This window comes from Papio anubis, chromosome 19, assembly GCF_008728515.1.
Source record: "Papio anubis isolate 15944 chromosome 19, Panubis1.0, whole genome shotgun sequence".
Classification (NCBI taxonomy): Eukaryota; Metazoa; Chordata; class Mammalia; order Primates; family Cercopithecidae; genus Papio; species Papio anubis.
Window position 1 is genome coordinate 65,802,343 of NC_044994.1, and position 72,089 is coordinate 65,874,431.

Sequence of the window (72,089 nt, forward strand, 5' to 3'; positions counted from 1 at the left end):
TTTCTGTTTCTTCAAAACAGTCTGGATTTGTATTACCTTTTTTTCCCAATGAATAAAAATATTACCTGATCAAGCCATAAACACACACACACACACACACACACACAGACATGCACACAATGGCTTGGAATGTTGACTGGAACTGTATTGAATGTACAAATGAATTTGGGGTGACTTGATATCTTTACAATATTGAGTATTCCCAGCCAAGAGCATGATATAATTGTATTTCCATAGGTCTTCTTTAACATTTTATAATGGAACTCTTTAGTTTCTCTGGGAGGAGAGTTCCTATCTTTTGTTATTACTAAATATTTGAAAATGCTGATACCATAGAACATATTTAAGGAGAAATATACCCTATATACAAAAAAAGGGGCAAGTGAATTGTATAAAGTGTGACGAATTTTTCAGCATAATCCACGCCAGGACCCAGGGAGGGGACCCTTGTGCCTTCTTCTGATCTCTATTCCTTCTCCCACAACCAACCTCCCTAGCCTGTTCAGGCACTTTCCTGGATTGCTAGTACACATCCAGGGTTTACTAGCCAAATTCCCACATAGATATGGTATGATTTATTGGCCAGATCAAACTTCAGCACCAGGTATGCACTTTTCCTCAAAAACAAATTCGCGAAAAGTGATACGGTATATAAAAATAGTTTTTGGACATGACTGCCAAGACTGCGTTAGGAGCCAGCAGAGCGGCAGCTGAAACTGGAAGCAGAATGAGTTGCTGTGTGGGAACATCTCCTACCTAGACGGCACTGCAGGGTCGGGTGTTTGCCAGGAGCAAGCAGGGCAGCCTGAAGGCTCTAAATTCAAAGGCACGGGATGTGGAGCCAGACAGCCGGGTTGGGGCGTGCATTGATGCGCACACGCCTCTCAATCTTGCCTCTTACAGCAGTTGCTTCACTCCTCTTTCCAACATGGAAAAAACGGCTTCTCTTTCCTTGCCTTTTCCAACTTCTTTTTTTGAAACCTAATTCTGCTTTCATTTGCAGTTTAGTTTTTCTTCACTGCTAATCAGAAATAAAGATGTGGGTAATTTAAGAACCCATAATAATAATAATGAATAATTTCCCAGATTAAAAATTTAAAAAATTGAAAGGGGGTATTTTGACAACTCTGTGCCATCTGATTTATTAATCTATGAGAAAAGAACGTTTTGATGAAGTTCTATTCTACCTTTGTGGAATCTACCTGTTCCTTGTTGGTTTGCTTTATCTCGCCACTTTTGTTAGAACCGAAATACTGGCGCACTGAGCCAGAGAAAATTCTGAAACTGCACTTTCTTTCTAATACCGTAAAATATCTTAGATGTTGGTCTCCAAAATAATTAAGTATCATCATGTGGCTTGGATCTACTCACCGTACTATTGGAAAACAAACTCATTAGGGATATGGTATAAACTATATTAGGTAACATTAGAAATTCTAGAAGTTCCATCCAATCTCACTCAATATTGCAACTTATTTACCTTTATAGATTTGGGCAAATTAGTTTCTTAATTATCTCCTATAATTGCACATCAAACTAAGCAATGTCCCTTTACAATCACCTTGGGCGGCGACATGCTACTCTGGAGAGCTTTCGGTTCAGAACATGACATGGAGTTTCTGGGATGACCCTCAGCTTGTCGACACTCTTTTTTGAATATTTTTAGAGACAGTAAAAATTCATCATCAGAGAGGGAATTTGAGGTCTGGAAAGACACAAGAGGGATCACAATAAAACCAACTGTACTGAATAATGAGAACCATCAAGCCAAACAGAATTGTTTTGGATTTGTAAAACTGAGCAAATAAAAGTAATGAACCTGATGATTTTATTATGTGGTTTGTGTACTGTTCCATAATGATATTCTTCTAAGCTAATTTTTAAATATATTTGGATCAACAGCAGCCTCATTTGGGTAACTGTATAGCTTCCACAATGAGTATTCTAAAGAATACCCATTCACTTAGAAAAAATATTTCCCATGGTATCATCCTGTGTACTGGGGGATTGGCACGGGATCTGCAGAATTAAGAAGGCCTCTATGGGAGTCCCTTGAAACGCAGCCTTGCAGGTGTTTTCCTAACCAACTCTTGTTTTTCATGGCTGTTGCACGGTTTCAGTGGAAGTCTACATATTCTGCCTGTAAGTGACCTGGACAAGCCGCACAAGTTAAACATTTTGATAGGGCCTTTCTTTTCTAACCTTTTGAGTGCCTTTTGAATATATGAGAAATAAAAAGCTCTCACACTGAGAAGAGACATTAAAAATAACTCCCCAAACTCCCTTAATATATGATCGCCTTTCATACCAATAGGAGCACTGCAGGGAGGTTCACACAATTTGAACTCAAATTAAACGCAGATGACTATCAAGTGAACCCTGACTCTCAGAATATTACAGTTAATGAAATGTCACATTTTCTGTGACGGTGATAGGACATTGGGATACCATAGGGTCTCCATCATTAATGGGTTAACATTCTTAGCAAATAAATTTTGACCTAATTTTTAAAGACTAAACATAGCACAGCATTTTATGGGCATAGTTCAGAGAATGCATTTTTTTCAGATAAAAGAAATTAATTCCTGTGCACTTTCAGGATAATTGAAAAGTTTACATTGTGCAGAGATTAAATGCAGATAAAGCAGTTTATTTTCCTTATATTGTTTGGAATACAGTTTGCTGTAAAAGATAATCCCACAATTTATAATCTAGACATTTTTTTATTAGACTTTAGTAGGCTTTTATAAAATGAACTGGATATTTTTTAATTATCTTCTCTTTTTTAAAGCTCTTTAATGCGTCCCAATCCCTGCCCAAGAGTGACCTTTGTAGGGAAGTTGGCTGGCTGCCACGAATAGGACATTTGAGTCAGAACACAGAAATGACAGCACCGATAGTTGTGTGACCCGCAGGATCGCCCCAAATGGAATCTCTCAAATGTGCTTCTCCCCATTGCCTTTGAGGGTCCAGTACAAAATGAATACTTCATATTTCAAACAAATGGAAAGAAAATGGACAAAGCATATTTTTACTAAGAAGTTTTTTTTTTTGAGATGGGAGAGTTTTGACTGATGTTAATATAAAAAATACTTGGGGACGGGGAGAGGGGCACAGTGGTTTATGCCTGTAATCCCAGCACTTTGGGAGGCTGAAGCGAGGGATCACTTGAGGTCAGGAGTTCAAGACCAGCTGGTCAACATGGCAAAACCCTGTCTCTACTAAAAATGCAAAAAATTAGCCTGGTGTGGTGGTAGGTGCTTGTAATCCCAACTACTTGGGAGGATGAGGCAGAGGAATCCATTGAACCCAGGAGGCGGAGGCTGTAGTGAGCCTAGATCATACCACTGCACTCCAGCCTGGGGGACAGAGTGAGTGAGACTCTGTCTCAAAAAATAAATTAAATAAATAAATACACACATACATACACACGTATCTCTTTACAAGTTAAATTTGGAAGAGACCCTCATGTGAGAGACTTAGGTACATCCCTGCCTCACATATGTTTGGGGAACATACACTATTAATAAAATGCATTCTCATTATTATGTTAATATAGGTTAAGAGATTACACATGTAAATAATTTCTGTTGGATTCTAACCTTCCAGGATAATCTAAAGTTCTGAATAAATCATTCTCAGATCCACACACTTCATTAGTATTCTTCGCCCTAAAGGTTTTTACAAAGTGGAAGTGTGCGTTTTTGAAAGAAACTATTAGTTCTTAACAAATAACATTCTTTTATTTTTGACATGCCAAATATAGCATTTTGTAAATGGGTTCACTAATCCTTTTAAATTTCAATACCTAGAGAAGCATTTAGATTCAGAATGTGAAGTGCCAATCATTCAGACAGAACACATATTCCTCTAAGGAATTGCCTCAAGAATAAAAGAAAAATTCTCTCATTAATTTATAAATTGTCCAGGGTGCAGCATGCAACAGGATCACACTAGGTCTCTCTGGAGCTGGGGTCCCAAGAGTCAAACCCATTTTCATTCCTAATGTAGGCGGGTACAGAGCCTTGGCAGAGCTGAGCCCAAGAGGTCAGAGGAGGCAGGGTGTCTCAGTCTAGGAGGGCAGGCAAAGAACAGAGAAAATTCTTTAATTTGAGCATTTTTTTTTTTTTCTTTCTTGCTACTTTCCTACTTGGTCTTAAATTTGTCTTCTCTTGAAAAATAGAATGTTCATTGGTTTAAGCATTTCACCGCGCTGGATGAGAGAGGGAGACATGGACCTTTGGCTTGCAGAGCTTATGTGGTCCAGTGTGTGTGAGGACGTCTCAGGCAATCAGAATGCAGTCTCAAAAGTGCCCTCCCAGGGAAAGGACATTGTGCTTTGAGAGCACCGAGGAGGGGTCCCTAACCTAATTTCAAATTTGTGTAGGAAGAGACTGGGACCAAGTTAAGCTTCCTAGAGGAAGTTATCAGGCTGAGAAATGAAGGCAATAAAACTGAGCTCAGCAACGAGAGTGAGGAAGGCAATTCTTTCAATATTTGAGGGCAACTAACATGTTTCACCCCCATTTCCGCCGTCCTTCATGTGGGAGGGTTTCCATAACTTTCATCAGCACAATCTCCTGAGCAAATCTACTTGTTGATTGACATTGCTCTTAAAATAGGGATTTCACATTAAAAGGGAATAATCCAGATGCAATGGAAATAGCATTTGTCATAGTAAAGTTTTGCTACCTTTTTTTGATATTGTTTCTTAAAAGATACTAAAATTATTGTGACATATTGCTTATTCATTTTGAGCTTATGGTAAACTAAAACAAAATAGATTTTTTTCCAACTGAAATTAATGTTTGTTCAAGTCCCTCCCATCATATATAAGAAGATTTCACATATCCTTGTTAAATGTCACATTACTGGTTTCAATCATCATTTACATCTATAAAGATTGTTTTGAATCTTGGTTGTGTCATTTGAGGTATTTGCCATCTATCCTAGCTTGTGTCAGCTGCAAGTTTTACGAGCATTTACATTAAAAGGTGCTTAATAAGATTCCTGTGTCTTCATCCTACTAGCAACTTCTTTCTGGAGCTTCCTTGACAGGTTGATAAGAATAATTTTCCATACCTTTATTTATTCAGCCAGGTATAAATCTACTCACATATTTTTCCAAACCACATTTCCTCACAAGATCCAGTAATATAAAGAACTTGGCCAAATGTCTTGCTGAAATCAATTTACATAGTTTCGTTGATAGTCTCCACGTTTTCCAATGTAGTAAACCATTTAAAAATGATTTTACTAAATAAATCACTGTGGTTTCTAATGAACACCTTTTAAACTTTATGACACTCTGTTAAAAATCACTCCTAAAGCTTTGTTGGGTGTCAGCACCCATCTTCCTGACCTGTGGTTTCTGAATTGTGTTATTTCTGCCCATCTGGAACGACCCATTTGCCATCTCCGGTCTTCCGGCAGCTCTTCTGTCCACCAAGATTTTTGGAGGGTTACTGAAGTGGTGTGGTCCCTGGATGGCACTTCTCACGCTGGATTGCAACGGACAGGTGATTCCTCCGTACCCCCATCTTCCTCCGGTCTTCCAGCCGGGATTTCCCTGTTGGGAAAATAAGGGCCACAAAACCCACTCCTGGGGTTGTGGTGAGAATTTAATGAGTTAACTTATGATAAGGAATTGCATCAGTGTCTAGACCAGGGCAAAATCTCAGCAGTGGTCAGCCATTGATTCTTTGATAGCTATGTCCAAAACACTGGTGGACATAGCTGTAAAGGAATTTGAAAATTGTTGCTGTCTATTAATTAATGTTCCCTAAATTCCCTGAGACTTCCATCTAGTCCTGTTTCTTCCTTGAAAACAAATTTTTGATTTGTGATATAAAGGCTATACTCACCTCTACTCACTCCCTTTCAGATGATCAAATACAGCAATAGAAAAGGTTTTGAAACCCACAAATATGGTTTGGGCAGTAAGTACCTTGTGACCTTGCGGTGGAGGAATCCAAACTCATGAATTCATTCATGTTTAAGCACGTGACTGTTTCAAGAAAAATATTTTGATAAACATCTTTTCTGTGTACAGAAAATACACAGCTAGGTTAGCTGTGTATTTTAACCTAAAAGTTAAACAGTTAGGTTTAACTTTTTTTTTTTTTTTTTTTTTTTTTTGGTAAAATCAATCTGGTAATTCACTAACCAGGTCACATTTTTTTTTTTTGGTGTGGCTTTTTTTTTTTTTTTTTTTGACAGTCTTGCTTTGTCGCCAGGCTGGAGTGCAGTGGCGTGTTCTCGGCTCACTGCAACCTCTGCCTCTCATGTCCAAGCGACTCTCCTGCCTCAACCTCCTGAGTAGCTGGGACTACAAGCACGTGCCACCATGCCCAGCTAATTTTTGTATTTTCAGAGACGGGATTTCACCATGTTGGCCACGATGGTCTTGATCTCTTGACCTTGTGATCTGCCCACCTCGGCCTGTCAGTGTGCTGGGATTACAGGCATGAGCCACTGTGCCCGGCCTGATGTGGCATTTTTAAGATAGTTATGAAATGGAAAACATGGATTTTTCTTGGAACTACTTTAGCCACAGATTTTTCTGTATTTATTTATTACAGTTGAAATACCTGAAATATCCAGTTGTTAAATTTTCAAAAAATATATCCACTTAATAAACAAAAGATTTATTTACATCATCTATCAAGTAAATAGTAACCACGCTTTAAAATACATTTTATTAACCTAAGAGTATCCTTTGCCATTTTCTGTTCGGTAGTTTCCGCTAGAGTTGGTCCATTTGATAAAATTGTTTGGCACTCTGTTCCAGTAGAGAGGATAGCACGTATAGAGAAGATCTCAAGCAGAGATGGCTTGGGTGAGGTTTAGTTTAAGAGTAAGGCTGTGTTTAAAATGCAAGAAGACGCCAGCCATTCACAGGTGTAATAGATACAAATGCAGCATGGGGAGATGCACTCCTCATTCATCACCACTGTCCTAGTCTGGCTTAACCAGATAATTATTGGGAGAATTCAGCGCGATGTGTATGAAAGCCAGGCAGGTAGTTGAGGCTCAATCTGTTACAGTCATTACCACTTACGCTTTTAAGACCTCTCTCTAGCTAGTTCCGCAAGAAAGACAGACACAGCTAAACAGACTAGGTAACCAAAAAGCATAAGAGAGGAAAAACAAACTCTCCTAATAAACTAGCACCTAGGACATTATGAACAAGATATTTGAAAATGGATGAAATCCCTTGTGATTCCTGCCTCTCTAGGCCAGGAATTGAGTCCAGGAGTTGGAGCTGAAAATTGGGGGGTGTCTTTGTCCAGAATTTGAGAAAAATGAAGCCAGCATTGCCGCCGGAGTTTCTGCCTGGGCATGCTGTCCTGGTGCGGCCTGTGGGCACTGCATTGCCAGACGTCAGTGTGTCCTGGGTGAGCTTCGCTGGGTCTTCATGTGGCTCCATAAACCAGGCCTGTGGCCAGCACTTCAAGCACATTTCGTTCCATTGCTGTCTTGCTTGTCTACCATGCTTTAGCTGGGGCTGGAACCCAGGTTCTGTCTTGAGGTGGTTCTAATGCTACTCTGTGCCACTGTCTAGCAGGGTCGGTTAGTGGCACTCAGTCGCTTTTGTGTTTACCTCTAGTTTCTTGGCTGTTTTCCAACTGCCAACTGTTGCCAGTTGTGCAAACCACGGATGGGCACAGAATTCTTCCTGCCAGACACCTACTATTTTCTGCTTGGCAATCAACAGTCTGGGATTGAAGCTACTTCAAAAAGAGAAAGTAGGTTGGGAAGATATAAGTGCTCGTGTATGTGTTTTGTCCAGCTTAAAAACAGACAGACAGACAGACAGAAGAATATAGCCCTAGCCCTCCCACTTTCATTTTGCCTTTAGAAGAATTCCTGGTGTCGTGAAGCCGAGTCAAAGCTCCAAACAGAAAGTTAATGATAACCAAAAGACAATATTCCAAAGAAACTTTGTAAATAGGGCATGCCTCTGACATTTTTTCGTTTATCCTAAATTCATCCCCCTTTCTTACCTTGCAAAGCGATTGCTGCCTTTATTTGGGAAGTCACCTTTCTCTACAATTTAGGAAATGTGTAAACATTAATATTTAAAAGAAAAAATGGTAAGACCTTGATATCCTAGATAAAGAAGTAAAAAAAGGAGAGACTTTAAATCTGCCTAGAATGGATAGAATGACATTCAGTATTGTGGCTGGCAAAATAATGCAACCCCCACCCCAACCACGAAGTCCACATCCTCATCCCTAGAGTCTGTGAATATGTGTTATTTTACGTGGAAAAAGGAATGAAAGTTGCAGACAACTTTAATTGGGATCATCAGTGTAATCATCCTGGATTATTGGAGTGGTCCCATGTGATCACAGGGGTCTTTAAACATGGGGGAGAGGGCAGGAGTGTTGGAGTGAAGTGACAAGAGAAAGACACCCCGTACCCCCACCTTTGTGGGCTCTGAGGATGACGGAAGGGCCATGAACCTATGAATGCAGGTAGCCTCCAGGAGCTCAAAAAGGCAAGGAAGCACATTCTTTCCTAAAGCTTAGGAATGCAGCCCCAAAGACACATTGATTTTAGCCCAGGAAGAGCTGATTTATACTTAAAACAGTAAGATCATCAATGTGTGTTGCATTAAGTCCCTAAGTTTGTGGTAACTTTGACAGCAACCACCTCCTGACACGTCCACCGTCTTGCACATGTGTTCTCAGCACCAGTTTTCGTTTCCTTCCTCAAATGCACTGCATGGTACCCACCAAAAAGCCAACGCCTGCTTCCCGTCTGTACATCGCTGCCCTTTTCCTTCCTTCCAGCCTCTGTTTAAACATCACCTTCTCAGTGAGACTCTCCTTGACCACCCAATCTAGAACATGCCGTTTCTCCAACCCATGACATTTGCTTCCTGTCCCCTGTTCTTTTACTTAATAGCTTCTATGAAAAAAAAAAAAAAAAACAAACCTCAGGACCCCAAACTCACTATGCCAAAGGAAAAGTTAAGCTTGGAAACTGAGTCACGCAAAACTCCCTCCCGCTTTGTTCCTAAATACATAGCTGTGAAGACAGAGGGCCGCAGAGATCCCCAGGGGCCTCCCTCCCAATTTGCTCCCAAGGAAATTCCTTGTGGACCCCAAGATCTCTACCCTAAAGCAGAGTTCCGTTGAATTTCACCCTGACAATATCAATTAACAGCCTATCTTCACAGACGTGGGTCAAAGACAGGACTAGAAGCCGTCCTCTGCTCACTGGAGACAAATGCCTGTTTGACGGCCTCCTCTTCTTGAGTTTTTCTTCATCTTGTGCAGAAATGCAGCTTCACGGAGTGCAAGATGAATGCCTCTACCCCCACTTTCACATGTAAAGCGTGGATTTAGTGAATGCTGATCAAAACCTCAAAAGAATGTGACTGCTTCTCTCCTTTATCTACCCTCCCTGGTTTTTTCTTTCCTCCTTTCCTCTCCTGCCCACTTTTTCTCCTTTACATTGAAGCTTCAAAATCCTCTTTGAAAAAAGTAATACAACGTAAGAAATAATTTTTAGGCAGATAGTAAGGGTAAAGGTTCTCAGTGGAAATTTCCCTGTAATAAAGAACAACCCCGAACCATCTCTTTTCCAACAGAAAAGGCAGCTTAAAGGGCGGAGCCAGCAAGCTTTGATACGCACATGCAGGCCATTAGAAACTGGGTTCACTCAATATGGCAATTCCCACTGTCTTCTCCTTGTCACCGGGTGTACCAAGTGTCTTGGTCACCCCCAGATAATACCATGCGTTAAAGCCGTATCAAAAGCACGGGTCACAGATCCCACTGAGATTTATGTCCCTTTTTCCTAGGCACATCTTCAAACTTGGCAAATCTCTAAACTTGATCGAGAACTTGTCTCAGTTATTTTCTACGGTTTTACACTTGCATTAAACATTTTAAATTATGTCATTATTTTCTTGTTTATTATCTATCTTCCTCAACTGACTGAGGAACTCATGGGGTGGAACCATATCTGTTGTGTGTTCTGATGTGTACCCATGACCAGTATGGCATCTGGCTCACAGTCATGCACAGTTATTTGTTAATTAAAAAAAATCAATGCATTTACATCAATTCTCTTTCTGAGCTACTGATTTTATAGTATTTATCTACCAGTGACTTTCTGTTTAATTATTAAAATATTAAAAACACTTAGGATAAAATAGAAACATTTTCCTCCCATGCTAATTTAAAAATATTTTTTGCTATTATATGTGTGCTTTTTTTCACATCTTGATAATTCCTCTATCATATTCTCTAAATATCATATTGCTATTTTGATTAGTATGAACATTAATATATACATTAATTTTTGAAGTAATTCTTATCCTTCCAATATGTTGCACTTTCATTAGGTATCACAGTATGTTTCTATTTTTATTCAAATATTATTTTAATCTCTCTGTAGAGTTCTATATTTAAAAAATATTCCTAATGACTAATTTATTTTTTGTTAGGATCATTCAAAGGTATTTTATTTTTAAGTTGTTATTGTAAATTAATTATTTTAACAATTATATGTTGAATTGTTTATTGCCAATATATAAGAAAGGATTTTGACCTGTTTTCCTGGTTTAAGTTGCATAACTGAACTTTTTTGTACATTCTGAGTGTATTTTAAATACATTTTGTAGAATTGTTGGGAGGATTGAATGACATAAGTATATATAAAATGGTTAAATTAGCATATTTTACACAGTATCAGCCTCAATGGACACTTCTTTTTTTTCCTTTCCTTGTCCCCCTCCCCCCTTCCTTGTTAAGATGCAGAATGTGTTCCTGTGTGTAGAGTGGTCACTTATCCCCCTTGTTCTGATCATTCTAGTTCCTGTTGTTTCAGGTGTTACATGGGCTGGAACATCAAGAGGTATTTTAAATAATAGTGCTTTTTCATTATAGCCAGTCTAAGGAAGCATCTTCCAATTTCTGGTTTCCCAAGAGGTTTTTTCAGGAGTAGATTTTTAATTTTATCATATTTTCCTAAGTGTCTTAATCTTTGAATATGATTCATTATATTTATGTATTTCCTAATGTCCTATTGCACTTATGTTTTTTTCATAGTCACGGGGTAATACTTTTAAATATTATATAGACCTAGGTTTGCAAGTATTTTATTTAGAGTCTTTGCATATATCACATAAATAAAAGAGAGAACTATAGACTCATTTTCTTTTCTGTCAATTTTAGGTTTTAGTGGTAGAGTAATGGTAGCTTCATAAAATGAATAGGGATACCTTGAATCTCTTTCAGTGCTCTAAAATCAATCAATCTCTGTGCATGTGTGTATATGTGTGTGTGTGTGTGTTTGAGTGTGTGTCTTTTTGTCTCTCTTACACTTTAATAAATGACTTGATTATATATCCATGCGACTTAAGACTTACCTTATTTCGTTGAATCTAAGATACCATCACTGTTAAAATACATCATTGTTTATGTACTAGTGAGAAGGAAGAAAAATGCTACCTAACAAACTGTGACTAAAATAAATCTTACCAGTTAGAATTCCATTTTATAGTTATTAAAATCTATTTGGATCTCTTAAGAGACAGCTTTTTAAAATCATACATTAGTTTTGTTTCGTGTGTGTATATATATGAATAAAACATAAGTAGAATAAATCTAAAGTTTTCCTAAATATTTTTCACATTGAGTTCTATGCTTCTGAATCTCTTAGACGCCAGATCATTATTTGTACAGATAATACCACCATCAAGAACAGTGATGAGGCAGATGAACGGATACCCCACCATTGTGTCAGGATGTCTCTTCCTGGTGGGTGAAACCATTCTACAGGTTGTGCTTTGCATACACGGGCAACAGCAGCCCATTGCTGACTGCCTCCAGTCCTCCCGACAGCGATTTCAGCTGCATCCCCACTTCAGAGGTGTCAAAGTTGGGAAAAGTTTGTGTCTTAATATAAAATAAAGTATGGTGTCTGATTCCTCTTATTACCTCACCCTCCACATTCAAGCAATTAGCAAGTGCTTTTAATTCTAAATCAAACCATTTATTTTTTGTATTTGTTAGAGCTTCTCATCTCTGTCCATTCGCACTGCCACCCCCTTGGTCTAGGTCACATAGATTTTCATCTGGATGGCAAAACAATCCTTCAAGTGCCTCCTTTCTAACCTCCAGCACCCTAAGGCCCCACCTTCACGTGGCAGCCCAGTTTCCCTAAACCCCTCACTGCGGCCTTCAAGTCACTGCGTCTCTTGCTTCCTCCCTTGCAGTAGATGCCATATTTCATTGCCTCAGAGATGCCAAGCTTCTTCCAACTCTTGTCTATCCATGCGTCTCTCTTACATTTCTGACATCAGTAGCATATTCCCATCCTCAGGTGTCAGCATACATGTCATGTTTTTGGAGACATTTTCCTGACTCTCGTCCTCATTTTCTGTACCCTGGCTCTCGTTACAGTCTATTTCCAAGTGTACTGCAAGAATAGATTGTGGGTGGTGTGTTCTCATCCTGTGCCCCTTGAGGATCTCCTCCTCTTGTCTTGTCTCATGAATGTCAACTGGGCAGAGGCAGAGGCCTGAGGCTCAGAGGTTCTCTCCAGCCTCATCTTCTAAGGCATCAGCCCTCAAACATCTGGCAGCAGGGACCGGTTTTGTGGTGGATGGTGGGGGGATGGTTTTGGGATAAAACTGTTCCACCTTAGATCATCAGGCATTAGTTAGAGTCTTGTAAGGAGCTCATAGCCTAGTTCCCTTGCATGCTCAGTTCACAACACAGTTCGTGCTCCTGTGAGAGTTGAATGCCCCAGCTGATCTAACAGGAGGTGAAACTCAGGTGGTAATGCTCACTTGCCTGCCTTTCACCTCCTGCTGTGCGGCCCAGTTCCTAACAGGCCATTGACCAATACCAGTCTGTGGCCCAGAGGTTGAGGACTCCTGATCTGAGGGGTGTGGCTCTTTGTGACAAAGCAAGGTCTCATTCCAACCCTGTTGCATGGTACTGGACCTGTGAAAATTGTGGAATAATGAATAATTCTGGCCCTCAGCACACAGCTTGGTCTGCATGTTCTTGATCAATTTAATGGATTTTAGAGAAATGCATCATCCCCAGCTTCTGTAAAGGCATCTGTGTCTATGACTTAGTCCTGAGACCCAGCCAGGCCATGGTTCATTTGACCAGGACTGGGAACTGGCTCTAAGATTCTTCAGTCCATTGGCCGGTCAATGACTAATTAAAATACCTTCCTGAGAAAGTTGCTGGAAAGAGATGGAGACAAGAGAATTACTCTGTAGTGGTAATTTGAGTGGAAATTAACATGGAATTACTATCAGCCAAGGAAGCATGAATGCATAGTGAAAGCCAGGAGAGGAACAGGTTGGGAAAGAGGGAGAGATCTGTCAGGGAAGGGGGATAAGAACACCTTTATCTTTGACGAGAAGGAAGGAGAGAGAGAGGGAAATAAAGAGAGAGAGGAAAGGGGAGTAGGAGAGAGGAGGCAGAGAAGGGGAAACTAGGAAACCAGGAGGCACCTCCTGGATCACGGACATTGATTCCCTTACCTCCTTCTTCCCATCCCAATTATCAGCAACTCCTCACAGTTCTTTCCCAAATAACATCCAGCACATGTATGAAAATGTGTGTGAGCGTATGTCTGCATCTGTACCTCCCTCTTCTCTTGGTGTACTGGACTTCATGTCTTGGAGATCTGTGCATGCTTTGACCCATTCTTTCTCTGGGCTCAGCTTGGGGGGCCTTTCAGGGTCAGGAGGTGCACAGTGCCCAGGCCCACCATGCTCTCAGGCCTGTTCCATGAGTCCTCTGGTGAGGGCCCCACTGGCTCAGAGAACCAGCCAAGAGATGAATTGAATTGCCCCTCAGAAATCTCTCTTTACAACTAATAGCCTCTTGAATCATCCACAGAGCCCCTCTCCTCTCTGTTCCTGCCCACAGGAACCCACCTTAAGAACAGAGTGCCTCTCGCTCCAGCCCTGGCCCACGGGGCAAAGTGGCTTCTAAATATGGATAGAGACACAAGGGCAATGACACACAAGGGAGTGAGTGGGCTGCAAAGCCTTCGATGCCTATGGCGTAGGGCCCCTCTGGAAGGGTAGCTGCCCTGCCTCGGGCTGGTGTGTGGATACTGCTTGTGAGCCAAAGGCAGCTCTGGAGGGTGGACATAGTGTCTGTCTGTCTTTCATATGGGAAAGCCAGCACTGCTCACTCATTTTACTCTTTCTTTCATCCATTTTCATTTTCACTGGAGTTAATGGAAATTTCTCTAATTAAGATAGCAGATTAACTCAGGTTAAGAGCTGGCTTTTCTTTTGCACTTATTTGTTTTGTGAATGTGCATTTAGTTTTCATCTTTTTATGCACTCTCATAACTGCTTTACAGGCATATTGGAAGAGCTACAGTGAGTACTCCCAAAATCATATCAATTTAGACCAAGACCCCAAAGTGTCTTAACGTCCCCCTCACAGGATCTGGCAGACTGTGTCCTCTGGAATCCAAGTTAGACCAAGGAACCAGTTCACAATTCTGTGTGTTCATTTCACAACTTTGGAGCCATTTTAAAAGTATGTACACATTTTTCAATAGGCTTCATTTATTAGAAATATCAAATGCTGTTTTAAAGAGTTCCTCTTTTTTGCTTGTTTCATGTAAACCAAACACAATTCGTTCTGTAACATAAGTGCTCCTTTCTGTTCTTCACAGACGTTACAGAGCATATCTCAAGTTCCAAAATCTTGCATAGTGTCTAAGCCAAAATGGCACTGGTCGCAGTTAAGCATGTCAGGAAGACTTTAGGCAAGTCTACGGCAAGAGAGCAGAAAGGCTGGAGTTCAAATTGAACTCAGCTCCACTGAAACAAGTGGCTGGAGAGGTGCAGAGCTGGCAAGGGGCATCTTAGGCCAACTGTGTTTGCCCCTTGGCCTTACCTAATGGAAAATCAAATTTTCTCATTTCTTTCAGACAAGAAGTAGTTTTACAACTTAGAGTAAGGTGCCCACTACAGTTAGTTCCTACCCTCCCACAGAAGTGAGGAGAGAGAGTTCTGTCCCCTGCTGATTACGTTTTAAAGCCACGCCTTCCAGATCATCCAGAAAGACCATCCTGGGTTGTGAAACTGGCAGGAGGCTTTGAAAAAGATTTACATCGTCAAGGGGCAAGACAATGAAGAGCCTTTAACAATGAGGAATTGAAGGAAGGCTCTAAGAAGAGGGAGGTCAGGGCCTCAAGTTGGGAAGAAACCTGCCTAAAGTAAAGTCAAATTGAGGGGAACATCAGGGCCGTCTTGCTCAACAGGAAGTCATCCAATGCAAGCGCAGCTAGAGGGTGATGAGTTTCCTATCTACCGGTGTGTGTTTGTGAGTGTGTGTATATGTGCTTTCCATTTGAACCATAAGAGCCACAGTGGCGTGTCTCAACTTACAGGACAATGAGGAGGAGACTCTTGACCACTGGCAAAGCCCACTGCTGCCTGCATGCACTTTCTCCAGCTGGCACCGTCCAGGGCAGTTTGTGTTGAGGCATTAGGTGACAAGGCTTCCTGCAGGAGAAAAGAGCGGGGATGTCACAGAGATGCTTTGGGTACACAAACTGAGTCCTGAGTCAGCAGTGGCCTAGGGCCATCCCTCAGGGTGGGGAGAGGTGAGCTGGCCAGTGAGGGGCTGGGGTGCCAGCTTCTCCCTGGGGCCAGGAGCTTCTGTGTCTGCCAGTTGCTCCAGTCTGCTCAGATATGCGATGCTGTAGTGTCTTAAATCAGACAAACATCTAGAGGTGGGCGCAGAGCATCTCCCCATTTCACTGTGCAGCTGGAAGAGAGTCAACGGTGGTGGCCACCCTTACAGAAAGGGCTGCCTGGAAATAATCTGGCAGGAAATCCACGAAGTTTACTAGGTCTGTCACAACCAATAAGGCATTTTCCCCCTTTGTCTGTTTTCTGGGCTATCTCAAACATCTTTCTGAGAATAAATAGCCCTTATCTGTAATAAGATCTGACAGGCCATTAATGCATAGAGAGTGTGATATCAGTGGGGAAGAATAGGTGTGTGGGTGACAAGAGTTTCTTGATCCTAAAGCCGATTTCTTTGTGCAAACCAGCCTCCTTCCATTCACACAAAGGCGGTCATTTCTCAGCAAGTACAGGAGAGCTGTGTCCATCTGGCAGAGGGATCTGTAAGAGAACTGGCTGCAGGACAAAGGTGGCCTTGGGTCACCACACAGAGAAAATCGCCCTGCACGACATAGAGGCTGTTCCCCTGGATCCGAGGGAGGCCGGCCCTGGGAGACTGGGGTGTGCTGCTGTAGTGGCTCCTTTGGGTTGAGGCAGGAGTGATGGGGCACTGCCCTGGTCTGCTTGTGCCATTGTCCGGGTCGCCTGCTGCTCTTTGGGACAAGTTTGCCCTCGTGCCTTCTTCTTACAGAGTGACGTGACCTCTCTGGTAGTACCAGATCCCAGTGCCAGCCACCTTGATAGCTGGGTGGAGACCTCACTGTCTGCATGAGCAACTTTGGGTTTCCCAGGGCTGTTCTGCTCACCCGAATGGTCTCTGGGCATTAAGAACAGATTTCCCGGGTCTACTCATTTCTAGATTCCTAAGCTTGTGCAGATAGCCAAGGGGTCCCTTTCTGAACAGTCCAGGAGGAGGAACGTTTGCTAATGCTTCAAAAAACAAAGTTTAGGCCCAGCATGGTCGCTCATGCCTGTAATCCCAGCATGGTGAAACCCCGTCTCTACTAAAAATACAAAAATTAGCCCAGCATGGTGGGGTGTGCCTGTAATCTCAGCCACTTGGGAGGCTGAGACACAAGAATCTCTTGAACCCGGGAGGCGGAGGTTGCGGTGAGGTGAGATCACACCACCGCACTTTAGCATGGGCAGCAGAGCGAGACTCTGTCTCAAAAAAAAAAAAAAAAAAAAAGTTTAGTTTTCTGATGTCTTGTACAAGATGGTGATTCCTGTTTATTCTTCTACATCTAATTTAAATCACACCTCCTGCTTGACGCTTGAGACATTAATTTATATTTTGGCATTAATCACAGCATGTCTTCTATTATATGTATGTGTGTGTTTCCTCTAAATTCTGGACTTACAGAAGTTAGGAAATGTGTCTTATTTTTCTTTGTAACCATTAAAACAGTGACTGCATAATGAATAAGCATTGGATTGTTGTTCAACTGAATTTACAATCTCTCTGTCTTTGAAGGGAATAATAATGGTAGCAATATTCCTTATAGAACCCTCTTCAAATATTAATATTTCCACATTGGCTATTGTCAATACTGCATCCATTTAGTTATTTTTCTAAAGCCCCGGTGTTCCTTGTGAAGCTTGCAGGGCAGGAGTGGATAAGCTCATCCATGGCACATTAATCCCCAGTATCATTTAAAAAATATGTAATAGCAGTAGCTAATATTTTTTTAAAAAAAGGGTGCTATCAAAAGTGGATTTCACCATGGCAACGTTGTAGGCACTGATGCCAGTTAAGATGGTGTTGCTATCATCCAGCGAGAGATGGCAGTGGCCTGAGCCGGGATGGTGGCAGTTGGGGCAGGGGGGGTAGGTGTGCTTAGCTGGTGGGAAGAAAATCCATAGGATTTGTCCCTGGATTAGCTGGGGACAGTGGTGGTGAGGAAGTAAGTCCCTCCAACCCCCCGCCCCAGGCCTCACTGAAGTTGTTTCTGAATGAAGTGACCTGGATCGAAGGGAGGGCCATTGACTAAGACATGCAACACTGGAGGAGAAAATTTTGTAGGAGATATTTGGGTTTGGACATGATTTAAAGGCACCTGTGAGACATTCCAGTGGACGAGGCTGCTCTCTTTGGGTGTGCATCTGGGAACTCTGGGACAGAACTTGGCTAGGAGAGGGAGGGATGCATCAGTGACCAGCGTCCACAGAAAGAAGAGACCCTTTGAGGAACATCCAGTTACGTGTAGAAGGTTTCATTCACTGGTCAACCGAGAAATAACAAAAAGGAGCAGCCAGGCACAGTGACTCATGCCTGTAATCCCAGCACTTTGAGAGGCCAAAGTGGGTGGATCACTTGAGGTCAGGAGTTCGAGACCAGCCTGGCCAATATGGTGAAACCCCATCTCTACTAAAAATACAAAAATTAGCTGGGCGTGGTGGCACATGCCTGTAGTCCCAGCTACTCAGGAGGCTAAGACAGAATTGCTTGAACCTGGGAGGCAGAGGTTGCAGTGAACTGAGATTGAGCCGCAGCACTGCAGCCTGGGTGACAGAGCCAGACTCTGTCTCAAATACACACACACACACACACAAAACACCAAAATGAACATCATTTATTAAGATTTAATAAAACTAATTTTGTACATTTAAGAAGCTTCATTAATTCCAAGATCAAGGTCTTCCCACATATTTGTTATAAAAACGTCTTGGCAAAATACAAACCTTGTATTCCTATTTTGGCTTTCTCTTTTTATAAGAAGGGCCCACAATCAGAGACTCATAATCAGTGCCACCTGCAGCAGGCTGTCCATCTTCATGAGGTCAATGACAGCCTGATTGCTGCTTCCCAACCCTCCTGCCCCCAGCCTGTGGCTCCCTGAAGGTAAATGGCATGAGTTCTTCTGGACACATTTCCCCGCAATCCTCTCTGCCTCTGCCTTTGTTTGTTGCTCCTCCTCTTGCCTGCTGCCATCCTAAGTCAAGCCACATCATCTCTCTTTTGGGCCCTACTGTACCTTTGCACTTCACCTGCTCCTCCCTGCAGTCCTGAGTGAATGTGCTGTGTGAGCTTGCGTGGCGCTGTGTTCTTCTCTGACTTAGCTTCCTCAGCACTCACCCCCAATGCCGCTGCACCTTACCTTGCACTGGGAGCTCGGCCCAGGGTCTCCAGCTCCACTCCCCCGGCACCCCACGCCCTCTGCCTGATGGGCTGAGGCCCTCGCACTCACCTTTCTGGGCTGCAGTGGTGTCTGCACTTGCTGCTCCTCACCCTGGAGGCTTTCCGCAGACCCAGAGCCGCTGCTAACTCACTCTTGTCACTCACATCTCAGGCTAGACACCGTGGCCCCAAGAACCTTTCCCTGGTCCCCGGCCGGAGGTGCCGTCTCCCCACCTGCCCTTCACCATCATATCACGGAGGACTTATTTCCTGCAGCCCTTATGGACAGATGGACTTACCTGTACTCAGTTGTTTACATGCAGCCAGTGATTCACATTTGCTGAATCAATAAACGAGTGAAGAATGAATGAGACAGCATGGACATGGTGTCCCAAGTTTCTGGTGTTACAATGTGTTAGCATTACTGTCTTGAGAAAGTCATTTCACACCTCTGGGTCTCAGTTTCCTTCTCTGTGAACCGTGAGCACGTGTACTCTTACTTGGCAAACAGCGGCTATTCAATGAGTGGGGGCACTTAGGGTTAACAAACACCGTATATTGTTCGAATGCTTTTGTGCTGTCACTGAGGCCAAGGACACAAATGTGAGCACTTGGCGCAATCCAGACCTGACGGATGAGAAACACGTATGCATCCTTCTAAGTCAGTAGTTAAGTGACATGTAACTCATACTTTTTAAAAGGATTTTTCGCACTAGTGCTGATGACTGCAGAGAGCACACACGTTGTCCAGATGTTAGATTTGACTACATTCTTTTTTCTTTCTATTCATGGTATATAACTTATTCATTGATTTATTAAATGAAAAAGGCTATAAAATTAAACAAACTTTATTAAATTAAATTTAAAAAGAGCATACGTTTTTGCTGTTTTCCATGTCTAGCAGACACGGAAATGCAGTGGTAAAAAAAACAACAGGCTTTGGCCTTGTTTTCAAGAAGTTCCTGGTACTGGTGGGAGACAGCCGTGAACAAAGCATCACATATGAGAAGCAATCAAGGAGAAGAGAGGGTGCATGAGAGAATCAAAGGGGGGTCCTGAGTTAGGTGAGGGCTGCAGAGATGAAGGTGACTCTGAAGACACGTCCTTTCTGCTGGGAGCAGAAGGTGAGTGGGGCAGCCAAGCAAGGGTGTGTGGGAGGACTGGAGAGGTGACGCAAGGAGGAAGGGAGAGCAAGTGAGACTGGGGATGCCTGCAGGGACTCGGAGTTGCGATCAGGAATTTAGATTTTATCCTAGGGGATACTGGGGGTTTAGAATGGGGAGTGACATGACATCATAGAAAACGGCATGAAAATGCTTTGCCCGGGTGAGGGGATTATGTTCATGGTCCCCCACCCTGCATCCACCAGATGACTTCTTATGCCAAAGGAGATTACTGCAGATTTTCCTTGATGACCTAGTTCTGTAACTGCTCAGTTAGCTCCTGTGACTGCTGTCATCACATTTGCAGCAGTTCCAAAGGGTATGGGTGTACGTGGTCTGGGGGCATCAGGTTGTTGAGGCACTGAGACGCCACCCTAGCGGGCTCACTCTTCCTTTAGTCCTTCGGACTAAAATGCCCTGTTTTTGCATTCAAATGTACTTTATCTTGGAGGTCAGATGTAAGCATTTATGTAATCCATGGTTGTAAAAAGTATCTGTGCAGGAGCCAATCTTCTGCAGAGTTGGACTTTACACACCATAGGACGGAATTTTTTATTCAGAAATTTAAAACGCAGTTTGATTAAGAAGAACAGATTTTTTTTTTCTTTTTTTTTTTTCTGAGATGGATTCTGGTTCTGTCGCCCAGGCTGGAGTGCAGTGGTGCGATCTCGGCTCACTGCAAGCTCCGCCTCCTGGGTTTGTGCCATTCTCCGGCCTCAGCCTCCCGAGTAGCTGGGACTACAGGTGCTGCCACCACGCCCGGCTAATTTTTTGTATTTTTAGTAGAGACGGGGTTTCACTGTGTTAGCCGGGATGATCTCGATCTCCTGACCTTGTGATCTGCCCGCCTCAGCCTCCCAAAGTGCTAGGATTATAGGCATGAGCCGCTGCGCCCGGCCAAGAAGAACAGATATTCTAACAACGGTCATAAGTTGCTCAGCAGTGAGGATACATTCTGACAACGACTTCATTAGGCAATTTCATCACTGCAGAAACATCACAGAATGCACTGACACACACCTAGATAGTATAGCCTGTACACACCTAGGCTGCCTGCTGTAGCCTATTGCTCCTTGGCTACAAACCTACACAGCATGTACTGTGCTGAATGCTGTAGGCAATTGCCACCCAATGATATTTGTGTATTTAAACATATCTAAACATAGAAAAGGCATGGTAAAATCAGAGGATTGAATATATACTTGAAGAAAGAAAAATATTTTTAATACATGTGGTATAGCCTAAGTCTACAGTAGTGCAGAGTAGTATCCTGGGCCTTCACATTCACTCACCACTCATTCATTGACCACCCATGCAATTTGGTACACTTGCCACTTACCTAGGGCACTTACCATGAATGGAGCTTGCAGGACTGGAAACTGCGTGGGTGGTCAATGAATGAGTGGTGAGTGAATGTGAAGGCCCAGGATACTACTGTGCACTACTGTAGACTTAGGCTATACCACATTTATTAAAAATATTTTTCTTTCTTCAATAACAAATTAACCTTAGCTTACTGTTACTTTTTACTTTGTAAACGTTTAAATGTTTTTCAACCATTCTGATTCTTTTGTAATAACACTTAGCAGGAAACAAAAACACATTGCACAGTTGTACAAAAAAATTTTGTTTCCTTTTATGCTTATTCTATAAGCTTTTTTTTTCTACTAAAATTTAATTTTTTAAAAACTTTTCTTTGTTAAAACTAAGCCACAAACACACACATTAACCTAGATCTGCAGAGGGTCAGAGTCATCAATATCGCCCTCTTTCACCTCCACGTCTTGTCCCACTAGAAAGTCTTCAGGGGCGATAACATGCATGGAGCCGCCATCTCTTATATGACAATTCCTTCTTCTGGAATACCTCCTGAAGGACCAACCTGAGGTTGTTTTACAGTTAACTTCTTTTTTTAGAAGTAGAATTACACTCTAAAATTAAAAGATAATAAAAAGTATCATATAGTAACACATAAACCAGTAACATAGTAGTTTATTATCAAGTATTATGTTCTGTACACAGTTGTATGTGCTAGACTTTTATAGGACTGGCAGTGCAATAGGCTTGTTTACACCAGCACCACCACAACCATGTGCATAATGCCTCACACTATGATATGAGGATGGCTATGACATCACTAGACGGTAGGAATTTTTCAGCTTTATTATAATGTTATGGGATCCCAATCTTATATGTGCTCCGTTGTTGACTGAAATGTTGTCATGCAGCATATGACTGCATTAGACACAATGGCTTCTCCTTAGAGCAACAATGTTCCAGTATTTGCATCAGTATCCCATGGAGAACACTGGAACCTGTGGATATTGTGTGTATCCTCCCCAAGCTAAAAGTAGCTTCCAGAATTCTAAGAGTTTCCAGATTGTCTTCTCCAGGTCATTCATTCACAGTAAATGGATGTACCCCTGGAATGAGGGGTGTTTCCTTTCTACTGAGTCTGGCAGACCTGCTGCCTGAGCTCCCTTGACCAGCCACCACCTCAGAAACATTGCCCGTGGCGGTATTTTCTGAAGCAAGCTTGTATTTGTCACTATGAGGTCAGCCTTACATGACTCATTTACAAGGAAATTGAAGTAACTTCTCTCTCCTTATGATTCTGTTTTCCTGCTGCTGCTCTGCACCATCTGTTGATTAAAGAGAGCCTGTCCTGAAAATAAGACTCTAAACCATTTAAAAGCAAAGAGACAAATTAAAAAGAAGTCCTTGTAAAGCCTGTTGAATTAAGCAAATGCCTACTCCATTTTTTAAGTTAAGACAGACAGAATGACGAATTAAATGCTGAGTAGACCAAGACATATTGTAACTTCACATGGTTCCAAAGTCTGGCTGACAACATTTTCCCATTGTTCCTGTAATCCTTAGTATTAGGAAAATTCTTAATCAATTTTTACTAGCAAATTAAAGTTCAACAGAACACTAATTGGTATTTCCTTCATGGAAAAATGGGGTTACCTGCTGTCTTCCCATAGATAAATTGACAGGGACATGGGATAGCTCCAAATGTAAGACTTGCATTTCAGTACATGTGCTTCGTTCAACTCAGATAAATGAGATAAAACTTAGGCTACTCTGTGCTAGATACTATACAAATTGTTGAGGATCTGTTGCTGAATGAGAAACCAGTGTAACTCTCCAGAAAAAGTTTAATAGTGGACACCAACAGGATGAAATTAACTACAGCCTATTGTGAAATGCCCTGACATTGGTGTACATGAGAAAGGTGGAGAAGAAATTATTTTCTTCTTCTGAGCTCAAAACATTTGGTCTGAACTTGTAAGGTTGCGTAGAAGTCACCAGGACTCAAAGATCATTACAGGTAAAGGGAATGACATGAGTAGGTGTGGGACACACAGGTGCATGCTTGGATGTTAATGGCCCCCTGAGGAAGTAACGTCCAGTTCATGTGGCTTTTGCAATAAAAACTCAGGGCTGTTTCAGATGTGACCTTCTTCTTACCTAGATCATGGGTTACCTGGGCTCCTGTAGAGAAAGCAGCAGGGTAGAAAGATGATGATGGAAAGGGCGAGCCAGTCCTGCCCCTTTCTTAACCAGGGCAACTCCCATCAGAGTAAAGGGTTTTCTGTTGTGCGTATAAAGATTCTGGAAACGATGCATGCTATAAAATACCATGTGAAGAAAGGATTCCACTGTTAATAAAACCGCTGATTTGGGGAGACTCAGTACTTTCTAGATCAGGACAAAATGAATAAAAAGGACTTTCTCTGTGACCTGGCTATCACTTTTTCCAATACAGCAGAGGTGAGGGAACGACGAAATATGAGTCTGTCTTGACCCGCAGAGTAAGAATTCTGTAACTAATGATTACGAATGGCAGCTTCGATTCCCTGCAACTTCACAGTCTCAGAAAGTGCAACCTGGCTACATTTGGTCCTGAGACTCTTTGCTAGTCTTATATTTCAGGCAGCAAGTTGGAGTGCAGAAAACAAAGACAGAGGTCGTAAAGATTGGATTTTGGATTTTTGGTAGAGGCAGATTTAGTTTTCTGGCGTCTTTTGTTGGTTTAGTCACCCTGTTTATCACTAAATATTTAAATTGATTCTCTGTATCTCTGAGTACATGCATGAATCTGTGGTCTGAGAACAAGTTAGGGTCTTTTACTTAATTATAACAGATGCGAGAGGTGATGAGCTCTGACTTGTAGTACAGCATAAAGACAGTATGATGTAGTCAGGGATGCAGAGTGGAGGGATTCACAGAAAAGGTGCTGGAGTCAGATAGGCCTGGGTGTGGATCTGACACTGCCCTGTGTTCACATAGCACTTTCTAACTGGTGAGCAATTTCAGAAGTCACCATGCAACATGGGTTACAATGCTTGCCTCATTGGGATGCCTTAAGCATTAAGTGAGACAATAGAAGAACTGAGCTTATCTCTGAACCTTGGCTTTCTGCAAACCCATGTCCAGGGTCACTCTGTGGTTGCTGTGGCCCAGAAGAGTGGGCAGTAGTGTGAAATAAAGCATAAGGCATTTTTTATTAATTAACAGCAAGATGATATAAAGAAGATCAGCATGCTCTTTAGAACTACTTTATGCTTGATTGTATTTTTTTTTTCAGCAAATATTCAGTCCTCCTTCACGCGGGAGGAGCAGGTTTTCCTGCCTCAGTGATGTTGACCTGGCCACGCAACCTGCACTGGAATGTGAATGGGTGTGACAGCGAGGCACGGGGTGGATGCTCTGAATGTGCTTGTGAGATTTGGTTTGGCCTTCTGTGCTCTTGTCCTCTGCATGAGAGGAGTATGTCCTAGGTATCCACTTCTCATTTGTCCTGGATCTCAGGATGTCATATACATGGAATAGACCCGAATCCTGCCTTTACCATGGATCATGGCCTTCAGCTGAACCACAAAGCCACGAGTGAGAAATAAAAGCCTTTGTTGCTATAAATCACTGAGATTTGGGGGGCTATTTGTTATTGCAGCAAAATTGCTTAATACACTTCAGATATCTTTTATGACATCAAACAGAAAGAAATGTTTAGGGTAGAAAAGCCATAAGAAAAGTATCATAAGCCATGAATCCTTGAAATCTGACTCATCAAAAGTCTAGTCGTCTCCCAGTATGAAGCAAATCCATGAGTCTTCTGGCCTGAAGACTTTTCTGAGCTCATTTAGACATTTCCACTGACCCAGGAAAATACTCACTAAAAGTTGCATGTGAGGGAACTGGAGGGACTCTGGGGAAAGCCACCTTCCTCCATTTTCATCAACAAATTCATATGGGACACACAAAGAATTTGGATATTGAAATATCTGTTCCCAAAATAAAAAAGTGATATCTATACCTTGGCTTGTGGTTTTATAAACATGACCTCATATTCAAAGTCTTTGTCTTTAAAATTCAAAAGATCAGTTAGATTTTTATTCCTATAACACTTGTCAGGTCTCTCTGGGTCCATGTATTTACACATTTTTTTTCTGCTTCTATATATGTTTATTCTTTTCTGGTATGAAAATTCAATATAGTTTTAATATGACCTGCTGTCTATTTATTGAATACAGAATTATACTGCCTTTAAATTTGTTATAGCATGTGAATAGAACATTCAATCTATCCCATCTAGAAGTAAAGATGGTATTAAATGTGTATTAAGTCACTATCCTCAGTTTATTTTGTTTCCTTCTCTTTGAGTATAGGAACAAATTTTTAAAAACTGTTTTTATCCTGATCTTTCATATCACATTCCCATTTCTCTTTCTATTTAGAGATCACTACATCACTCATTCTGTAAGAATGTATCTAAAATATAAGTCTGGCTGTAGCTTTCAAAGGCACATGTTTTTGTTGCATGTCCCAGCATGTGCTTGAAGTAAATGCAGAGAGCATCCTCACGCTTTTCAGATATTTCTTGAGCATTCACTGTGTGTGGAATTATAACAAGGCACTGGACAGTGGTAAACTAAGTCAAAGGAATGCTTTCCCAGTATCTGTTCTGGACGGAAAATCTTAGAGTAGTTATGTACTAGGCTACAAATTGGAGCACTATTGTAAAATTCCTTTAAAATGCATAGGTTGAACAAACTCTATTGCAAAATCAGGTTGCATTTTTAATTCTGGCACTAATAATTCTGTTTCCATTTCCTAATTATTAGCAATTTGAGCTCTTTCTTGGCAAACATCTTAGTTATGTGAATTTTTAATCTAGACAAATAGCAATTCAATAGAAAAAAAGAAATAGGATTATAGGAGTCTAATTTTGGAGGCAAGTATGTAAAAGAATTGTTCTTAAAATGCTGGATGAAATGCAGCTCTTCCAAAGATAAAAGGAAACATAACAAAATAGAGAGGCTCACATTCCCAACATGTGGCTTATTAAATGCGATCAGTGAGCAATCTGTACCCAAATGCCACTAAGAGTGCTTGGACTTCGAGTGCATACTAATGACAATGTGCTGGCACACAGCATCTTGATTCATTTGACCTTTGAGAATGGAAAGTTGGCATAACTTTTGAACCAGAGAAAATCATTTCACATATCTTCCATTTTGATTGTCTTTGTGAACACATTTTAACAAGTGCATCAGTGTGCAGAAATAGATTCTCTTTTATAACAATGTACCCCTTAGACATTTTGGTGTGCTGCTCCATTTGCTAGTTCCAAGGTAATGTGCTCTCCTGAAATGTCACAGTGATGCTTTTCAGAATAAGACCTAATAGGTATAAATCAATTTATGATGTTCAAAATGATCTCAAATCCATTCACTCAATTGATCTCTGCAGCTAGCCTGCCTTACCTCATTCAAAAATGTAGACAGCACATTTCCTATGTGTAGGTTGAGGTAATTGAAAGGACGAATGATATAAATACAAATATTATATAAAATAAAATATTATATTATAAAAAGAAGCAGTCCTAGCCCTTACAGAACTTTCAGCTTCATAAGTCAAAACTTACAACCTAGTATCAGATTGACAGAAACCTTAGAAGTCAGAAAATCGTGACAGAGAAATTAAATAAAATTACTCAAGATCAAATAAGGAGTTAATGTTAAAACTTAGGCTAAAACACTGAATTCTGATTTAGTGTTCGCACTAACATAGTGTGATTTTAAAATCGTGTCTTTTTAATACAAAGTGCTGATTTTGAATAGTATATTTTTGGTAAATGTAATGAAGAGAAAATGAGCATGTTTTCAATAACATTCAGTTATTGGGGTGGGAGGAGAAAGTTTTTAAACAGCACATTTGTCAATGAAACTTTAGGAACCAAAGGCAAAAACAAGGACGCGTAGAAGTGAATCTCTGCCTTTTCCTCTAATCAGAAGGAGGGAGGTTGATCCGCACCAGGGATCTTTAATGGGGGATAACATCACTGTGGCTCTTGCCAAGTGACTGGTGTGTAGTTCCAGGTCACAGTGTCTCCTCTGTCTGTCCTGCCCCTTCATGTAATAGTCAGAGCTCAAATTCTGCATTTGAAGGCTGAGGCAACACCTAGAGTCTGGCATGTTAGGGAAATGTCTTAAGCTCTTTAAGCTCTTCTTTTATTTATTGCTTTCTGATTTCTTCACCAGATGCTAGAAAGGAACAAAGTGGAGCAAGCCAATGATTCAATGTTGTCGTGATTGAAGGTATAATAAGGAATCGAGAAACTCGTAAGGCTTGTGGGCATTTTGGAATCTCTTGCAAACAAAACCGATTAGAAGAACACAGTCAAATATCCAGTTATCCAAGAATGCAGGTGACTGTGGCCCTATAGTATTACAATTAATTTTAGATTGCCTTTAATAGTCATCATAGTTTAATCAACTGACATGAATTTTTTAAACAAAGAAGATGAAGAATAGCCAAACTTGGCAAAGGGTTATGATTCAAACCTTAATTGTCTTATAGAAATACCATGAAAGATTCCACCTAATTTCTACTACCTAAGTAGCATATTACTGAATCACTTATGAGAGGACAAAAAAATATGTTTATGGCTGGTACTAGGAAAATAAATTGGGTTCAATATCCAGTTGGAGTGGGTTTTTGATGTCTTTTATCTTTATGCTTTCTCTGTGGCATCAGACTTGATAGCAGGGAAAAAAAGAAATGTCTAAAAATACAAAAAGCTTAGTCATTTTTGTATCCCTCTATAGGTTTTCAAGGTCTAATCCAACTTTAATCTTTTGTGCAATCCATCATTAATGTCTACACTAGGGGTGTCCAAACTTTTGGCTTCCCTGGGCCACATTGGAAGAAGAATTGTCTTGGGCCACACATAAAATACACTAATACTAATGATACCTGATGAGCTTTAAAAAAAAATCACTCAGGGCCAGGCACGGTGGCTCATGTTTGTAATCCCAGCACTTTGGGAGGCTGAGGTGGGCAGATCACGAGGTCAGGAGATCGAGACCATCCTGGCTAACATGGTGAAACCCTATCTCTACTAAAAATACAAAAAATTAGCTGGGCGTGGTGGCGGTCGCCTGTAGTCCCAGCTACTCGGGAGGCTGAGGCAGAAGAATGGCGTGAACCCAGGAGGCGGAGCTTGCAGTGAGCCAAGACTGCACCACTGCACTCCAGTCTGGGTGACAGAGTGAGACTCTGTCTCAAACAAAACAAAACAAAACAAAACAAAAACCCACACACACACACAAAATACCATAATGTTTTAAGAAAATTCACAAATTTGTGTTGAGCCACATTTAAAGTTTCAAAGCCTTCCTGGGCTGCGGGTTGGATAAGCTTGGTCTATACCTTTTTCAAAGCAGCCGAGGCAGCTTGGTCAAATGGTTACCCCACAAATGCATTGCCGTAGTTTCACTGTGATGTCTTTTCCCTCAGACTGTAAGCTGCTGTGAGGAAGCGACTGTGTTCCTCTTGTCTACCATGGCATCAGCAGCATGACCTGATAGTTGGAACAAGGATCTGAGTACCAACTATTACTGAATACTGTTCCCTGGCATTTTCTCCACGGTGATTCTACAAACAATTTTCATTTTGCTCAATTCCTATTCTCTTAATTTCCTGCAGATATTCCCTCCACCTGTTACAACTTTGATATGCTGATGTGTTTCAGGCCATGAGACTGGTGAGGGACCAGCATGCCTCCTGTTGTTCTGAGTTTCTTTGTCTCTCCTTTCCTTTTAGAAGTCTTCTCTTCTTTTTGCAGCTCACCTATTGTGTGGGCAAATACAAATTTTAAAATAGGAGGCTTAATTCTCCCTCATTGAAAATAAAGGAAGAGACTTAACCCCTCCTTTGTGTTAGACCACTGACTTTAGAAAACTCGTAAATTCTCTGTGTGTCTCTTAGAAATGCCTGTAAATCTTTCAAAAAGCTAAATAAGCCTTTTTGCTAGTTTGAGGGCCTGGTAATGTTTTTCTCAGGGGACTGGGAGCATTCCTTTGTAATGTGATTGGGAAGGAAGATAGCCCTCATCTCCCAGTGTCTTTGGGAGGATGGAATCTTTACTTAGGTGAGTGCCTTGCTCCAACACTACCTCTTCTTATAAAGACATGAGATTTTTTCCCCTTGGCATGAAGCTGTTAGCTCACACATGATCATCTCAAGTAGATTCATGCCACCTGAATCTAGGATGAGCTATTGGTGATAAGTGGTGCTGTCTAGTTTTCTTACTCAAAGACTAGTTACTGCTTATCTTGAGAACATGTATGGAATGGGTTGTGTCTGCTGAGTTACCTAAAAGGGTGAAATTTCCTTCTGTCTTTGCAGTCTCTTAGAAGATTGCCTGTGATGCACATTGCATTCTAGTTAGATGCTGATTAGTGAAGTTATTTTCTTTCTTTTTCACCTTTGTGGAGAGGGTTTCTGATTTGACAGGACATTTTCTTTTTAATTATGTTTCCCCAACACTCCTGTGTCATCAAGTCCATCAGCAGTATCCTAGCTACCATCTTCTTAATGCCTGATACATACTGTATATAAATATCTGACTTAATTCTTACAACTCATTGAAGCAAATTTACCACCATTGTACAGTTGAGGAAACCGGGACATAAAAACCTAAAGTTTGTCTAAGGCAACTGGTTTTAATTGGCAAAGCCAATATTTCAAATGCATGTCTGCTGGCTGTAAACTGTGTCCTTTTCATTACTGAATTTGCCTCTTCGTAATTCTCTTTCTTAAATCTTTAGTGTCTGCCTCACAAAGTCAAAGTTGGACCTTTGAAACTGAAAGAGATGGGAGGTTTGACTCTTTAGCGTTGAAAAGGCCAAAGACTGGGCTGTGAGGAGAGGATCACTGTGGCTTCTGAGGCCTTTGTTGAGACCTTCTTGAATGGGTGATAATGACTAGCAGTTGGGGGATGGGAGCGGTGGTCATGATTCGTTATCAGGCATCATATTGAGCAATTTGTAAAATATTCTCACATTAGACTGATGAGGACACTAATATTAACTCGATTTTATTTTATTTATTTATTATTTTTATTTTTAGGAGATGGAGTCTCTCTCTGTTGCCCAGGCTGGAGTGTAGTGGCTATTCATGTGCATAATCCCACTACCAATTAGCACAGGAGTTTTGACTTGCTCCATTTTCATCCTCAAAAGGTTCATCCCTCCTTAGGCAGCCTGCTGGTCCCCCACTGCTGGAGGTCACTGTGTTAATGCCAAACTTAGTGCAGACACCTCAGCCACATAGCTCACTACAGCCCAGAACTCCTGGACCCAAGAAATTTTCCTGCCTCAGCCTCCCAAGTAGCTGGGATTACAGAGACACACCACCATATCCAGCGGCTTTTTAAAAAAAAGATTTTAGTTTTTATTTTTTTCCTATTTTAAATATTAAGCAATTTAGAACATTTTTATAGAACTTGCTATAGGCTGAATAGCTAATATGTAGCAGCTAACCTATATGTGTTTAAGCCTATTACAAAAGGCAGTAACACTATTTTTTACCTGATCATAAGAATTGTATCAGCAGTAGTTGAAAACACAGATTATCAGGTCCTTTCATTCGAGAGCCTTGTTTAGAATTTTCCACAAATGCCCTTTGTGAATCTTATGAGAAGTTAACTATGAGCATGAAGGAATCCAGAAAATAGTGTCTCAAATTATGCTACATTTGTTGATTACTTCAAACTGAAGGCATTTGGAAAACAGCAAATGCACGGAGGGGCTTTTCCTGAATTTCCCTCATCTGATTAAAGGCAGATTCTTTAGAAGGAAGCCAACTGTCATGAAAACACTCCCTGGGCGTCTTTATCTATTGAGGAAGAGTTGCAGGCATCGAGAATCATAGTCTAACTTTGAAGAGACTGGAAATTGACATCTCAACTAGACAGGGTAGTACCTATTCTTTTAAGGATGCTTTTTAAAAAAAATTTTTTTTAGACCATGTACTCTCTCTAGGTTGCCTCCATTTTCCTCTCCTCCATGAAGAAGGCTATATAAACTTTCAAATCTCATTGAGTTGTTGGTTATCACTTATCTTCTCTGTGATGCCCCCATGAATGTGAATACATTTGTATACCTTTTTCTCCTGTTGATCTGTCTATTAGGAGTTTATTTCAGGGACCCTTCAGAGGGCAGAAGGGAAGCTTCCTCTCTCTGCCCCTACAAACACCTGCAGCAGAGACTTTTGAGTGACAGGTGACTGGTGACAATGGGGTTGTGTAATGTGGGGGTGCACACTGGATTGTTGAACTGGGTGGTGTTGATTTTCAATTACAATTGCTTTGTAGAGTGATGGTGGTGAAATCATGATCTGGAAATAGCAGTGCTTTTGGTCCCTTCCTAAGGTCATGAGCTTGGGACACTGCGGAGGAAATCGTGTTGGAAAGGGTTGTGAGGAAGGTGGTGCCATCATGGGAAAATTGTGTTAGTTCAGGTTAGAAGATGGTGGGAGGAGAGACTGGCACAGGTTTGGAAAGGAAAGTTTTTTAGATTTTAATTTTCCTTTTCATGTCAGCAGTAGAATAGGGGTGGGTGGATGGAGGGGCTGTGTTTAGTGGGCTGAGGTGAATAAGTGTATGTGGGAGGTGGGATGGGGAGCCGGAAGTTGGAGAGTTGGGGCCCAGGGTGAGAATTATCCAAGGCAAAGATGTAGGACACAAGAGACAGAAAACAGCTGCCAGTGATGGGGAGTGAGGGATGAGGCGAAGGCGGGAAGGGCAGGTGAAATGTTGACTCTGCCGGCCCAACGTGACCCCAATTCCAAGGATCAAACAAAAGCAGCCTTCTCATTTGTAACTAACTGGAAGCCAAATTACTTAGTAATCAAGACAATTTTAGATCCCAGAGAGAAGGAGCATGCTGTTAAAACAAAAGAAAACACAACAGTTTAGAATAGCCATTGAAGGTATGTTCCAAAGTTAATAAGAAGTAACTAAAATATGCAATTCCTGAACTGGAGCAAGAGTCTTCCTGAATTTGGAAAGAATACATTGGTAGTGATTCATGGAACATTAGAACTGAAACAAACCCTGACCATAAGCATCAATTCTAGGTCTCTTGGTTTGTAGGGAAGAAGCTGAGACCCAGGGTCGGACAGAGGCAGGTTGGACTCCCAGAATCACGCATTTGCCCTGACAGCAGGCTCAGCCTCTGAGGTCCTGCAGGCTGTGTTCCCCGCTTGGTTTCCTTCTGTGGCTTGGATGCAGAAGAAGATAAAACAGTATGTGGGCTGCTTTTGTCTTTGTCATGTATAATATTAACTTTTTAAGTTAATTAAGGGCACTAACAACTCTATATGTTTCTCTGTGCGTTTACACCCTAAAAATTCAGGTAGCCATGTTTAACACGGCTTTAAGGCAACTTTCCTGTCTTTGTTCCAGGTTTCCTTCCCAGTATAAAAGCACTCCTCATTCTTCTGATGGACAATAAGTGAAAACATTTCACCTGCAAGTGAAAAGCCCACGTGTAAGCAAATCCCCACCCCAACCCAATCCCCGCTAGGCTGTCTACCCTTTTGCATTTCACTATTTCTTATTCTTTCTACAAGAGGATGGTAATATTCTTACATCACCTCTGGCTTCAGCGCAAACAGTTTTTTTGTGGTCGCAGGTTAATGCTTCTGCCTAAAACATTTCCTTGCTCTTTTCTATTTGAAAATACTTGAACTAGGATTTTGAAGTCATGGAACAAAATCTGCAGCAGAATATAAAATGGAATAGGATGTTAAAATGTGCAGGAAGCTGAAATACAGTATTTGCAATCAGGGCATGGGAAAATCTCTGGGTTGATTAAAATGTAGACTAAGCAGCTGACATAAGATTCTTTATTTTCTCTGATGTAAGGCACTGGAATAAAAAAGATTAGGATTTTCTACATGCATACAGAGTTTGGGTCCATGATTTGCCTAAGGAGAGTAGGAAATAAGAATTGGTTTTCTTGATGATAATTGCTCGAGATGGTATGAAAATTGCTAATAGTTTCACTAGCACAAAGAGATGATAGGATTACAACCATTCTAATGGAAATGCAAACTTTGGAATTAGCTTGGCTTTTCATCTTATCTGGATCATTTTTTAGCCTGGCAGACTTGGTCCAGTCACTTAACCCTTTTGTATCATCCTTAAAATTCTATGCAGTTCTAGAGCATTATAATCACTTTAGTATGTGATTGACTAATGTCCTGGGAAGGGTCAGCTGGAAAAGAAATCAACGTTATTTACCGAATGGATAATTTTCTTATGTAGACTCTCTCTTCTTTCTGGTGTTTGTTCTTTGATCATTTATTGTCTACTTTGCAAGATGATATTGAGAGAATGTGAAAGGGTTTGAAATTTCAGCAAGTTTAGTTTGCAACGTGCTCATGTTTTTGGAAAAGAAATTTTCTTAACCTTATATCCTTGTGTGTTATTATGACAGAGATTTTGGAAGTGAAAATACCTGCATAATAAATTTAATTCTCTAAGTGGACATAAAGTGGCTTTTACTAGATTGTGAGCACCTTGAGGATAGGGACCCTCTTGTATTCTGTGACTACCAGAAAATTTCTGTTATGGAATGGGTGTTTACTCAACTTTTTCACAAATTACAGACCTTTGGAAAAACTCCGAGGGACCAAATTGCCCTTCTGTTGGTTTCCAGATTCCTGAGAACACTCAGGTGTTTTATAATTATAAAATTGTAGAGTAGAATTCAACTACACAATATCTTTTCCTATTACCTTTGTTCTATTTGATAAAAAGGTTTCTATTAGCTAGGGTAGTCCAACTGTTATAGTAAAATATCCCCACATCTGAGTGGATTAACATAGAAGTTTCTTTCTTTTTCATGTAGCAAAACAATGTGGGGATTCAACAAGCCTTTCATGTGGTGATTCAGGGACTCGAGCACCTTCTACCTGTGTCTCCTCAAGCTCTGGGGTCCTTTGTTGACTCTGATGCACTGGATGTAGATGAGAAAAAGAGCGAGCGAGAGAGGAGGATCTCTGTGGGAGGATTTTATGGGTCAGTCCTAAAAGAAGAAACCAGTACTTCTGCCTACAGTCTCTGCCTAGAACTATTACATGGCTACACCTGCCTGTAAGGGACTGGGACCCACAGATGAGTCATGTGCTCAGTAGGAGAAGGAAAATGATGTTGTGAACGCATGAAAGTGTCAGCCGTGGTCTACTCTTTTAGCCAGAACGTACACTCCAGTCTTCTGACCACAGTAGGATACACTCCCACCTCCCAGGGTACACAGCTCCAGATCCCACTCATAGCATCGAGGGCCAAAGCTGGCATCTTCTGATGATGCGTGGGCCTTGCTTCCACACCCGTGTGTATTGATACATATGGGATGGTAAAACTTTTATTTGGAAAAGGAAAAATAGAATACATAGAGAAGCCTTAGTCTCCAACCATTGTGAAATCCTCTAAACAGGTGTTATGCGGTCCCTGTTCTACACAAGAGCAAGAGGACTAGTTAAGGCCCTGACTCTGCTCTCTAGGGGAGCCCCTCTCTCTTATTTTGTGTCCTTTGCCTCTTATTCCCCATGGCCACATCTAAGTGAGGATGGTACGTTCTCTCTAAGATTGTAGAGATACTAGGTTGGTGCAAAAGTAGTTGCAGTCTTCACCATTCAAAGTAATTACTTTTGCACCCACCCAATAGTATTGCTTCCTTCTGATCAGGTGAGTTTTGGGGCTTAAAAGTTGTTTTAAGCATCAGAAAGTAGAAAGAGTAAGAACTGGATTTAAAGTTTCTTGGTCCATAACATTTTCTCAAAATTTCAGTAGGTATCACATGGTTTTGCTTCTAGGTAATTCCCCATGCTTTAATAACCACGCCCAGCATTTGTTTCTACACATAATCATCAAGCCCAATTTGTTCTGGGGCTTTTTTGGCCCCATGACTCAGTGTAATGACAGCTTAATTTCAAATAATAGACTTTGGTGACACTCCTAATTTGACCTTTGCTGAGATCCCTTGTTTCACTGAAAAGTTTTGCTGGGCCCTTGTGGCTGTAGCCCAGTGTGCACCCTCGCTGTTTCTCTTTGCAGGTAGCTTTTCCTACCATACGTGGCTCTGTCCTCTGATCTCTGCCGGAAAGTCAGTCGATCTTCGTTGGTGCTTGTGTCTTTCTTGGATTCCTACTAATGTCAGTCAACAATAATCAACACATCAGAACTCTTTCATCCACTTCCTCTAGAGTAGAGGCTCAGCAAGAATGTGGGCTTTCTTCCCAATTATTGCCTGGCTGGATTTACACAACTGTGCCGTGTGACTGTTCAGCTAGTGACCATCTGGGCAGTGCTTCAGAACACGAGGCTCCTGCATCTCATGGCTCTCCCACCCCTAGGGCCTCAGAGGTCCCTGCTGGGTCCTTTATTCATGGTACAATGGAGGATGGAAGATGACTTGGGAAGGTTCATATGAGCCAGATATGGAAGTGGCCTGTATTTGATTGGCAAAGACTAATGGCTACATCTAACTAGAAAGTTTAAGAAGTATTTTCTAGCCCAGGTGAAAAGGAAACAGGTTTTGGTGAACACATGGCAACCTTGGCCACAGGTAGCAAACACATGGACAGGTGGCAATATGTGCTTGTGTGAACAGTTCAAAAGCATGTTTAAAGGTAAGAAAGAGGAACAAGAAGCAGGTATTCTTAGATGGGGCTAAAGAAATATGAAGAGTAAATACTGGGGACATCCTTATTTAAGGACTTCCTTAAAACCAAATAAAAATTAAAGAGAAAATGGTGTGTGTCTCTCTCACCTGTCCCTGCTGATGGCCAGATGTGGTGGAGTCCTTCACTATACTTGAAGACAGAGGTGTAAAGAAAGTCTTCCAAAGAGACACAGAAGCAGGGTGGGCTGATTTTTCTTAAAAGCTGAGTCTGCAAACCATACATTAATGCCACTTAGGTTTGTTCCTTTCCTGCAAGGCTGTGCATGAGTCATCTTGATTCATTATTATTTAAAAATAACACAGGGAAGGTGGGAACAATGGAAGGAAACCCATCTCTGGCATTCAAGTAATCCATTGGCACCTATCTAAGGCAGGATGTGGGGTCGACTTCAGAGCTCCCAGCAGCTGGGGTTCCACTTCCAGATAGGCAGTCAGCTACATGTGAGGGCAACTTCTGACCAAACTGGATAAAAGTGCTTGGTAGATTTTCACTATTTAGCTCTCTAATGCAGTTTGCGAAAGCCTTTCATAAAAGAAATTATTTCTTAATTTTCCCAGGGATATGGTGCAAAAGCATCAACCTCTCTAAGCTCAATTTCCTGACTAAGTCAACCACTTGTCAGTTTAGTTGTGGCAGAAAAGTAAGAGAAAAGTGAAGAATCTCTTATTCTGCACTTGGCAACTTAAACTTATATATGTCGAATCATTCCTAGTTTTAGAAATCTCATCAACCTAGAATTTTTTCTTCCTTTCTTCCTTCTTTCCCGCCTTCCTGCCCTCTTTTCTTCTGTCTTTGTTTTCTTACTTTCTTTCAACATTCAGGCACTATTCTGGGTGCAGAACATAAACTGGTAAAGAAAAGTATATATATCCATGGAGAGGCAATAATCTAATGTAGTGTGTGCAGTAAAAATATATTATGAGCCACACATGTAATTTTAAATTTTCTTATAGCCACATTAAACAGCTATAAATAAAAAGGTGAAATTAATTTAAATCATACATATCCCTATATGTTCAAAAATATTTCTCTTTCTTGGTTCTAAATCTTCAAAATATGGTGTATATTTTACACTTCCAGCACGTCGTAACTTTGCAACTTTGACTAGTGGCTAATCCAAATATCAGGTGTTCAGTAGTTACACGCGGGTAGCAGCTACCACGTTGAAGGGTGCAGGTCTAGTAGAAGATACTGAGGCACTTATAGTCAACTGTAATAAGCACTGTTCTATGTGTCTCCATGGGACATAGAGGAGTCACTTGACCCAGATTTAGGAAATCAGAGAAGGTTATTGACTGACAGTGGGGGATTTGATTTCAAATGGTAAGTATTTTGATTGACAGTTGAGGATTTGATTTCAAATGGTAAGTATTTACTCTCCCTACTTCTTTAACCCCATCTAAGAATATTGGTTTCTTGTTCCTCTTTCTTAGCTTACAAACATGCTTTTGAACTGTTCATGTGAGCACATGTTGCCACTTGTCCATGTGTTTGGGTGGTCAAATCAGTGGCACAAAAGAAATATGTGGGGAAGAAACAATATTATACAATGACATAGTGGTGAGAGGAAACACTGCCTGTTAAATAATTAAGAAACTCTGTGTGGTCCCAATTTAGAGAGTAAGCAGCAGGACTTGGGGGAAGTGGTTCCTAAAGCCACATCAGGGACTGATGGGTTGACACCATTCCTTCCCCTGGAAGTTAATTTCTAGATCATTGTTCCAGACTGTGAAAGCAAGGAAAGCCTGGAGGCAGTGAGACTATTAGCTCTCTCAATGATTGAGGCCAGAGTCAAGGAAGGGCAGCCTATTTAGGATAGTAGATGTTGGGAAGAAATATTTGAGAGGAAAGAAAAAGCAAGTGGTACACCACAAAACTAGCTTCTATCCAGTGAGATAAGATTCAAAATTGTTTCTGCATCCACAATTCATTTCAAAATGAAAAATTGATTTACCCTGTGACCTAGCAGTTACACTTTGGTGCATTTATCCTGGAGATAGAAATATTTATTTTTATGCAAGAACGCATACACAAATGTTCGTATTAGCTTTGTTCGTAAAAGTCAAAACTTGGAAATGACTCACTTGTCCTTCTGTAGGTGAATGGTTAAATGAACTGTGGTACATGCGTACCATGGAATACTACTCGGCAATGAAAAACTCTCCATGCATGCAACAACTTAGATGAATGACAAGACGTTTACGCTGAGTAGAAAAAGCCAGTCTCAAAAGGATAAATACTGTATTGTCAGATGATGTGGCATTCATGAAATAACATGAATTCATGAAAAAACAAATAGAGACAGAGGACATAGTGGTTTCCAGGAGTCAGGGATGGTAGGAGAAGTGGGGCTATAACTGGTAAAAAGAGAGTGTCTTGTGTTGACAAGAGGAGTATCTTGACTGTGGTAGTCATTACATGAGGATATTCATGTGATAAAATTGCGCAGACACGGATACAAATGAGTGCATGTATAGATGGTGAGATCTGAATCAGCTCTGTGGATGGTATCCATGTCAGTTTCTTGACCTTGGTATTGCACTATAGTTATGCTAGGTATTTGCATGGAGGAAAGCTGAGCGAAGAGTGGGCAGGACTTCCCTGCACATTTCTTTACAATCATCTGTGAGTCTATAGAAACAATCTAAATAAAAAGTTAAAAAATGGCCTCTGCTGTTGCCGTTGTTTGCCTTAAGGAAGATCTAGGAAAATGCCGCAGCACTTTTTACATGAGTGCTGTAAATCACCGCGGAGCATTTCCCTACTTTAACTGTGTTCTTGTCAGGTTATGGCCGTCAAATATATTTATTGAGGACACATAGTAACTTCTGTACACAGTTATAAAATATAGAGATAATCTTGCATATTCAGATCCATGACTGTGTAATGATCAAACCCTGCTCTCATCCCCTTTAATCTGAATTATTGAAATGTAGAATTAAATAATAACTTTTCCTTCTTTGTTCATCCTCCCTTCTTTTCAAGAATACTAGATTCCTCTCAGAGTTCCCCAGGATGCAGTTGACTCCTTTTTATATAGAGACACATGACACTCAGTAAGTCCTGCTAATACTTGCATCTCCATGGACGTCCTCTTCCTGAATTCTCTTTTCACGGTTGGTCTAAGAGGTGTGATGATATAAATGTATGCTCGATCTACAGGCTCTGGGTACGGAAAGTTTTAAAATGCAAACTATGTGAGAAAGTACTTAGATCGCCTTCAAGTGCGGGCTTTCTTCCCTACTCCCACTAAAATCACCATCGTACATGATGACAAGCCACAGTTTCTTTTACGTAGTCTCTCCGCAGTCTTGGACACAGTGCACTGTTCCTTCCTTCTTGGGACATTTTCTTGGCTTTGCTTCCAGGAACCACAACTCCCTTGATTTCTTGCTTCCTCTCTGCCTGGTAGTTCTCACTGTTCAGTTTTTGATGACCCTTCCTCCCCTTCCCATTCTGCAAAGATCAGAATTATCAAAGGTAGCCACACTTGGCCTCCTCTCTAGCTGTGGTCCCAGAGCTTTAGATGTCATCTGTCCACTCATGAAACACAAACTTACATCTCCAGCTCCTTTCACTCTGCCACTCTCCCTCTCCTCCAGATGTCAGGCTGCCAACTTAGCATCTCACAGCTGACATATCCGGATCACAACTTGGAATTTATTCTCCATCACCCTCTCCTCCACAACTTGCACCTTCTCCACTTTGTTCTGCCTCAGAGAGCAGTACCACGCTTAATGCAGTTTTCATACCTCGAATCCTGGAGATTCGATGTCCCCCGCACAAGATTCAAGCACCAGTAAATCCTGTTGGAGTTACCTTCAAAACATGTTCTAGATCAGACTTCTTTCCGCCATCTGCCCAGTAATTAACTTAGATTGAGGTGTGGCCTTCTCTCATTAGAATTCTACCGATCCTGTGATATCCCTCTCCTGCTCGAAACCTCCAGTGGCCTTTCCTAACTCTTAGAAAAACAAAATCCGAATTTCTTACCCCGGTTTGCAAGGCCCTGTGTGAGCTTTCCCTGGCATGTCGCCGTGACTGCCTCTTTTGCCACTGACACTTTCTCTTGGCCTGCATGGCTCCATGGACCCTGCAGGTGCTCCTGGAGCTCCCAGGCACGCTCTTTGCTCAGGGGCTTTGAAATGTTTGTAAACAAGCAGACTAGGCTTTGCTCCTGTTTGAATGTTCCATCATTAGTTTGCAGTGGTAATTCTTCACTATAATGACCTAGAATATGGAACACCCGAGTGGATACAAAGGGATTCATCCAAAGGGATTCCTGCTGCTCCTCAGCACTCAAGATTTCTCCCAGCTCCTTCCAGGTCTTGCTCCTGCCCTCTATCTGGATCAGAAAGTCACATTCTGCAAGGCTTGCCCTAACTCTCTACCTGCTTCCTCGTCCATCTTACTTCCTTGCTCTACCTTTTCATCATCTTCATTACAGCTGTCACTGTCTGTCATACATCATTTTTGGAGAATTTTTTTTCTGTTTCTCTTCCTGCCACCACTTTCCTTTTTCCTTCTTTCCTTTTTTTTTTTAACTTTGAGCTGACAGTTACCCATATTTTGTTTATTTAAAATTTTAGAATTTTTATTTTTTGTGGGTACATAGTAGTGTATATTTATGGGGTGCATGAGACGTTTTGATACAGGCATGCAAAGTGAAATACTCACATCATGGAGAATGGGATATCCCTCCCCTTAAGCATTTATGCCTTGCCAGCCACAATTTTCCAAGAGATGATCCACGAGGTATCTTGTTTGTCTTATTTACTGCAGGGTCCCTCGTGCTTAAAAATGGCAAATACATGAATTGCAAGCCACGTACCTGGATTTTGTACCGGACTCTGGAATTTCTGAAGTAGGTGTTAAGTTTTTGGTCTTTGTGGTAGGAAAGTAACTTTATCCCATATACATTTGGTTACTTGGCTGGTGTCAATACGTTCATTGACATCTTGAAACTTTTATAAACAAGTAGGCCAGTCTTTACTCTTATTTGAATTTTTTCCATCATTTCTTCACAGTGGCATTTGTTCACTAGAATAAACTAGACTATTAAACACTCAAAGTGCATACAAAGAGGTTCAAGATAGAGTTGCTCCTCCAAGGAACTCAAGGTTGAATATGTGGATTGTAAGGTAGTTAAAAATTCTGACAACCTGCTTTTGGGCGTTTGGAAGAGGGTAAACATGTCCTTCTGCAACTAAGGACAGGTCCTTACAGGATTATGTATGGAGTACAGGGCAGAGCTTGGGTGATAGCAGACTTGATGTAGAAAATACCAGGAGATTTTGAGTTGCAGATGCCGACAGTTTGGCAAGGTCAGGCTACCTTGTAATTACCATTGGTGTCATCTAATGCATGATGGCAGATTCAGTATGCGTTTTCTTAAACGATAGAATGTAACTTTGCAGAAAGCAAAATGTAGAATAGTAATTGGAAGTCTCTCTTTGTTTTCTTAAGAAGTAATCATATCACCTCATTATTTATGGCCCACTATGTTGCACTCTCATGGGCTGACTATGGAAATGAGTCTCTAGGATGAACATAGAAACTTCACGAATTACAGCCTAGCTACAAAATTAGTGTTATGTAATCCTCCAACCACCTCCCTCTGCCGCCGAGTTCTGAAATAGTGGTGCACAGGAGTGGGTGGTAAAACTGTCTAATAGTTAGCTGCTAGAAGAGACTGATTTGCATTCATTTCTATTTTACAAAATTATTTTGGGAAAAGAGTCTTAATTGACAGCATCGCCACAATAGGCCTTACTTTTGGTTGAGTTTAACAGCCACTCTGTTGCCACCCAGATCTGTGGCTTTGTGGAACCAGGCTGGGTTCCCCTAAGGTGAGGATGCTCACGTCCCCAAGTGACCTGTCTTCAGGGGGCCTTGGGCTGGCTGGATCTGAATGGCACCCTTCCCAGGACACTTTCCTGCCATGTGGCTTTATTCTTTTAATCATTTACTTGCATCCAATTTTCACAGTAAATATGTGTAGTCAAATTAAATAGGTAAGTGTGTCCTGTTCCTAGCTTGTTTACTATTGCCAAATACTTCCAAACTGGAGAGGAAACTTGGCTACTTGTGAGTAAGAAGAAAATAACTAGGAAAGATGAGTGTACCTATAATAAGAACAGACTCTCTGTGTGTAAGCAAAGTATTGAAACTCACACTCATCCACATGTATGCACATATGCTTAGGCACAGACAAATGACTCCATTTTACCCTAAACGTCTGTCTGCTGCAGTTTGAAGAGTAATTCCCAGCTCTCATGAGGGTTTCTCTTAATAGTAAAAAAAAATGGTTTCAAACAAACAAAATGAGTTCCTACTTTATACAGTGCAGTAAATAACAACAATAACAAAAAGCTTTAGCCAAATAAAGTGACAAAAATACAATTTTGTAGATATCAAAGTACAAAATTTATTAACATGGTTACCTGTAAAAATAAAGTGATATTCTAAGTAATCTTGGCAGACATAAATTTACACACAAAATATCTTAACCTATTTAACCCATTCATTTCCAAACTAAAGCTTGTTTTCCACGGGATTAAAAAATATTTTACTCTGAGTTTTTCTTGGTGTATGTTTTCCTTCTATAATTTATTTCTGCTGTACAGTGTTTGAAGTCTGGCTATTAAAATACTACTAAAATATATTTTTTTCTCTAGAATTGATTTCTCCTACTCCTTAGATTGGTCTTAGGCCAAATTTGCTCCAGACCTGTCTGGCACCACTGCATATTTTGTCTCCTACATAAATGAAAACGTAACAACCATGGCTCTTAAAGCCCTTATTTCTCAGTGGCTTTTCTTCTATGGAAGTTTCCGTCAGTTGCATTGCTTTTCCTGTGTCCTGAAGTGGGCCTGCAAGCATTCTAACAGATGCTTAAATTTCTTCCTTGAACCCATTCTTTATTTTCTAGGAGGTGTTCTTGACACTGAATTTATAAAGAGTTTTTTAGGCCCAGAATATAATACTGAAAACTCATGTGAGGAGAACTTATAAGGATTTTAAAAATGAATTTTTTAAGTGGATTTATTCAACAAGCTTTGTTGAGTGCATCATTCTTACAATTTCTTGAATTTCTAGGATTGAATTATTAGATCCGAACAATTCTGTCATCAAAATTGCATTTGCTTTTAAGTGACTGCTTCAGAGAAAAGAATAAGCTTTACTTTTATTCTAAGCTAATTTGTCCACTTTGTCATCATCTGTAATCTCTAGAGTGTAGCCGGCCATTGTGTGAAGAGTGACAGAAGAAATGTAAAAAGAGAATTGAAAGGAAATGAAAAGTTATTTGATCATTGACTACTTTTTTATTCTAACACCTGAATGGAGAAGATGGAAGAATTGGAAGGACTGCATTTATTCTGGGAAAAACTTAGGAGAGTAATTGTCCTTTACACAAAACCTTTTGTTACTTTTATCTTTCTCTTATTACTAGAAGGTATTTTTATGTGTGATTATCAAAAGTGGTAAAGTATAGGACAATGATAGGAAATTCATTTTGTAATTGTTCTTTGGTAAAATAGCTTTCCTTTTTTTAAGCTCACTTGAACTGGAAGAATGAGCAGATATCATAAAGACTGAACTCTTCGGTGACATAAAATTGCTGTTCTATTATAACTTGCTTTTACAATTTCTTGAAAGTATAACAGAAAGTTGAAACCTGCATTATAATTATCTACAAATGGAATTGAAACAAAATAAGGAGCCCCAAAAATGTGCTCATTAACACTCATTGTAAACTTTAATTTTAATTAAAAATACACCTTCTTGGGTGTTTTTCATTTCATACTCCATTTGCCTGACCTGACACTGTTAAATTAAGTTGCAAGCATTTCTCTCATAGTACAAATGGGATGTTTTTGGCATTTAGTTTAAAAATATGGTTTGTAATGTCCATTTATTAAACAAATGTTTGTTGAGTAGCCATAGTGTTCCAGGCATGATTTTACATGGTGTGAGACCTCAGCAAAGAAACATGGTCCTTTTTTCCATCTGGTGTTAGGTCAGATGGTGGGAGCACAGCGTTGATACACATTGCGGGCTTGTGAGGCACACTGTGTGTCCAGGCGGAAAAATGGAAACCAACTGCGACCACATGAGGTGAGGATAGGCAGGTATTATGGGGGTATCCAGGGAGACATCTGCACACCTGGGGAGGCCCAGGTGCTTTCTTAAGTGAAAAGGAGTTGATGAGATAAAGGCAAGAAGGGAGAGGAGAGACACAATGAGCAAAGCCTAGCACCTTCCTGCATCTGGTGGGCCCCAAGTTTTCACAGGAGCATAGGCTGTTAGGGGTGTTGAATGAGGCTGAAGCAGCACAGAGTTGAGACGTGGGGGCCTCCTGCACTGTGCAGAGGGAGCCTGTGATGTGCTGTATACAAGGGATCACATTGTTCAGATTGGAGGCTATTAAAATAGGAACAATGGTAAGGAGGTGAGAAATGATGGGAACCTGTACTAAGACCATGATAGCAGGAATGAGACAGTGAGAGATTTGGAAGACACTGAGAAGGAAAATTGGTATGACCTTGAGACCAAAGGGAAAGAGAGGGAAGAGTCTGGAGTGAGTTCAAGTTTTTCACTTGGGTTTTGGTATAGGGTCACGGACAGAGCTATAAAGGATAGGAAGAGAGTGGGCAGGTGGTGAATGGGGTTCAAGAACACTGAATTGATGTTGGCTCTGGGGAACAGGAGTAGGTAGCAGCTATATCCGTCTGAAGCCCACAATGGGATTTGGATTATAAATAAAAATTCAGAAATCATCAGCATTTGGATAGTTAAAATGCCATCACATGAACTCATCAAGGAGAGTTGTGTAGAGTAAAAGAGGCAATGCTCCTTTCACAAAACCTCAAAGTATACTGAGAAAGGGGGAGAAAAAAGCCTAGATAGGATGCTTAGTTATCTGTTATAACACACTGTAACATAGGTCAGGAGTCAGCACCTGGTTAGCTGGGTCCTCTGCTTTGAGAATCTCCCAAGGTTGTAATCAATGGAATCAACCAGGGCTGTGGTTTCATCTGAAGCTTGACTGGGGAAACATTTTACTTGAACTCATGTGGTTGTTGGCAGTGTTCCATTATTTTGCAGGCTGCTGAACTGAGGGCCTCAGTTTCTTGATGGAAGCCACCTTCAAATCCTAGAGGACACCTGAAGTTCCTTGGCATGTGGCCTCCCCAACATGGGATCCTCCCTCATTACAGCCAGCAAGGGAGAGAGGACCTCCTGGCAGGATGGGTGTTACTATTGTGTGTAGTGTAATCACATACACATGCTCACACATGTCCTGTGACCCTGATGTATTCTATTGGTTGTAAGCAAACCAAAAGTTCTTTCTACATTCAGCAGGGAGGAAATGACACACCAGAAATTGGGGACCCTGGGGCCGCTTTCATGTCTGTCACTAGGAAGCAGGGAAGGGATAACTACAAAGTTTCAAAGAGATCTAGAAGGGTGTGGCATAATGGCTTTCATGGGGTAGGCAGTTTCAAAAAGAAAGATATGTGTACTAAATCGAGCAATTAGAGGGGCCCTTCCTGATGATCTTAGCTAGAACAACTTTGGTGGAGGGGTGGAGGTGAAATCACATTGCAGTGTGTTGAGGTATGAATGCGAGGTGAAGGCTTGGAGAGGAGAATTCAATTTCTCTTTCAAGATTTCATATTTCCACATGAAAAAAGTAAGACTAAAATTGTATCAAAATCAGTTTTTAAAATCGATTTTATTTATTGAAATAAAGAGATTCAGGAAAGCACTAGTTTGGAAACATGAAAGCCAATACTTCTGTATTAAAATTACCTACAGTATTTAGAGACTTGGCTTTTCAGATTTGGAAAATTTATTGGACTGGAGGGATATATGGGTTTTGATCACCTGCTCTGACATTTAATGTTTGTGAGATCCTACAAAACCCACTGGCCTTTTGGGAGCTTTTTTCCTTTCCATAAAATAAAGAGATACAGTGTATTAAAAGAGGCAGAATTTTGAGTCTCTTTCAGTTTCAATATTTTGTGATGTTGTGGTTCTTTTATAACTTCACATGTTCTTATTCACAGAATAAGGGGCAAATTTACAATTTTCTAAGAGATTTTAATTCTAGAGAGGTGTGTTTCATAGTACAGTAAAAGCTGGAACACTGCCATAAAGCAGCAGCATCTCCAGTCATCTGCAGCCTTCACAAAAGTTGAGGATGAGTTTGTGTGCATTGCCCTCTATAGAGAGAGGATTAAAGCTTTGAGATGCCGCAGTTCTTGTTCAGACCAGTTGCTGTGACACATGCCTGGGCAAAGCATGCTTTTTATATCATGATTCTCCTTTATCAACTGACAGTAAATGGAAACAATTTCTTCCTAGCCTAAACGGTACTAGAAAAACAAAAAAGAATATACAGAAGACGGTTGGGACAATAAATGCAAGTATACCAACTTTCCCTCTTACTGAAATTCTAGCTGGCCTCAGGCACCAAATTTCCCCTTCAGGGATCACCAGGTCTGCACCTCCACCAGTTTCCTTGGGGGAAATGGAGATATAACAAAAGACTAATAATATTGACTCTCAGATACACTGAGTGGATAGAAGACCTGAATCTCTTCTCTCAAGAGTGGCTTTTGATGACCAATTGACCCACAGCTGAGGTTTAGCCTCCCATATGTGCCTGCTGGAGACTCTGCCTAAGACGTTCCGCTTTAAGCAGTGAGTAGGTCTCTAGGAAGACAGCTAGCTCCACATCACTTTTCAGAACCACAGGAAGGGGACAGCTAAAGTCAGTGGCTCAGTTCCCTCTCCCCTCTGCCAAAGCTGGCTCACGAAGGAAGGTTTTCAAACTGTCTGGGTTGGCTTAGGTAGCACATTGGCTGCTGCAATCTTAGCAGCCTCCTGCCATCCTTCCTGATGAAGTTCAGCACATGCCCCTGCCTCTTCCCTTGGCTATACTGTGTTTGCTTGCTTAGAATTCCATTTACAAGGGACAGTATGAGTTTAATAGCGTGCCCATGCCTATTGCTCATGCCCACTGTCCTGTATGACTCTTCCCAAAGTGTTACAGGCATTATGTCTGTTATGGAGTGAATGCTTGTTTTCCGCACTCCACCAGATTCATACACTGAAGTCCTAACCCCAATGGGATGATATTAAGACGTGGAGCCTTTGGGAGGCGGTTGGGTTTAGATGAGGTCATTAAGGCCTGGCTTCATCATGGATTAGTGTTCTTATAAGAAGAGACACCAGAGCATGTTCTTTCCAGCCTGTGAAGACAGAGCAAGCAGAAAGGGAGCCCACACTAGGACCCAAACATACCGGCACCCTGATTTCAGACTTCCAGCCTCCAGACCTTTGGGAAGTAAATGTCTGGTATTTAAGCCACCCAATCTATGGTTTTTCATTATGGCAGCCCAAACTGACAGAGAGTATCCAAATTTAGGGTCCTAAGAGACTTTGCAGCAGTTCCAAATTCTAGTTCTGAAGTCCTATTTAAGGATTATATGCCAAACAGCAAAGAGAGACTTCAGGTGCTTACGGTTCCTTCTGTCCTTTATGGAAAGACGCTTTCTAAATTCTAATACTGTCCACATCCACTCCACAGGCTGACACAGCACTCTGGTTTTGGCCAATGGCTGCAACTACACATTTTAAAAGTAGCTACAACAGAGCCACATGACATGACAGGGTGCCCTCTCAACCCTCAATCATATTTTTCTCTGTGATAAAAACTGTCACAGGCAAAGAAATCCTTGACTACAAAAACTAATGATATCTGTCTATGCGCCACTGCACAATAATGAGACTGGATTTTCCTCTGTGACCTATGAAAATCGCTCTCATTACTTCATGGGTGTAATAGATCTATAGTGTAGAGACAACCTACTTAATTCTTCCTTTATTCAGGAAGCAAGTTAATATAAGCCAGGTAGATGTGTCTGAGGGCAGAAATAATAATGATTTGAATATATGCCCATAAATATCCTAGATTAGCCTGGGATAGAGCTTTCCAAAAATGAGAGGATTAAAGTCAGTGATTTCCTTGACGCTCTTCATTCTTGGGTTAAGAAGGCACAATTTTCTGTGTTTGTTTTGGTTAGGGGAAATGGGCAGAGCTTCAGGGACCTCCCCAAGGCTACACTGCAAATTGATGGCAGAGCCAATCCAGTGTCATAAGCAGTGCCTGAGACCTGTGCAGCCTGGAGTTCTCCCGCTCTAGAGAGGGTCTCGTGCTTGATTTAATGCTCTGCTGGGACTCTTGAAATTTTTAATAATTTTTGAACAAGGGGCCATACATTTCATTTTGCATCGGGCCACAAAAATTATGTAGCTTGTCCTGATCATAAGCTTCCAGTACTTTAGACACATCATTTGCATCTCATATTGTGAAACTGTAAATTACGCCTTTCAACTAGATGTTGGTAAGAAGAACCTGGTACAATGGAGAAAAATGATGAAAGATTTTCCCACAGGCAAGGCAAGCCCAGCAGGCAGTGGTGCGGGGGACTTGCAAGAGCTAGGAGAATGTATTCCTCCATGTTCTTTAGAGAGGAAGGAGACAATGTGCTCTATACAAAGTCGCCCGCAGAGAACACAAAGGTTTTCTGCACCCTGGCACTAGTAATTGGAGACTTTTGCCCAGATTTTAAAACTTTGGAATCCATTTAAAATTATGAACTAGAAGCAGTGTTTGCAATGCTTTTTTATGTCCATACTATAAATAAAGTCCTATAAATAAATGGCTGTACATTTAAGTCTTTGAAACTTTGAGTGCATTGAAATTATAAGGCATGGGCATGAATATATAAACAGTGCTGATCCAATTGGATTATGGATTGAGAGTGTGTGTTTTAGTTCTTTATTTCTTGAAACACATGGACTTTGTGAGGGCCATGATATATCTTATTTCATTCTTTATTTAGCTCCAATGGGGTCAAAGTCACCTGATCTGCCAATATGAGGTTATCAGTTTTTCCAATCTTACAATTTTCCTTGATAGAGTTGTGATAAAAAGTGGAATATCTACATGATAATATACCATTGCTTTGACACTTAGTGACCCCTTGCGTTTCACCTATTTCATGTCTTTTTTTCAAATCCTGGTGAAAAAAAACAAATACCTGCCATCTTATGCTATAATATGGCATACAGTACTCTTCTGGTCATTTATAGCAATAATTTTCAACTGGGTGGCAATTTCGTTACTTAGGGGATTTGGGCAATGTTTGGAGGTGTTTTTGATAGTTCTTATCAGGAGACTCTACCAAAATCCAGTGGATAGAGGCTGTTCAGCACCCTAGAATGCACTAAGAAGCTTCCCTAACAGAATTATCTGGCCCTAAAGTAACAACAGCAAGGTTGAGGGATCCTGCTCTGCAGTTTAGAATCAGATGCAGAATTAACCTTTTGCTGTCCTGAATAAGGTGAAAGTGAGGATGCTGGCATGTGGCTCAGCTACTTAAGTGCTGTCAAAGCAAATGTCAGCTAGATTGACAGGTATTTTATCTTATTTTTTAGGGAAAGAGCAAACAGTGTTTCGTGTAAAAGGTAAAGAGTATTTTGGAGCTAAAATAGTTTTCTACCAGGAAAAGAGACTGGGGATTCCTAGTCTGTGTTAATAAGCTGGCCTTTCTCACACCTTCCAAGGCTTTTTTGTATCTCTTTGTTTTTTGTCTTTGTGGTAAGATCACTCAACATGAGATCTACAAACTTCATCAAATTGTACACATAAAGTATGGGCAGTTCTTTGTATATCTGTCTATCAGTTCTACCTCAATAAAACTATTTGGAAAATATGTTGGCGTTATTTGTTAAAGTAGAGTCTGAGAACTTATAGAGCAAGGTCAACACTAACTGTGGTCCTCACCCTCAAGAAAGGCATGGACGGCCTTAGAGGAGAAAGGAATATGTGTAGAAGGGGAGAAACATATTCAAATTCCAAATAATCGCAGCTTTGTGAGGTTATACCCTTTTACCTTTCAGTAGTGGTTTAAAAAAGGAGTGTCAGTAGCAAAGCCAAATTTCTGGGCTTTGGAGGTTATTTATTAGAGAGAAATTTTCGTATGTTTGGTAAGCTGAAAATTACGTCAACATACTTGTGGTGTAAATGAGTTGTAGTTCTTGAAGACTGTAAAGCTGGGACTCACCAATTAGGGGTGGCTGCCTTTCTTAGTTCTCATCTTCTATTGGTAGGTGTGTGAATAACTTATTTATCACCAACTAAATAGTCTTCTAGGACTTTATCACCCTTTTCATAAGATTATGTGTGTCCTGGTAGCGAGAAGACTGAGCCAAGTTTTGCAATACAAGTAAGTATTCCTTTTGCTGGGCCATAAATGGTTGATATGTTTGAAGTTGGCAATAAAGTGACCACTAGATGCCAATGGGAAATATGGTTGGTATGGTGTCTGGGGGCGGCTAAGGAAAGTCTTTGATCAAGTGAATGCTGGGTGATCTATGGGCCCCTACACAGTCCATGGGTGCACAAACAATGAGCTTTGCCAGATCCACTCACTCTTCATTTCAGGACAGCTGGTCCTCTCCATTCATGGGCAACTTTCCCAGAATAAATGTCCATACTCCATAATTAACTCCCTCCTTCTTTTCCTTTCATGCTCCTGCTTCTTGTTTAGACTCAAGGAAAATCTTCTTTCTTCCAGCAATGTCTCCTTTTCCCTTCCTGTCAGATCTCTTGTTCCTTTAACCTGCACCTGAAGCCCAATTCTCTAGATCAGCACTATCCAACAGAAACACAATGCAAGCCACATATGGGTAATTTTAAATATCCCAGTGGACACATTAAAGAACTAAAAAAGAAACAAGTGAAGTGAATTTTAGTAATATGTTTTATTTAACCCAATATATGCAGAATAACATCTTTTGAAGAATTGCTTGGCTTTGGTTCTGATGAGGTTTATATTTTCTTATTTTGGGTTGGTAGAAAAGTATTACGTGAGAGAACATATATTAAGTGCCTTTTATGACCTGTCACATGGTGATAGCTATTGTTTTTATTTCCTCTGGGCTAGGGTCCAGGCCTCTCCCAGATATTCAGACATTTATCCCTGGGGTAGGCAGGGAATTGTCAGAATTTTGCCATGACAGTGTAGATTTTAGACAGCATAGAATCTGGGAATGGGTATGTATGTATGAATACAAAAAAAGTTTGTGTAAAACATCCATGCCTTTTTGAGTCTTCAGTAGTTCTAGGAATTTTTAAATGAGGGCATTCTATTAATACTTTGGGTCAGGCTAATATATTGCATTTTATGCCAAATTTATGCTTAATATTGTTTCACAAGTTTAATTAACTTCTGATCTGCCCAAATTTGTCAAACTGGGTGTATTAGTATAATGGGGTTGCAGTAACAAAGATCACAGATGGTGTGGCTGAAACAAAAGAAATGTATTTTCTTACAGTTTTGGCAGCCAGAAGCCTGAGATCCGAGTGTGGGCAGGGATGGTTTCTTCTGAGGCCTCTCTCCTTGGGCCACAGGTGGATGCCTTCTTGCTGTGTCTTCATGTTGCTCTGAGGACCACCTTGCCGTGGTCTTTCCTCTGTGCACAAGCATGTGTGCGTTCCAATCTCCTATTCTCATAAGGACACTGGGCTAGGGCCCATCTATTTGATTCAAGCTTACCTTAATGACCTCTTTGAAGGCTTTATCTCCAAATACAGTCAGTCACATTCTGAGGTGCTGTGAGTGAGAGCTTCACCATATAATTTTGGCAGCAGGACACAATAATCTCATAACACTAGGTAACCCCAGAGAGGATATCCAACTGTCCTTATCCATCTCCTTTCATTAGCCAGCTATGGCTTTGATACCTTTGACCCAAGTAATCTACCATATTCTATGGATCCGTTTGAGAATTCCAAGGAGTATTTCATGGCTCTTTTCCCATTCTCTTATCTATTCTGATTAATGTCTACCTTGGAAACAAATTATCCACATCAATCAGACTGTAGCTCAGTAGAAAAATTGCTAAAAAAATTGTTCTTTCTTATTTAGAATATTCTAAACATTCAAACAGTGCAAAATGACACTGTTTCTGTATGCAATTTCAAAAGACTGAAAAGATGATTTGGTTTTTGTTTGTTTTTTTTGTGTGTTGACTTTAAGACGACACTTCAGAAACTTTTTAGACTGTTTGATTTTATTTTTCCAGTTTCTTCGCATTAGATTTTTTTGTACCATATCTTCAAATTAATTTCAAGCAAAATGACTTCTATTCAAATAACACTCCTAAATGCTTCTCGTTTGACCTCACTTCCTTGGAGCTGTCAGTCTTCTTTGTATCTTGATCTCTTGTCCTTGGATTTATTCTTGCTTTTTTTTTTTTTAAATTAAGGGCTTTGGAAGGCCGAGGCAGGCAGATCACGAGGTCAGGAGATCGAGACCATCCTGGCCAACATGGCGAAACCCTGTCTCTACTAAAAATACAAAAAAAAAATTAGCCAAGTGTGGTGGTGTGTGTCTGTAGTCCCAGCTACTTAGGAGGCTGAGGCAGGGGAATCACTTGAACCCTGGACGCAGAGGTTGTAGTGAGCTGAGATTGCACCACTGCACTCCAGCCTGGCGACAGAGTCAGATTCCATCTCAAAAAAAAAAAAAAATTAAGGTCAGTGTTGTTAACTTTACCAAAAATTGCCCTAATAATAAATATTTCTCTGGTTATGTGTGTATTATACTATGTGAATGGAATTTCAGTGCATGATGCATGATATGGTTTAGCTGTGTCCTTGAATTGTAGGTTTTGAAATTCTCACATCTCATCTTGAATTGTAGCTTTCATAATTCCTGTATGTCATGGGAAGGACGTGGTGAGAGAGAATTGAATAACGGGGATGGGTCTTTCCCAAGCTGTTCTCATGATAGCGAATAAGTCTCATGAGAGCTGATGATTTTATAAAGGGGAGTTCCCCTGCACATGCTCTCTTGCCTGCCGCCATGTAAGATGTGACTTTGCTCCTCATTTGCCTTCCACCATGATTGTGAGGCCTCCCAGCCTTGTGGAACTATGAGTCCGTTAAACCTCTTTCCTTTATAAATTACCCAGTCTCCAGTATGTCTTTATTAGCAGCATGAAAATGATCTAATACAATGCACATAACATGTACTAATCTCAGGAGTACTATATAATTAGAAGTTATTATAAGTTGTTCTTGCACTTTAGTCTATATTTACATAATTCCTAAAAATAAAACGCCAGATTGAAATGAGAACATTTCACCTATCAGTGGTATGGTCTGACCAGTATGATACTCGGATAAAACGCTCAATTAGACTTTCTCGTTATAAAGCCAATATTACTCATCCACAACTAGGGGAAAAGCTATTCTTAGATGTTTTCCTTACAGTGGCACTTTTTATTTTTTCTAATCAATACTCAGATTTATACATGGCTCCTTTGAGTCAAAGATTGTTTTTTGTTTGTTTGTTTGTGGATGAGCTTTTGGGTAACTGGCCATATCAAAGTTTAATTTTGGCCTCACAGAGATGCTGCTCTAAATACATTAACTAATAGTCAAGTGGCAACAAGGTATATGGATTTTTCTTGTTGTTGCTAATTATTTGAACTGATGATGTCAAGTGTTATGTGTGCACAGTTGTTGTCTCCCACGTACATGGTCTTGTGTAAGTGAGTGGTCCTCATTCTTTGTGGTCGTTCACTGGGTGGCTGTTCATACAACTTTCATTTGGGTGCATCATATTCACTTGTACATCTCCTCGCTTGCAGTGTCTTTCTTCTGACTCCCCCTTCACTGACTCTTTGTTTCACACACAGGAGTTTCTTGGAGTCATGGTGCCACATACTTGAAGCAGATCAACCTTCCAGGCCTTGAGAGGGTCACCTTCTATGTGAAAACAGTTCATGCATTTTATGGTTACATTTGTCTTGACAGTTAATGTGAAGCATAGCCTAGACAGTGCTGATGGGACTGTCTGCAAATACAAATGTTTCTCTTTGAGTACGCTCACGCTGCTTGTATTCATAGAGAGCTGAAGTGTGGGTCTCTGCATGTATCTTCAGCTTGTGCCCTGTTGCATCTTTCTTCCAAGCTTCCGCAGGGCCATGGCTAGGTCTTGTAGGATGGGTTTTGCCAATCAGAATGTTGCTGAGGAGACTGCTGAGGAGACTCACCTTATCACATGAGAGATTCTTCATTGTCATTATGTTTTTCCTAATGACAGTTCATATTTGCTCACTTATTTACTCATTCATACACACATCCATGCCTGTGTTCAGCACGTGCGTATCTGCCCCCGTGAGGCCCCACACCAGTGATCACAAGATCCATAACACAGGCTCCACTCCCAAAGGGCTCACCATACATTGGAAAGACAAGCACATGCACTCTGATATATCTGATGAATGAATGATCAGTTTATCATGCACTGATGCCTTGCTACTAAAGTTAAGTTTGACGTACAGCGTGGACTATGAGGCATGCTTCGCCCTAGACGCATTTACAATCTAAGGAGAAAGGTGACATTTTAAACAGAATATTTTTGTGGTGTTGTTTATGCTTAAACATAGGAATCTACAGCTATTTTCTGGATTTCCATCAGGGATCTAGACTGTCGCTTGGAGGACCAGGTATGAGAAGGCTGTATGTGAAGAACTCCTGGACATTCTGCTGAGGTGACTCTGACTGGTGGTGTGGAAGCTGGCCAAGGGAAAGAGAGCAGAAAACGTATTCCAGACATTAAAAGCATTCAGTGAAGGCATGTAATAAAAGATACACCGTGTATTGGAGAATTGTTAGCAGTCGGTATTACTGGAGTTTAATTATGAATCAAAGGAGATTGGCTGGCTATTGGCAGGAGGTGAGTCTGGACAGATAGGTGGTGGCAGCTCATTCAGGGTCAGATCTACTTTTAACTGACTGGAACATTATCCTGCAAGACAGAGATTCTCATCCCTACTAGACATTTCCTTCTACTTAAATGTTTAATAAGTCTCTTTTTACTGACTTGAAATCTGCAGATCATATAACTTATCTATCTGTAACTTAAATTTAAACATTTATATAATCTTTTTACTGTAATATGAAGAAATATAAAAGACAAATTAATTTATAATAAAAAGATGTCTATTTAAGGATGTAAGTGTTTTAATATAACCTCCTTAAGGAATATGATAAAATGATAAGAAGTTTAAATTAAACATAGAACAATAAGTGTGACAGCTTCAAATGCAGACTGACATAGGTGTGCCATGTTGATGACTCGGATGCATGAGAATATCACAGTGATGCAATTTTTTAAAATGATCAATAACATTTGCCACCTTTAGAATAAAGCACAATGCAAGGTAGATGCATTCCTGGAAAAATCAGTGTACATTAAAACTGTATGAGTGCTTCGGGTCGACGGGCAAAGAGTGTGGGGCTGTCCCACACATCCCAGAACATCCGCGTCCTTGGCCTCACTGCTCATGGCCATAGCCTTCTGCCCACCACTGTGACAGTCCCAGACCCACACATCCATTTCCACACATGCAGGTACTGCCTCTGTAAGAAATGTTGCTTTTGGACAATGAGAGTTAAGTGTTAGTCAAGAGACTACCACGACCACTTTGCGTGTAGTCAGACACTTCCAGAGTGTTTGTGACTTGAGTTTGAGGAGCACAAGATGGGAGGAAAGAAGATCTGTTATTGCGCTACTGCAATCGTCTATGAGATATGCAAAGATGGAATGAGGACAGTTGTAGCAGGAAGTGCTACAATTCATTCGTTTAATGAAGTGAAAGGCATTGGAGAGTGTTGATGAGCTGAAGTATTAAGGTGCAGTGATTGAGTTTGTGCAGGGGGAAGAAGGAGAGTTCTTTGGCATGAGTCCCAGATTTCTGCCCTAGGAGGTGGATGGGCCCCTGATGCAGGAAACAGAAACAAAACACCGGAAGAGTAAATACAGAGGAAAGATGATGAGTCTGGTTTTGCTGACTTCTAGAGCAGATGCCCATAAGTGTCTATATTTACATGTGTATGTATATACATGTTTATGTTATATATGTATTATATGTTACATATGTACACATATGAACACATATGTATTATATGTGTGTATATATGCATGTATATTTACATACATATAATACATGTGTACACATATATGTGTATATTTATATATGCATGTGTATATTACATATGTGTGTGTGTGTATGTATATATATGTCTAAAATTTAGTGGAAAGATCAAGGTTGGAGAGAAAGGTTTAGCTAGCATAGAGTTGATAGCTAAAACTATGAAAGTATTTCCAGAAAAGAGTGTGCAACACTAGATGAGAAGAAAAGCAAGAGTGTGAAACTTTGAGGAAAAAGTGCTTAAGAAGAAGGAAAAGCAGGATGAGCCCACAATGAAGAACAAAGAAGAAGAGAAGAATTAACAAAGGAATACGAGTTCCTGGAGGAAGACACAATCAATAGTCTCGAATGTAGAAAGAACCTTAGTATGTGTATACTACCATAACACACAACAATTTATACCCACCCTTCCCACATGGGAGTTAGGGGCAGCTTTACGAACAAAGTATGCTTTAAATACAACTGATAGAGCAGATGCGGAGGCTCATGCCACCCAGCAGTTTGGGAAGACGAGGCAGGAGGATCCCTTGAGTCCTGCAGTTTGAGACCAGTCTGGGAAAAATGACAAAACCCCACTTCTACAACAAATACGAAAACTAGCCAGGTGTGGAGGTACACACTTGCAGTCTCAGCTACTTTAGAGGCTGAGGTGGGAAGACTGTTTTAGTGTGGGGAGTTCGAGGCTGCAGTGAGCTACGATCGCGCCACTGCACTCCAGCCTAGGTAGCAGAGTGAGACGCTGTCTAAAACAAACAAACAAAAAAACCCCTGATCTTTTCACAAGCTTGTGAGGAAGCATTTTGTAGACAGTCTAATAAAGAAATGGTATCCATATATCAGTTTTTCTGTATTCCTGAGTATTCATGCACATGCATAAACATGTCATAAGATATGGGTATTTATATGAACAATTGTATGTATAAATGTTTGTGTATAAAAAGGCCTGTTTACGATCCTCATTCTTACCTTCACATTTTCCAAGTTACGGTTGTGTCGTAGTGCTTAACATTTAGGGTTTTGAAAGTTGAAGGGATTTGTATCTGTCTCACACCTTTTTATCAGCTTTAATCTTTACAGGACCGCCATTTTGTTTTTAACTCTTGCTCTCTCCAGGAATAAAATCTTACTATGCTAAATGTGAATTACCCCCAGTCATTTGAATAACCAGACAAAGGAGTGAGGGCTAATATTCCTTTCATATTTCATTTCACCTTTTGAAGAAACAATTTTTCATAAAATGTGCAGTTTGATACTTATGCAAACATGTGCTTAGTTTTAAGGACTCAGTGTCAGTTTAGAGAAATCTTCACTAAGCTTTCCTGCAGTTGTAACCCTGGTAATGACAACTGTCACTATCCTCATTATAGAGAAGGTGATCTGGATGCCCGGGGACACTGAACCATTTACATGTTGCCCAGGATGTTCAGTGACTTGCCAGACCCCTTGATTGAGCTCCTCAGGTGCTGGATTGATTCTTGCATGAGCTGGATTCTGACAGTGTTTTAGGCAGAAAGGAAAAGATATTAAGATATCCATATCCAGATCACACAAAGAGCTAAATTGCTACAAGGTAGGTTTTCCTGCTATGGAGAAATGTCATATTAACAGAAATCTGTTTGGAAATTCAGTGATGACTGTATTAGCAGGAAGACTCTCAGGTCTTTAGGTCAGTTCATTGTGATGAGAATCAAGCTAGCCTGAAGCCTGTGTCTTTTTTCCTTTAGTGAAAGAGATTCACCTTGTCACATTCAATAATTTGAAAAACACTGACGACAGTGACATTCCTAGTGCCTCAGACACCCAGAGTGAATCATTTCCTGATACTTCCTCCATATAGCAATTTAGGCCACTAAATCATGCTGTTGATGAAAGATTTTGTTTTCTTTCTTCATTCTTTAGTTTTAAGATGAAAAAAAAGAAGAATTATAAAACAACATTCACTTTCAATTTTAAAGTTAATATTCAAATCCAGTCACATGTTGTCTGCATGTTTTATGTTGTACTAGAATTTGTACTTATCAAAAAAAAAATCACATCTCACAACTAGTACTCTATTTCACTGTATTAAAATTTAAACACAAACATTTTCAAGTGGTCATACAGAATGACAAAATGAAGCAACACAAATTCAGTTTCTTAGTCTTTCCCATCACTACGTTATATTCTTAAATACACTGTTTAAATGCAGCACTAGATGGTGAGGCAGCAGAGAGCCCACAAAGTGCATCCACAGGAAATTCATACCATTCTGAGCTACTAAGACTTACTTTCCTTTGGGAGGCTGAGGCAGGTGGATCACTTGACATCAGGAGTCTGAGACCAGCTTGGCCAACATGGCAAAACACCGTCTCTACTAAAAACAAAAATTAGCCAGGTGTGGTGGTATGTGCCTGTAATCCCAGCTACTTGGGAGGCTGAGGCATGAGAATCAGTTGAGCCTGGGAGGTGGAGGGTACAGGGAGTCAAGATCACACCACTGTATTCCAGCCTGAGTGACAGAGTGAGACTGTCTCAAAAAAAAAATTAATAATAATATAAATAAATAAATAAATAAGAACTTACTCTCATTCCTCCAGTGTCAGAAAATGATCATTTAACTGGAAAGTCCCTAAATTTAACTTCCAGGTAGACCATGATATTTACTAAAGAAGAATAATAAAAATATGTTAATTTGTAGCTTATACATGAGTTTTTAAAATTCAGTAGTAATCACGTTTAAAACTTAGACCATTTTTTTTTTCTCCTAAGGGAGATATAACTTATCACTGACCTTATTTAGAATTGCCATTTCATGATGTTAATAAAAAGCAGGCAGTCTGCTAATTGTTGGCTTTAAATTCTCTACAATCAGTGAATCTCCCTCCTTCTCCCCTCCAATGCCTGCACTTGGATAAGATCTTGCCCGCCACCCCACCCCTGGAGTGCAACCAATAATGAAATAGGTCTATCAGGTACCTTAACATCTGCTGCAATTACATCCAGAAGTCCAAGATTTAAAAAAATATCTATATGAAGGAATTTGTAGTAGAGAACTATTATACAACTGTTATAGACTGAACATCCATGTGCCCCCCAATATTCTCACGTTCCAAAATCCCTTATTCCAAAACGTCATGGTATTTGGAGATGGAATCTTTGGGAAGTGACTAGAGCTAGATGACGTCATGAGGGTCTGATGGGCAGGGACAGGAGTGAGCTCTCTCTCTCTCTCTCTCTCTCTCTCTCCCCCCCCCCCCCCCTTCATGTGTGCAAAAACAAGCGGTCTAGAGAGCACACAGTGAAAAGGCAGCCTCCTTTGAGCCAAGAAAAGAGGTCTCAGGATGAAACTACCTTCCTGGCACCCTGCTCTTGGACTTCCTAGACTCCAGAATTGTGAGAAGGAAATTGCTGCTGTTTAAGCCGTCCTGTCTATGGTATTTTGTTATGGCAGCCTGAGCAGACTAATACGGTGATAGTCCCCTTACAATATTTTAATTTCCAAATCTTCCCTAGTTTTCAGAGAGAACTTTTATACCAATGTTTAGTTTGAGGGAATTTTCTATAACTCGTTTACAAGTCCTTAATTAATAGAGCTTTTTTTTTTTTTCTCCCTACAGAAGCTGCAGCTCAAACCTTAACTATAATGGTGTGAATGGTCCAGTATGATGGTGATCCATGACTTCTAACAACAGGGTGTTTAAAATAAGATTTAATGTGGCCTGAAAAACTATATTTAACCTTGTATTACAGGCAATATTAAAAGGGTCTAAAGTAATGAAGCTTATACAGGCTTATGGAGAATAATAGACACAATAAGGGAATTTGAAACTCCAGCCAGCTATGAGGAAATGATGCAGCTCCATCTTCCTCACTGGTGCTCCGTGTGCTAATGTCTAGCAATTTGCCAGAGGCCTTAATTATGGCAAAATGCAGTTAAGGATACTCCCATACAACCTCATCCAGCGGAGATGTGGGCATTTAGATAAGCCAGGTTAAAATATCAGGAATTATTGTATCCAACAGTCACCAATGGCAGCGCCTCCGTGTTTGATTGGGGAGGTTCCTGTGGGAGGGAGCGGCTGGATCACGCTTTGGTGTGCGGCTGGCTGTGCTCACATCCTCGTCCTTAGCATTGCAGCGTTTCTTCACAAATGACTCTTGACCGACAAACACACACCACCAGGCATCTGGACGAGCGGCGTGTCCTGCTGCTGATTCTTTTGAAATAGCAGCGATGTTCTGAAACAGGCGTGTCTCCGCTGGCAGATGAGAAAGACGAAGTGAAGTGAGGCTCCAGGACGCCACAATGCTCCCTCAAGCTCTCGTCCATTAAACACATGGTGTTAGACAGACACTCACTAACATGTTGACCTTGCTGAAATGTTTGTCTAATTTCAAGCTATTGAATTTTCCTGCATGTTTGCTCTTCTTTAATTTTTCAAGTATTTAAGTCTGTGGAGAGCATTCTAAGCATGCACGTATTTGTCTGCTGTTTGTCAACACATTCTTCACCAATCTTAGAGTTTTAGGTTAAATTTTCTGGTTGTGGAGGAAAATGAAACAAGCAGACAGACAAGAGAAAAAAAAAAAAAAACCACAAAAGTAAATAAATAAAAACTGATAAGGACTTTGGTGAGGAATGTTCTCTTCAAATTCACAGTGGTTCCCTGGACCATGATACAGAGCTGGACAGTTACGCAAGAGATGACCCCAGGTTCCTTGCCCCCTACAAAGTCAAATAGTTGCAGACTCAGTCATAGAAATTAGAGATCATCTCTCACTCTGAAGGCGATACTTGACCTTCAGAATTTCTTAGAATTTTTGTGTCTTACGCTGTAGGAAATTTCTCCCCGCTGTCCTAGCTGATTCCTCTTTGCTTCAAGTGTTCCTCCTGCTGTAATTAAATTGAAGCTAACAAGTTTGAGACCATGATGTACAGCAGCTGTTCAGCCAGAAACACAAAGAGACATGAAAGGCAGGCAGAACGGTTATATTAAATGAATCTCAAAGTTAGAGAAAAAATATGGACCGTATTTCTGTTTTACCAGAAGTAGAACGGATCAGGCGCTATGAAAATCAAGTTTGCAAGTTCTACATATTAGGATAGTGCAGAGGAATTAATAGACAGTATTAGTGTGCAGCCATTTTACACAGACATCATCCTCAGCTTTCCACATGTGAAAACCCAGCATCAGTGGGGCTAAGCATGAGATAAAATTGTGTTACCAAGGCTGGCAGTTCCTTACTATATCTGCTTATTTTTTTTGTTATTACTAGGCCTCACATTTATATTGTACTGAGGGCATATTATATGTGATGTCTTGTGCAGGCAAAATAAGCCTTGTTTTATTAATGAAAGTTTGGGCTCAGAAGTGTGGAAGAATTTAGTCAAGTGTTCACAGGACAGAGATAGAGAATATTATCTTTATGTGGTTAAGGGCAGGAGCTCTGGAGTCAGGTTCTATCTTAACCCCATTATTTCCTACATACAAGACCATGGGCAAATTGTGCAACATTCTGTGCTTCAGTCCTCATTTGTCAAATAAAAGTCATTGAGAAGATTAAATAAGGTACTATATACATAGATTTGAGCACAGTGCCTCAGACTTGGCAGTCTTTTGGTTGGTTGTAACTAATATCATGATCACCCCCAAGATAAAATGGGAGACTTTAAGAACTAAGAAGAATTAACATTTGATGATATGGTTAGGCTGTGTCCCCACCCAAATCGCATAGTGAACTGTAGTTCCCATAATCCCAATGTGTCATGTGACCCAGTGGGAGGTAATTGAATCGTGGGAGTGGTTACCTCCATGCTGTTCTCGTGATAGTAAGTTCTCATGAGATCTGATGGTTTCATGACAGCCTCCCCCACTACCCTTTGCTTGGCACTTCTTGCTACCACCATCGCTATGTGAAGAAGGAAATGCTTGCTTCCCCTTCTGCCATGATTGTAAGTTTCCTGAGGCCTCCTCAGCCATGCTGAACTGAGTCAATCAAACCTCTTTTCTTTATAAATTACCCAGTCTTGGGTATGTGTTTATTAGCAACATGGGAACAAAGTAATCCATTGGGAAACCTCTACTTTGAGACAGTTAATTTAATGTGAATGGCTCTATTATTGGATGTGGAGCCATTTTGAGTTTGACTTAATACAAAAATAATTTCAGCTTTAAGGAAGAACCAAGCACTGTGAGAAACATATTCCACCACACCTGATTTCTGTTTCCGATTCCCCTGGGTCTAGATCACCTTAGGGTTAGTTAGGATTAGAGAGGAAGGGTGAGAAATGACAGCTGTGCATGTTGTTTGGTATTTGAAAAATGATTTTATATTTCGATATGATCTTTTCTTAACAGCTGCATCACCATGGCAATGTCAAGGTGTTCTTATTTCATGTCATGAAATAAGTTTCCAAGTCATACCAGAGGGAAATATCTTATATTGGCTTGAGTTATCTCAGCTCCTAGTTGCACTGGTGGTGGTGACCTACCCAAAGGGGCAGATATGCATTCAGCAGGAAAGATTTGGTCCACATCCTTATTTTCCTCCAAAGTACTATTCCTATTATCTGCTATTAGAAAAGAATCTGCAATAAACAGAATCAGTCACAAAAGTAATGAATATCCTTGTTGGCAAATACTACTTCCTTAAAACATGCATACTTCTCTATGTCTTACTTTTTTTCTCTGGAACTCCCTTCTCCTAATTTGTCTGTTGAAATCCTCCCCTTTCTTTCTTCTAGACATATCCAAAATTCTACTGATACATGACTCAAGAGAAGCTTCTCAAATTATGAATCTCAGAGTAAATATATACACCATCCTATCCCAAACCATCTTGCTCTAAATACTGGTATGTCTACGTGGAAAAAAAAATTTTTATGGTCCAATGAGTTTCGGAAACATTGCATTGAACTTTATTATTTTTCCTCTGGGCTTGGAACCCTCCTCCCTTTTTCTTTTCATTAAATAGAACTTAACTTAGTTTTCTATATCCAGGAGAGTTTTGGGTTTCATTTCTTTTTTCTTTAGGGCACAAGAAGAATCAACAGTTTGTGGGAGACAGATTGTGTTTTCAGTGAGGTGACTGCAGGGTGGGCTGGATGGAACTTCAGCTTCAGTTTGGGTATTTAAGAGGCCCTTGCATCATCCAGAGAAGAGCTAACAAGAACATGTGATAGAGCCTTGCCAGCAGACGAGATATAGGGAACAATTAGAGTGCAATATTGGAGAGCTGGGATGTCGTTGGATTGATGACTGAGTGGATCATTCTAATTGAGTTTAAAGGTTCAAGAGTAGTTGTGTGGGAGAAAGTTGGGTGCCATTTCTTGAACAAGGGAACACTAGAGGTTGACTTAGGAGTAGCCAGAGTAATATCAGTTTTGGCATGCTGAATTTTAGGAGTCAAAGACATACATAAATTAAGATATTTAGGAGGAAATTGGAAATACAGGGCAGAGTTTAGAAGAGACCTCTAATTTGGGAAAACAGGGTTGGAAGTTTGTTCATAAAAATAATAATTAAAGCCAGGCACAGTGGCTCATACCTGTAATCCCAGCACTTTGGGGGGCCAAGAGGGGTGAAGCACCTGAGGTCAGGAGTTCAAGACCTGCCTGGCCAACTTGGTGAAACCCCATCTCTACTAAAAATACAAAAATTAGCTGGGTGTGGTGGTGGGTGCCTGTAATCCCAGCTACTCAGGAGGCTGAGGCAGGAGAATTGCTTGAACTTGGGAGGCGGAGGCTGCAGTGAGCCAAGATTCCCACCATTGCACTCCAGCATGGGCAACAGAGCGAGACTCCATCTCAATAAATAAATAAATACATACGTAAATCAATAATAATTTTAAAAGATTACTGGCTCTGACCCTTGTGCTTTGATTAAAGGAGAGTGCACAATTCCCCTTTAACATCTTTTTAATTGTTTGTGGTTATCCATATAAGTTTGTCTTTTGAAATTTGCATACTTTTAAGAACTTTTTAGTTTAATTACACTTCTACTGCAGAAGTTCTTCCTTTTATAAAAATAGGCATTTTCATCCCTGTTTTTTTTTTCCCACCCAGCTTTTTTTGAGGCTGTCAAAAGCACAAGCTGCCATGGTAATGACAGGAAGATATGGGTGAAATGCCAGCCCTAATTAGAGACTTGATTGCTCTGTAATAACAAGGCCCGTATTTGATTTGGACGGTTCTGGGTTGTCAGGTAAAATGAATTAAATATGTCTGCACTTTCATTTCAAAATGTGAAAAATGTGAATGTGCATTATTTATATTGTATTTCATGGCTATAATTAATTATGTGTCTGTGGAACTGATGTCCCCAAAGACAGTTGATTTTATGTTCAATTCGTATGTGCATTTGTAAAACTAATTTGTTCTCATTAAAAATTTTAAGGGTTTATTCGAGTTAAACTCAGGAGGCCTTTCTGGGTATAAAATTCACATAATACAAAGTAAAAGTCTAATTTACTTTTTTTTGCTGGTAAACTATTCTATGCCTGAAGCATTGTACTAGATATTATTGTAGTGAATATGGTGGGCTATAAAAATAAAGAGAAGACATACTTCTTTTTCAGATAGTGCTTTTAAACGTGTTTGGAAGACTTTGGTATAAAACAAATGAACATAATGCAATCTGAGCTTCTATTACTTAGTAAAAGAACATTGTGTTTTGTTAAAGAAATATTAAGCCTGTGTGATGAGTTGAATAGGTTCTCTTGTGAATATCCTGTAGAAATATGGAATATATTTTGCTTTCTAAAAAACTGTTTGGAATTTCTTCCAGTTTTAATTTTCAATATTTGCTAAATATATCAACCATTAATATTAAAATTTTCAAATATATTCTCTCAATAAAGCATTTTTTCATCTCAGTGACAGCAGTAGTTGATTTACCTTCAAGCAGATCCACAAATGAACTTCAATACTGAAAATAATTTGTGTATCTCAAGTTCACTATAATTAATTCTCTTCATTGTAGTTGGATATAATTGCAGTTATTAAAGCAATATTTACCACAGAATTACTTTTCATCATTTTAATTTTTTTCTATGGTAATAAATCCCTAGGTGTTCCTAGTCATGCTATAATTAATTAGTAGTTCAACATGAATGCTGGGCAGTTCACAGACATATTAGAGTTAATTTCAATATTAAAAACAATAATATTGGCATTAATGTTAATCAATGAATTTACAGAGAATATTTATGTCTGAAATAAAGAGATTGGCTTCCATAGGCTCTGCATATTCCACTTCTTTGTTAGTATTCTTTTGTTAATTTTCAACACGACAATAATGGTAAGGACCAGCTGATTCCTTGTTTTATTTTATCCAATTTCAGAGATGACTACCCTCAACAAGATGAAGCAATTATTTCTCTCTTTATTTCTTGTTTTCAGAGACCATTAAGCTTATTTTGTCCTCATTGGAAAACAAAGCAGTTTTCTATTCAAGGTATTTCTGATTCTCAACAACTCATTTTCATTAGAAAATAAAGTTAGAATGTCCATGCAGTGCCGGTGTACAGAGAGGGGAGGTAGATCAATGGCAGAACACTTGGGCGCACCCCTGGCAAGGGAATAAGAACTTTTACGTAACCTGCAAAGGAGACCAAAGAAGCAGATGCTGGGTAGGAGGAGACCAGAAACCAAGAAAAAACATTTCAGACAAATATCGCTATCAAATGAAGGAAAGGGCCATTGAAAAGTATAAACGTGCATTGAATTTCATAAAAGACATCAGTGCTAACTCTTGTCAGAGTTGTCACAGTGGTGTGATAATGTGATAAAGCTGGACCATCACAGTGAAGTCAACACAGGGATGGAGACAGCAAGGATAAAGTCTAATCTTTCATGAGAATTGAATTGCATTTATTGGCATGGAGTAGGTAGTACAGAAGTGGAAATTATTAGACTTATTATTGTCAGTAGCATGTGGTTCTAGGTACAGCTGGAATTACATGTCTTACTCTGAGTTTTCTTTTATGTCACTTAGAGGCACACTATGATCTGAAGAATAATTTTAAAAATCTGTTCTGCCACCAAGTTTAAGAAAAAGAAAAAAAAAAAAAAGAAAATATCTGGACTCCATGTCTCTTTCTCTGAGGTTAATTTCAGGCATGCGAAGATTCTGGAATTTAACAAAATAGCTTTACTTACAAGCTGTTGATCTTTTCTTACTCTGTCATGTCATCAGGATTTACTCAACTATATAAAAGTTTTCTACATTTTAAACTTCAGTCTACATCCATGTAACCAATTAAATAACTTCTATTTACAAAACAATTCGAATATTATATCTTAGAGTGGACATCAGTATATAAATGACTCCAAAATAAGTATTACAATATCTATAAATGATAAAGATATAAGATAAAATTATTATTTGATGAATCTAATCAATAGCTTTCAAAATGTAAATTATGCAATCTTACAGTGTATAATTGTCATTTTTAACAGACTTAAGTTTCATTCTAATTTTTAATTATATTATTTTTCAAACTTGTTAACTGACTGAAAAGTAGGAAAGTTTGTGACAAAGAAAGGAATTTGCAAGTTAAAACCAAAGGGTAGAATTTCATTTTTTTAATGTGGTTTATTATTTTTGGCATCATAAAACAGCCTACTATAAAAACAGTACATCTAATTTTCTTCTAACAAGAAACATTTTTTTGTGGGTGATGAAAGTAAAGTGTTTTGACAATGCTAGATTTTTATTTTTTGAAGCAATCATAACTCAAGATGCAAGCGCTTTAGCACTAAGTCCTCCTCTACTGTGACTGCCGTGTGACTGGCCCACTTGGGCAGACTGCACTGGCTCCCTGTCAACTTCGTGTTAACTCTGCTCTCCCTCCTATGCCTTCCAAGGAATCCCATTCCAAAACTTGAATGAGCAATGAAAATTGAGATGCAGATTTAAGGAGCGGTTTTGCATCACACACTGCAGTGTGCTGGAGTCAACTCATCCTGGTTTGCAAGAGCCAGTTGCTCACATCCATTCCCTGTTCTATGTTCAGTAATGGCAACATTGGTAGCTCAAAATCAGCCATAGTGGGAATGTTTACACCTTGGAAATTGGCCATATTACAAACCAGGACTCGCACCTTGTGGAACACAGACTAACCAGCCTACCACTACCACACACTGCAGTCCCCCAGTACACATGGCTGCCCTCTCCATTCTCATCCCTCTTTGCCGGCTACTTAATTTAACATTTCCCACAAGCATTTTCATACACCACCAAACTATATCTCATAACCACCTTCCCTCACAATGCCTATTTACCCACAATTCCTGTCTGTAATGGATTTTATTTGTTTAGAGCACTTTTAGGTTTAGAACAAAATCCAGCAATAAGTACAGAGAGTTACCATGTACCTAACGTCTCCACATACAGACAGCCTCCCCCATGAGCAACATCTTCCCCCAGAGAGTATGACCATCAACACTAATGAACCTACATTGACATAGAATAATATGGTTTGGATTTGTGTCCACACCCAAATCTAATGTCAAATTATAATTCTCAGTGTTGGAGGTGGGGTCTGGTGCAGGTGATTCGATCATGGGGGTGGTTTCTCCTGAATGGTTTAGCACCACCCCCACTTGGTACAGTCCTCATGACAGTGAGTTCATTCTCAAAAGATCTGGTTGTTTAAAATTGCGTCACCTACCTCCTCCCTCTCTCCCTCTTCCTGCTCCGGCCACGTAAGATGACTATTCCCACTTTGCCTTCTGCCATGGTTGGAAGTTTCCTGAGGCCTCCTCAGAAGCCAACTGGAATGCCAGCATCATGCTTCCTGTATAGCCTATTGAACTGTGAGCCAATTAAGCCTCTTTCCTTTATAAATTACCCAGTATCAAGTATTTCTTTATAGCAATGTGAGAACAGACTAATACACATCACTAGTACCCAAAGCCCACAGTTTACATTTCAGTTCACTCCGGGTGTTATACATTCTATGGGTTTGAACATATATGTAATGACATGTATTCCCTATAATAGTATCATACAGAGTAAGTTTCACTAAAAACTACTAAAAGTCCCCTGTTTTCCACCTGTTCGTCTCTCCCTTCCCTCTAACCCCTGGGAACCACTGGTCTTTTTACTGTCTCCATAGTTTTGATTTTTCCTGCATGCCATATAGTTGAAATCACACAGTATGTAGCATTTTCAGATTGACTTCTTTCCTTTAGTAATACAAATTTAAGGTTCCTCTGTGATTCTTCATGTCTTGATAGATCATTTTGTTTTAGTACTGAATAATATTCTATTGGCTGAATATACCACACTTTATCCCCTTGCCTACTGAAGGACATTCTTGTTGTTTCCAAGTTTGAGAATTATGAATCAGGCTTCTGTAAACATCCATGTGCAGGCTTTTGTATGGACATAGTTTTAACCTCCTTTGGGTAAATACCAAGAACTGCGATTACTGGATCTTGTGATAAGCTTATTTTAGTTTCATGAGAAATGCTCAAACTGTCTTTCAAACTGGTGGTGCCATTTTGCATTCTCTCCAACAATGAATGGGAGTTTCTGTTGCTCCACATCCTCACCAGCATTCAGTGTTCTGGACTTTGGCCATTTTAATAGGTGTGTTATGGTGTCTCATTGTCACCTCAATTTGCATTTCCTTGATGACACATGAGGAAATGCAAATTAAGGCCTCTTCTCATTTGTTTCTTTGCCATCTATGTGTCTTATTGAGTGAGATGTCTGTTCAGGTAATTGGCACAGTTTTTAACTGGGCTTTTGTTTTCTTGTTTTTGGGTTTAAGAGTTTTTTGTAATTTTTTGGATACTAGTCCGTGATCAAATAGTACACATTGAAAGTAATGGCAAAAACTGAAATTACTTTTACAACAACCTAACACAATTTTTTGTAAATATTTTCTCCCAGTCTGTATGTTGTCTTTTCATTCTCTTGACAGTGTCTCTGCCAGGGTGGATATTTTTAATTTTAAGTAAGTCCAGTCATTAACTATCTCTTTCATAGATCATTTATTTGCTGTGGTATCTAAAACTCCTCACAACAAAACTTTATACCCTATTATACATACGCAGACTGTTTTCAGCAAATCCAGAATTTCTTCTATAGAAGCAATCTCTTTAGTTAAAAATGATTTTAAATAAAAGTGATCATCTTTCTCCAGAATTGAGGCAAATCCTCCTGAAACCATATTTACTTTACTTCTAGTGCTTGAGTTTCATAAAACTAATGGTCCAATATTTCCCCCAGTCCCTATCTCTCATGCACACGCGTGCGCGCGCACACACACACACACACACACACTTTCTTTTTAATGGATTCATGGATATGATTCACTTTTTAACTCCTTCCAGCTCCTCTTTAAACACTTAGACACATGACAGCTGGCAAAAATGCAGGACTAGAGGTTAACACATACACACACACACACACACACACGTTTGGTGGAATGAGGATTCTAGAAACACAGGTGAGAGAGGCAAGATCTCCACCTTGGTCTTCTCATGAAGTATTACTCACCTTCCAGACAGGGCCACCATCTAGATTCTGATCCCACACCCTGGGAGGAAGAGCATCATCTGGGGCCAATCATTTCAGCATGTCCTTATTGGTTTCCTGAACTTTGTTCGGGAGGCAAAGATGACTAGATGCCTTTGCTTTCTACCAGTGGATAAATGGGTGGATATTTCCAAATCACAAAGGCTTAGCCAGTGTTTGCTGTGTACGCTTGCCATAGGACCAAATCGGTATGCATGGTCTCACTTACACCCAGAGATGGAAAACCCATGTGGAGGATGATGGATTTCCTTGGTCTGTACTGATCCTTTGACCTCTAGATTACTCCATGAGAGAGAGAGGGAGAAAGAGGGAAAGAAAGGGAGAACTGGAGAGAGAAAGAGAGAGAGGGGGAGAGAGAGATTGATTTACATTTCTGTTTTTTAAGCCATGGTATTTTTGAGTCTCTCTTTATGGCTGCTTTGGTTTTACCCTTACTAAAGACACCTTGCACATATGATATTTCTACAGGTTCAGCTATACATCGAATGTAATTACTGTAACTAAGCATATGTTTACTTATAATTTTGAAAAAAATGGTCCCCTATAGATGGTGCACAAAATACCACTGATGTGTAACAGAGGAGTGAAGAGTTTTGACACCTCAGCTTTCACATGTTTAGGGGTAGTGTAGACCAAAAGCTAATTTATGATGTTTTGTTAACTGGAAACTTAATACATGAAAAGCCCCGATGTATTCCCTTTATAAAAATTAGACTAACGTATAACAGAAATTGTCAATTCCCAATTTTATGTTTAATTAATTTTAAATGTCTTGTAGGCATGTACAATCAGGTTTTACCATTACACAGTGGTATGTACACAGTGTTTCTTAAATTTGACTGTACATCAGAATTGCCAGAATAACTTTCACAATGTAGGTGCCAAAGTGGGTCCTGGATACTTATCTTTTAAAGTATCATATGATATTTTGATGCACAAACAGATTTGAAAGCCCCTGATAGAAGGAAATAGGTGTGAGTTTAATGTCAGAAGACCTTACTTGTACACAAAAATGTCATTCTAACAACTATGTTTGACAATTTGAGGATAGGAACGCTCCTCTGAACATTGGTTTCTACCTGTCAGATGAAAGTAATATTAAGGATACTTAATTTATACCTTTATTATGATATTAAATGAGACAGTTTATGTGGAAGTACTTTAGAATCTGTAAATGTTTTTCAAAGATGTATAGCATTACTAGAGCACTTTTATGCCTAGAGCTGCAAAAACAAGGAATAATTTGTTAAACAACCGAATTTCATTTTCTGTAGAGTTAACAAAGTGAAGAAAATAATTCCCATGAAAAGATTGATTTTCTGTCTATGTTTTGTATGACTTCCATAGACGCGATCCTATTTGTATTTTCATTTTTTCCATATTGCTTTGTTGATCTCTTACGGCCAAGCTCATTTATTTTGTTTCTGTTTTATTCTGTCCTATTTTCTTTTTCACTGTGATTTCTGTCTCTACAATGCTTTCACTCCATATTTTTCTCTTCTCATTCCCCCCAAAAAAGTGTTCCAGTTTTATAAATTAGCTGCATTTATTTTAAAAAATCATAACTGAGAGGTACGTTTACAATCCATGAATATAATCTCAAACCAATTTACTCTTTTCTTATAGTAACTTAAGTGTTTTGATTATTTTACATATCAATTTTTCATGTTTCCACATTAGTATGTCAGTTAAAATTTTGGAAATATAAAAATACTTCTATGGAAAGGTGATTTTTAAAAGCTCCTTAAATTAAAAAGCTGATACTACCATATTGCATAAACAGGAAAAGGTAATTTCAGTTAATAATATATGATACTCCACCTCAATTAATAAACAGATATAAACTTTACTTAAAAATCAATTCAAATACATAATATTTTGTCATATGTAGAGATTTAATCATTGATCTAAATTAATTAAGTTGGAGGTGACTAATTCCCCAAATTTCTTTTATATAAGTAATGTAGTCAAAGTAATAATTTATTCTAGTAACCAGGAAAACATAGTGTGGTGGGACGATTTTAGACCTATGTCAAAGCAAAATTGCACTGGACAAAGTTAAATGAGTAAGAAAAACTTTGTTCAATGCTCTTATAATAGAGAAGAGAAACTAGAATGCAGTCCGAAGTCAACCCCATTGAAACAAAGGGCAGAAAGGGTTTTTAAGTGCTGGGAAAACTACTGAAAAAGTGATGGAGGATACTAAGGAAGGTTAAACATAGTGTGTGTTCAGAATGTTGAGTTATCCTGAGTTTGCAAATGTTTTTCTCCGGTGAATAGGGTAGCTGTGCTTGCTAATTAGCACCCTCCAAAGTTAGGCTCCCACACTCCCATACAGACTGGGGGATAGTGGCTCTATCATCCATGATGATTACATTTGAAAGGGATGGTTTCCAAGTCCTTGAGAGAGACAGTTCTTGGTCATAAACCTGGCAAGCGGATTTTAC